A 72,089-nucleotide genomic window follows, 5' to 3' on the forward strand; every position below is an offset into this window, starting at 1 on the left:
CTAAGTACCCCTTTTATAGGTGGCTGGCCAGGCCACGTTCGGGGGCCGAATGTGCCTCCGCATCCATGCAATGTTCGGCGGCCAAACTTGACTTTCGGCGGCCGAACCTGGACTTCCCTAACTCATGCTTTCGGGGGCCTAACGTGCCTCCAAAACGCATGCATGTTCGGCGGCCGAACTTGACTTTCGGCGGCCGAACCTGGGTTTTCCTCCAAAGACTTTTCATGCAAAAACTCATTTAATTGTCATACTTAAAATCATGAAACACCTTAAAACATTTTATGAAAACATGTTTCTACCCTACTAGAGGCTTCCGACATCTGAGATTCCACCGGACGGTAGAAATTCCGATACCGGAGTCTAGCCGGGTATTACAGGGTCCCTCTATCACTGATGATTGCCTTTGGTACTCCATGTTTGGCAAAGATGTTGGTCTTCACAAAGTCTACTACTGCCTTGGCATCATCAGTCTTTGTTGCTCTAGCTTCCACCCACTTGGACACATAATCCACTGCAAGGACAATGTAGGTGTATCCAAAGGATGGGGGAAATGGGCCCATGAAGTCTATGCCCCAAACATCAAATACCTCACAGACCATGATGGGATTCTGTGGCATTTGATTTCTTTTGCTTGGATTTCCAGTCTGTTGACACCTAGCACATGATCTGCAAAACAGAAAAGCATCTCGAAAAATAGTGGGCCAAAACAGGCCACTTTCAAGTATTTTATGAGCAGTCTTTCTTAGACCAAAGTGTCCACCACAGCTATATGAATGACAAAAAGTAAGTACAAAAGCTATTTCTTGGTCTAGAATACATCTCCTTATCATTTGGTCAGCACAATGTTTCCACAAATATGGCTCATCCCACACATAATATTTGGCATCTTTCTTTATCTTATCCTTGGTGTGCTTTGGCATGTCAGAAGGTAAGTTACCTATGGCTAAGTAGTTCACCATATCTGCATACCATGGCTCATCAAATTGGACAAGGAAGATTTGTTCAAGGAGGTCATTCTTACATTCTTCAAATTCTGAAAGGTGTTGCAAAGATGTCTGTGTAGAAATGGTTTCAGAAGTCTCCTTCTGCGTAAGATCTGACTGCAAAGGCGGGCTAGAAGAGCTTGCCTGGGCTGGAGGATGAAGGGTTGCACCGAAGATGGTTCAGTCTGTGATGGGAGCTGAGGTGAAGGGTTCAGCGGCCGAAAGATGGTGGAGTTCGGCGGCCGAAAGGTCATGGCTTCAGTTTGCGCAAGTCCTTCCTGAAGTGGTGCAATAGAGTTTTCTTCATCCTGTGCTTGACTGCAATTTACCTGTTGGATGCTACAGACAGTCTCTTTTAGTTTTGGCTCTTTCTGGCTCTCATTCCTACAAAGATCATCATTCAGAATACAATCTTGATTCTCATTAAATATTTCATGGCTCAAGCAGTTAACAATATCAAGACCATAAATAGGAGACATATCATGTGGATATTTCATAGCATCATAGACATTATATTTAATGACTTCCCCTTCAAACTCCATAGTTAAAGTACCATCATGCACATCAATCTTAGTCCTAGCAGTACTCAAGAAGGGACGTCCAAGAAGGATGTCAGAACTAGTATTGCAACTATCTTCCTTAGTATTGCAACTATCTTCCTTAGTATCAATCACATAAAAATCTGCAGGAAAGACAAGTTCATCTACTTGAACTAACACATCTTCTAGAACACATATGGGATATACCACAGATCTATCAGCTAATTGAATCACAACTCTTGTGTCTTTCAGTGCACATGCATTCAAAGATTTATAGATGAAAAGAGGCATAACATTTATGGATGCACCAAGATTACACATAGCTTTCTTAATTCCAACATTCCCTATTTTGCAAGAAATAGCAAACATACCTTTATCTTTGCATTTAGTAGGGAGCTCTCTTTTAATAACAGCAGTAACAACTTCACCTACATTTACTTTCTCTTTCTCAGCAAGCTTTTTTCTATTAGTACACAATTCTTTCAGAAATTTTGTGTACCTGGAAATCTGCTTGATAGCATCTAGCAGGGGTATGTTGATTTTCACCTTTCTGAAAGTCTCAAGGATCTCCCTTTCTCCCTTGTATTTTTGTGTTCTTTCAAATCTCTTTGGAAAAAGAATGTGAAAATGTACCTTTTGATCAGTCTTTTGCGAAGGAATGGCTTCAGATGGGGCTCGGCTGGTTGGCTCAGGTGAGTGTTGCACAGGAGTTGTTTCAAATTACGCAGGGGTGGTTTCAGATTGTGCAGGAGTGTGTGCAACTTACTTCTCTTCCTCGAATCTGGTATCTTGAAGTTCTTTCCCACTTCTCAATGTGATGGCACTCACATTCTGTCTGGGGTTAGTTTCAGTTTGGGAAGGAAGTTTACCTTGGGATTCAGATTTGCTCATTAGCTGTCCCACCTGTTGTTAGAGAGTTTGCAAGTGTCTCTATCATTCTTTCAAGGTGCTGATTGGAATTAGAAGGTGCTGGTTGGGCCTGATTCTTGTGGTAGTTCTGATAGTTCTGATTATTGTTGGCCCTTCCGTAGTTGAAATTGGGATGGTCTCTCTAGCCTGGATTGTATGTGTTGGAATATGGATCATGTCTAGGCTGGTTGTTATATCCTCCAATGGCATTAGCTTGCTGGTTGTCTTCTTGAAGAGTGGGACATTGATCAGTTGGGTGGCCTATATAAGAACAGATCCCACATGGCCTAGGCGGCTGGGCTGCTTGAATCTGTTGAACCAGTCCTATGGCAAAGTCTTTCATAACAGCTGTTAGTTCAAAAATAGAAGGTGAACTTACCTCATTGACTCCTCTCTGTAGTTGCTTTTCTTCTCCATATTGCCTAGATGAGGCTGCAAGTGTTGAGATCAACTCTCTCATCTCTCTAGGTGTCTTGTCTGCAATGGATCCTCCATAAGCTACATCAATGAACTTCCTTTCTTATGAGAGCAATCCTCCATAGAAGAACTCTATGAGGGACTTATCTGACATATCATGTTGTGGACAACCTGTACACAGTCTTTCAAACCTTTCTCAATAATCATATAAATCCTCAGTTGATTTCTGTCTTATGCTAGTGATTTCTCTTATTATGCCAATGGCTTTAGATGTTGGGAAATATTTGTTCAGAAAAGTTATAACCATATCATCCCAAGAAGTGATAAATCTAAGTGGCAAATAAAATAACCAATCCTTAGCATAGTCATCTAATGAAAAAGGAAAAGCTCTTAACTTAACATGATCTTCAGAAATACCTTGAGGTCTCATAGATGAACAGACAATATTGAACTCTTTCAAGTGCTTGTGTGGATTTTCATTTTACAAACCTCTAAATTTAGGAAGAAGATGGATCAAACCTGTTTTCAGTTCAAAGGGAACTGTCAGAGGTGGATAGGTGATGCAAAGTGGTGCTTGATCGCCCATAGGTGTTGCCAATTCTCTCATGGTTCTTTCTCTTGGCATTGGAGCTCTAATGGCTGGATTTTCTTGAATTATTTGGTCATGGACAGCATGTCAATTTTGGGCAGCATGTTGTGCATTAGGTTCAGCCATTGGTGCGAAGTTCGGCGGCTAGAGAAGGGAAGGTTCGGCGGCAATGTTGATGAAGTTCGGGTTATCTAAATGCAAGTACCCGGATAAGGTAATGTGTCTTCCTGATTTGGGTTGCTTGCATTGATTGGGCCAATTAAGATTTTATTTAAGTCGTGTTAAATTCGGACCAGACCTAATTCACCCCAAAAGCTAGATCAAAGGGCACGTTACCCCTTTTCACAATCGATATGGGATTCAATACCCCACTCATACCTGTAATTTTTTGTGGGATTCAACACACCCCACTCACGCCTATAATTTTACTGGTGCGTGATATATTTATGGGAGGCCCAACATCGGATGGGACTCTGATACCATATTAAATTTGGATCAGGCCTAACTCACCCCAAAAACTAGCTCAAGGGGGAGGAGTGCTTATAGCCCATATAAGGGGCACGTAATCCCTTTCCACAACTGATGTGGGATTCAACACACCCACTCACGCCTATAATTTTACTGATGCATGACATATTTATGGGAAGGCCAACATCGAATGGGGGCTCTGATACCATATTAAATTTGGGTCAGGCCTAACTCACTCCAAAAGCTAACTAAAAGGTAACTCAAAGGGAGGAGTGCCTATGGCCCATATAAGGGGCACATTAACCCTTTCCACAATCGATGTGGGATTCAACAAGTCGGATAGTAAGTGCGGAACCAGATAGTACACATATTTTCATCTTAGGAATCGACAATATTTGAGTGTATGAAATGGATATTGACTCGCGGTTGTCGAAGCCGGTCAAAAGTAACCTTTCCGGTTATCAACAATTTTACAACTGCAGATAGTGGTAAATGATCGAATCCACAGAGAATTGAAAACTTATCTATCTTTCTCAACAAGACCAAGAGATTCAGCTGAATGAGTAACTGAAAGCAAGTAACTGAAAGCGAAACAAAAGTAAAGTACAATAAAAGTAAAAAGGGGGGGTTTTGAGATTGATTTGATTAGGAAACTACTGAAAGCAATTAAATGAGCAAGTAATTAAAATAAAAGAGAAATTCAATATGAGAAAGGTCTAATTGAAGAGATGGATCCACTTTGGTTGTTTGGATTGATCATTGAAACTTATGTTCTCTTGATTGATTCAATAGATTAGTTATGGAGATGGAAAATGCTTCTCACCACCATGTCTCTCCTTATGATTAAATCAATTAGGGAACGTCCTCTAATCAATTACTAATTAACAAATTGCCAAGGAACATCCTTGGGCCTTAGGCATCAAAACAATTGTCAATTGCATGAAGAAATAGAGAGATCCAATCCTAACTACCCAAACGCATGGAGATGTTGCTAGATCATACAATTCCTTAGTTATTACACCAAGTGTTCTTATGTTAGAATAATTCCAGCAATTACGGACTAAAAATTATCCCAACTAACAATCAATTACCTTGCAATCAAGAATCAAGTGGTCAATTTGATCAAAACAACAAAGTAATCATAGATTCAAGCACCAAATTGTATGAATATTGAACAAATCAAAGACAAATAGTTTATGTTCAGATCTCACAATCCATAAAACAACCTTAGTTTCAACCAATCTTCAACTAGAATAAAAGGTTTCAGCCACACATGGCTGAAACAAAACAGAAAATAAAAGGAGAACACAAAAGATGAAGAACCGAAGATGGAGATAGAGAAGGGAGAGCGCCGGCCACTCCTCCTTGCCTTGGCCGAATGGTGTCTTCTTCCAATCTGCCTTGGATGGTCTCTTTGAGATCTTTAAATATGTTTTAAGGTACTGTCTTAGGGTTTCAAGAGGCTGCCCATGTTTTAAGAGGCTACCTAAAATGCCCTTGGTCCAAGATGTGCCATCCATGCACATGTGTGAAGGGAAAAACGTGGGGCATGTGTGGCTTGTACAAGAATGGGTCTTTTGGTCTTTGTTTGCTGCCCAAGTGTCTTCAAGATGCTGCCCAAGGTGCCCAAGACTTGCCTTCACAATCTCCTTGCCGCCCATGCACTAATAAGGAAGGTGTGTGGTGGCAAACATGTGATTTTTGGATTTGGCTTCCTTGACAAGCTGGATTTTGAAATTCAAAATTTGAATATGAATCTTGAAGATTTGAAATTTAAAATACTTTCCTTATTTGGCTCGACTTGAATTCAACTTGGCATACTTGCTCTCCTTTGCTTCAATTAAGACAGTTTTAGGAGGATTTTCTCCAAAATGTCCTTTTACACCATTTTCTGCAAAATAATATCAAAAGCACTAAATTAAACAGAAATCATGTAAATAATCATCAATAATATCAAAATAAAAAGGACTAAAATATGTTCTATCAGATATGTACTCTTGTTGACAATGTTTATATAAAAGATCCAAAATTGTTGAGGAGAAATGAAGAGGAAGAAGCTAAAATTGAAGTGCAGAGTAAGAAAGAAATTAAACCTTTGACGAAAAAGTTACAAGGGAAGGAGCTGCAAGGGCTATTTAAAGAGGAAGTTTGGAAAGAGATGGACTTGTAGATTATTAGACCAATAGTCAAGATGAGAAGCGATAGGTTTTTGGAAAGAGAAGAATGTTTTTTAATTACTTGGTCTTGTGGTCAAATTTTGAGTTTGTACGTTCAAGACCCTTTTTTTTTTTACTTGAACCATTTAATTAATGATGTAAATGACCATTTGATTTGATTAGGATTTCCAATGGATATCGATCTCAAAGCCTAATTACACCTTTTGCATATTTTAACAAGAATTAAAAAGAAAAGGGCTGCAGAGTAATAAAACAAGAATGGAGATTGAAGAAGCAACTCCAATCTTTATTATGCTCCAAATTTAAAATTTGCTTGTCTAGTCTAACATATTGGTTTTCGGCTGTTAGTTACATATGTTCTAAAAAGACACTACGGTCTCTTTCCTTCTTTCAGTCAAAACCATTCGTCCCTTTTAGATGATCAATTTTTTCTTCATTTTAGGATTAAACTTGGCAAAATTCTTGGAGAACTTGGCGAAATTCAATATGCTATTTCTGAAGTCTCACTTCCAATGAGCATAACTAAATCAAATGCCAGACTTGGCTATCCATCTGTCATTGGAATGGGCTTCTCCATATTCAAAGGCCATATACGTACATGCATATAAAAACAAAACACAAAATTTCACGTGGATATACATGTGAAGAAGCTGGGCACTCTGTGTTTTTCCAGCAGGGAGTTCTTTACTTGAAATTTGAAACATTTTTTTTTTTCATCTTGGAAGCTGTGGGCTCGTCATGGTATGTCAGACCCTTCTTTTGCTCCTCTAATCTCATCTTCAAGAAGGCTTTTAGTCAAGGTTTCAAGCTTGTCTTCAGCTGCTACTACTCTTTTCTCTTCGCTTTTACCCCACAGAACAGAATATAGACCCAGCATGATGAGAATTGCACCAATAATCCTGAATTACCAACACTTTTTTATCAATAAATTCCAAGATTTATAATTTTTCTTTCAATTTCTGTCAGGTAAATTTCTACATACCCGCCTGCATATAACTGATCACCAAGAATCAGAGAATCCAAAATAGCAACCAAAAGTGTCTGCATAGGCTGGAAGACAGCAACAAAGACAGGACCACCCTTCTGAATGCACCATGTTTGGAGGGAAAACACAATACCAGAGGCTACAATTCCCTTAAATATATTAAAACAAAAAAGGGATAAATAATTAGCTGTTAGTATAAAACATAATTTTTTTTATGAATTTATTTTTAGAAAGTTAAAAAAAAAAATTGAAATGAACGATATGTAGAGTAACCTGATAAAACCAATGTTTAATGGTAAATAAAATAGGAGGGGGGAGAGGCAAGTAAAAGAAGTGACAGAGAGTTATTTACAGCATATAGTATAGTGAAAAGCTCTTCTCCTGATTGGATTTTCCAGTTATTGAAATCAGTCTCTACAAAAGCTGATATGATCAAGAACTGGATTAATCCAAAAAAGCATGTAAAAGAAGTCACTGTGAGTTTGGCAGGATACTTCTTCAAAACTGGAGCCTGCAACATTTAAATCTTCACATTTTAGCTCAATTAATGATTTTGCTATTATTAATGTGGAATAATTAAATGCTAAATATATACTTATACCTCTATGCCAGTTATCATTGAATATTTAAATTAAAATTTTAATATATTTGTACGAAAATTATTTTAATCATAATAATAAAAAGTTAATCCATTCCATAATTTTCATATATATTAAGAAAAAAAATTATTAACTTTCTAATTATATTTGATTTAAATACATCAAATTTTATTAATTATTAAGAGATGTTTTGAATATTCATTTATAAAAATAATAATTAATAAAAGATTATATTAGAAATAAAATTAAATTAAATCGGATTATAATAGTTAATTTATATGTTATTGTAATATGAAAAATAAAGATAAACAATAATTTAAAGACAACCAAAAACAAAAGATGATAAAAATTATAGAACGAAAAGAATAAAATTAATAACATATATTGCTAACTGTACACTAAATTTTATCGATTATATTTTAAATTTTTATAAATTCATAAAATTAGACGAAAATAATTTATCATTTTGTACAAATATTTAAAACATAAACATTAAAATCTAGAGTGTTGTCAACAATAAGAGGTTTTGTTTTACAAGTTATCAATAATATGGATAATTTATGTTTATTTGTTATAATTTTTGTATATTTTATGCATTCAATGGTAACAATTTTAGTTAAGATGTTTCCTGGATTAATCACAAATAGTACATGGGCGCGAATATGTATTTGGCTAATAAAGGCATCAACTTTGGCTTTCTAGGATTATGTAGTTGTCATATACCTGAAGGACCATCCAAGCAGCCCATGAAAAGCAGTGCCCAAGCAGGTAGACACATCCCCATGTCCAGTTCTGCAATTTCTTGGAAGACAATTCCTCTTCAAATGCATTGGCTGCTGGTGTTTGCTCATGTGTCTGTTGCAGAAGAGGAGGGCCTTTGTAGAGAGTAATTACTGTGGCACCCGCTATACTTGCAATTGTTCCTACAACTTTTGCCAACCCATCTCTCCTTGCTATGTTAACTTGCTCAAGCCTGAAATAGAGAGATGAAATCATCAAAGTGCATCATGTGTTTTCTTTTTTACTTTAAACAATTGGCTTCGACTATGATCAAACGCAAAAAGCTTAGTAGTGATTTTTTTTTTTTGAAACACAAAAATGTATTAACTTGGAAGATTGTTAACTCATCTTAAAAAGTGAAATTAGTGTATAAATTACCCTAGAGCAGCAGCCATGACAAAAGTAATTGCAGGAACTGAGTTTTGCATTGCTGAAGCAAAAGTTGGAGATCCATAATTCAATCCCAGGAGATAAAATCCTTGGTTTGCAGTGATTCTGAGACAATGAAAAAGGGAAAGTAAAAAAAAAATAAAATTACAAAGCAGTAGTGAAACACAGATTATATGAATCATACCTTTTGATGATTCATGTAAATCTTTACTTACCCCAGCAATGCGAGGAGGAAGAACTGGACCAACAAATGAAAAGTAAGAGGTGGTCTTTCCTTCCTGAAAATACATAAGCATAGGACACAAGAATAATGCAATAAGCTACACAAACAATAAGCATGATGAACCATTCTGTCCAAATTAATACATTATATTTTCATTATCAGGAGGAATTCAATCACGTTATGCTACACATGCAATGATAAAATGAACTAGATTCATGATACCAGACTGAAAAAAGAAAAAAAGAAACTTACTTCTCTAAGAAATAAGCAAAAGGACCCAACAAGAGCAAAGCAATGATGTTCCTATAAACTGGGTAAACAACCTTGCTAATACCAATGTTTAATGCAACCCTTGAAACAATGTGAAACCCTGAAAAACAAAACTGCAAGGCAAATAATGCCAAAAGAAGTTTCATTCTCTCAGACGAAACACTCTCATTAGCCATGTTAACCACTGCTATAAGCTTTGGGTAGTGAAGTACAATTACACTCTAAAAGGCTACTTATATAGTCACTTGTGGGTTGAGATGAATACATGATTTCCCTTTATTTAAATAAATAAATAAAAGAGATTCTTCTGATTGGAGGATTTAAAATATGGTATGCGAAATATTTACAAGTTGGGAAGTCTCCCTCTCTGTATCTGTGGCTTGCATTCTTTGAAATCGGCAATTTGGCATGAACCTGTTAAATATTGAGTGGTTGAGGTACATGTACCTCTTTTTTTTTATTAAGCTAAATTATTGAATTGTTTTTGGGTAAGAAAAAAGGATTTGAAATTTTAATGGGGAGACAATGTTGACGTGGAGCATCCTGGCCAGGTCCGTTAGAGAGTGGACAACCTGATTTTCAATCATTAACTGGGTCATGAATCCCCCCACATATAAATTTTCTCTAGATGTTTTGTTTTCGTTTATCCTCTTTTATTAAATATATAACTAAAATAATAGACCATTATCGATATCAGCTCACAATTTTTAAAAGTAGTGTTAATTAAATTATTATTTTAATAATACTGAAATAACAGTTTAATATTAATTTAAAATTATTATAAAAATTTTAAATAATTTTATAATATATTAATATATTTTAATAAATAATTTATTATATATTTTATAGAGAGATTTATTATTTAGTTTTTGGATATTGTTATTGTGAAAATATAATTTAATAAATTTTTAAAAATATAATAAACTTATTAATAATGTTAATATTCAGAAATTAAATTATAAATTTTTTTATTTTATATTAATATAAATAATTTATTATATATTTAAAAATTATAACTTTAACGGTAGTTTTAATTTATTGGTATGTAATAGTTTTTTAAATCTTTAGCATTAATTTAAAGTTGTAGTTTAAAATTTCAATGATATCAAAATGCAAAGTTTATGTTTTTAAATAAATTCTCATATATGATCTAATGAAAAATAAATTTGAAAATGTTAATTTTCTCATTGACTTAATTAAATAAAAAAATAATAATAAACCCATATTTTTTGGCAATATAGTTTTGATAACCTGATGGTTTACATTTAATATTTCCTTTAAAATAAAAGAAATAATTTTTTTACACATAAATCTAAATATCACGTATGTGGTTCCAATCTTTCTAAATGTAAATACTGCTAATCAATTCTATAAATATGCATATTAATATATATTAATCATATTTACATTCGTACTGTATGCATGAATTTGTAATTTTATTAACAACTTAAAAAAAAATTTATTGAAAGTTGATCAACTATTGATTATATATTATAATGCACAGGTTGGCACTGAATATTTTTCAACATATTTTTATGGTAAAAGAAAATTGGAGTGTTTCTAAATGGGAAGTTTGTCTCTTTCATATAATTGTTAGGTAGATATATGGACATAATAATTGAGAGATTGGTTGAAAATTATGGTTGAGTTTGTTATTGACAATATGATTGGCAATTGAAAGGAATCAAAAGTGGCATGTGATACTCATGATTTGGGTATATGCAATACAAGTGGGTAGTCATCAGCACATGCCTTCCAATAAAAATTTATCCTAAAGTATCTAAACAGTTAATGGAACACAATAATAATAAAAGAAATCTTCTCTATTTTCCTAATTTTTCTACTCAATGAAAAGTTACGGTTCAATTTCAACCGTTCTTAATATTTTTTTAAAAGTATAATTGACGCTCCACAAGATTCGTACAAAGTAGTAGACGGTAAATTGTCACCCTAAAACTGGATCACGTGGCAAGAATTTGGAAAATCAATACGTAGTTCTACCCGTGAAAAAAAAAACTCGGATGACCATAGTACCTGGAATCAAGAGAAGAAGAGATTATGACGCTTTAGGACAGGTCGGTCTTAGGTCGAATAAGACTTGCTCGCTTAGTTTCAGGGTGAGGCTCCATAAGGGAGTTACTATTAACAGTTACAATCCAGCAGATTTTGTTTACTCCTTCGATCACCGGATTTCCGAACAGTTGGCCGGTAAATATCATTTACCAGCAAGCCGTCCACATCATTGTCGGATTATCAGAAAATACTATATTACCCATATTTTTACAATATAAAAGGGAAACGATCACAGAGACAAAGGTACGCTATTCTTAAACACTATTCAAGTTCTAGGCAATTCGTTGTATTCTCTTTATTCTTCAGTACACTGATTTGAGCATCGAAGTGACTGCTGTGGGAATCCACCACCACTCCACGTTCTCTTCCTTGCAGGTTTATCTAATCGCAGCACAGCTTCGTTTCGACCATGTCATCATTTCATTTTTAGCAACATCATTTGGTTTCGCTGCTGGGAGATCCGTTGAATTCTCTCTGTTCATTTTGATTAAAATCAAACTCTTATCCCTTTTCTCTAAAAAATAAATCTCTCTTTTATCTCTCGAGATGGCTGACATCTCACGAGCTGCTCTTAAGGTTGCTACCAATGAGGATGCTATCATTTCTTCCACTCTTGACAGAGGGCAAAACACGGCCTCTATGGTCAACAAAGCAGATGTTAACAATTTGAGCATTGAGTAAATACTCTAGTACGTTAAAAGATTACAGGTTATTTTCAAGCAATACAAAACTCGGGAAAAGGCGCACTCGTGGCTCCCAGGAGAAGGGAAGAAGTCTCCGAACATACCCCAGGGACTCGGACAGAGACAATCCAAACATGATCCAAAGGAAAGGATAAGTTTGAGGAAGGAGAGCCTTCAGGTGATATTTCCAAGGACGCTGGCTGGAAGCTGGGACGGGCTGCCCAAAGGTGCCAATAAGGATAGCAAGAGAATAAAAGAACGAGTCAAAAGTGAGGCCAAAAGCTGGAGAAGCAAGGGTATGAGATTTAGACCACAGAAGTTATTCGGTCTCCCAAGGAAGGAACAACCGAGGCAAGTATAAAAAAATATCCCCCTTGAATGACTCACGAATGCATATCCTTATGTGGATTAGAAAAAATAATAAGAGGATCAGGTGGCTTCTCAAACTCAAACCTAAGAAAGTTAAAAAAACGAGATAGAACTAGGTACTGCCATTTTCATGAAGTCCACGGACATGTGACAGAGGAGTGCCAGCAATTGAAAGACGAGATCGAAAGGTTAGTAGGGAACGATACACTTAGAAAGTTCATCAGAAATAGTAGAAAAGATAAGAGGTCCGAGCTCGAGGTAATAATTTCCAAAATTGCTACTAGTAGTGAACCTATGGGAAATCATCCATATGATTATAGGAGGACTGAGTGTTAATAGGGGGTGAAAATTAGGAGAATATCACATATATCCAGCTTCTAAGCCAAACTCTGAGTTTTGAAATTGGTCAAGTTAGACGACCGAGTATTTTATTTTATCTTTAGAAAAATATTTGTGGTTTATAAAAATATTATAAAACTAATATGCATCCTTCAAGATTCCTTTATGGAAAAATCAAAATCGTTGGATGAATGAAAAAGTGGAGACAAGAATAAAAGCCACAAGGCAATCGCCAGGCCATCCAAGCACGGGCCCCGAAGATAATCCGGGCATGGGTTCCGTATTATAATCTGGGTACTCATATGTGGAAACAAATTCATAAAAGTCCACAAGACTATCCAGGAATGGGTCTCGTATTATAATCTGAATGTCAATCCATGGAAATTAATTCATAAAAGGCTATAAGGCCATTCGAGTATGGATCCCGAAGATAAACTGGGAATGGGTCCCGCATTATAACCCTGGTGTTGGTCCGCAAAAACTGAATCGTAAAAGGCCATAAGGCCATCTAGGCATGGGTCCTAAAGGTAATCTTGGCATGGGTCCTAAAGGTAATCCAAGCATGGGTCCCACATTATAACCCGGGTGCTGGTCTACAGAAAAAAATTCATAAAAGGCCATAAGGCCATCTGGGTATGGGTCTCTAAGATGAAGGCGGTGTACAAGCCAGACTGACCTATCGGGTGTTAGTCCTACATCACGAGAGCTAAGGCATTGAATGCCAGGCCTGAAGGCAGGTATAAATCAGACTGACCTACCGAGTGTTAGTCCCACGTCAAGAAGAAGATCATCAGGCATTTAATGCTAGGTCTAAAGGCGGGTACACACCAGGCCGACCTACCGGGTGTTAGTCCCGCATCACGAAAAGTTTCTAAGGCATTGAATGATAAGCCTGAAGGTAGATATAAGTCAGTCCGACCTACCGGGTGTTAGTCCCACGTCATGAAGAAGATCCTAAGGCATTTAATGCCAGGCTTGAAAGAGAGTACACATCAGGCTGACCTACCGGGTGTTAGTCCAGCATCACAAGAAGTTTTCAAGGTATTGAATGCCAGGCCTGAAGGCGAGTATAAGCCAGGCTGACCTACTAGGTGTTAGTCTCGCATCACGAAGAAGATTCTAAGGCATTTAATGCTAGGTTTGAAGGCAGGTACACGCCAGGCCGACCTACCAAGTGTTAGTCCTGCTTCAAGAGAAGTTTCTAAAATATTTAATGCCAGGTTTGAGGCAGGTACACGCCAGATCGACCTTCCAGGTATTAGTCTAGCTTTATGAAGAAGATTCTATGGTATTTGATGTTAGGCCTGAAGGCGGATACACACTAAGCCGACCTATCAGGTATTAGTCCCGCTTCACGAGAAGATTCTAAGGCATTAAATGCCAGACTTGAACGCGAGTACACGCTAGGCTGACCTACTACGTATTAGTCCCGCTTAACGAGAAGATTCTAAGGCATTGAATACCAAGCCTAAAGGCGGGTACATGCCAAACTGACCTACTGGGTACTAGTCTCGCTTCATGAAGTAGATTCTAAGACATTTGATGCCAAAAAGCTCACCAAGAAAAATCCAAGAAGCTCATAGGGGCTAAAAAATGCTCGAATGCTCGCAAAGGTATTTGATGCCAAGAAGCTCGTTAAGGACTAGAAAAAGCCAAGGAACTTGTAAGGGCTAGAATAATGCATGGAAGCTTGCAAAAGCATTTGGTGCCAGAAAGCTTGTCAGGGTTAGAAAAAGAAACACGCCAGGGTTGAAAAATGCTCAAAAACTCGTCAAAACATTATTACATCAATCGGCTCAATTTTTTCCAAGACAATATCTTAAACCTTACTGGTTGACAAAGCAAGTAAGAAGAAAGCATAGACATCATTTGCTTAGCCCAAAAAAAAAAAAGCCCCATGACCCAGATCATGAAGACAATTATCACCTTTGCATCTAAAGAATCGAAAACTAGTGGGGGGACCTTTAATGCTACATGAGATTCGCCCAAAATAAGCAGTGAGCTATCACCCTAAGACTGGACCACGTATCAAAGGTCTTATAAATCAATATACAATCTCACCCATGGGAAGGAAGGCTCGAATGACCATGGTGCCCGGAACTAAGAGAAAAAGAGACCCGGACGTTTTAGAACAGGTTGACCTCAGGTCGAACCCCTCTTAGCTTCAGGCCGAGGCTCCGTAAGAGAGTTACCATTAATAATTACAATTCAGCAGATCCCCTTTACTCCTTCGATCATGGGATTCTCGACCAGTTAGCTGGTAATAATCCTTTACTAGCAAGCTGGCCACATCTTTGTCGAATTATCAAGAAATACTATATTTATCCAATTTTTTACAATATAAAAGGGGAATAATCACATAAATAAATGTATGTTATTCTTAAACACTATTCAAATTTTAAGCAGTTCATTGCATTCTCTCCATTCTTTAGTATACTGATTTAAGTTTCAGAGTGCCTGCTATCAGCACCTACCACTACTTCACGTTCTCTTCTTTGCAGATTTAGCTAATTGCAGCATAATTTCATTCTGCCCAAGTCATATTTTATTTTCAGCGACATCAACAACAAGCTTGTGACATTATTACTCTCCACTACTATATTTTGAATTTTAGATAGCAGTGTATACGAAGTATGAAATTATTATTTTAATTATATTAAATTAATAGTATAATAATAATTTAAAATTATTACAAATTCAATTTTTTAACTGTGTATATAATAATGTATTATAAGAATGTCTTATTTTATGTTTTAAAAAACTTTATATTTTTTGTATTATAAGAATGTCTTATTTTATGTTTTAAAAAATTTTATAATTTTAGTAGTAATTTTTAACTTTTTAGTGAACAAGAATAACTTATATTAAAAAATATCGTCACATACTAATGACATAAAATATATTGAAAGGTTGGATCTTCTTTATTATAATACCCCTAATTAACTTGTAACTAAGAATATAAATAATGAAGGATAAAGCAAAGCACTCACATACTTAGCCTGGAAGTAAGTGTATTTGAGTAAATCTGAGATGTTTCAAGTTCTAATCCTTCAATTTCCAATTCCCATCTCAAAAAAATAAGGATAAAGCAAAAATCCAATTGTTACGAACTAATCTCGATAAGAACACAAGTACTTGCTGAAAACAAAAGAATAATTTATCTCAATTATATTAAGAATTATCAATAAATGTCAAGAATAAATACTAGAGCCGGCCAGCCTTTAACATTGTGTATTTATAGCTAAAATCTAGTTATATTTAAATTAGAAATAAAACTCCAACCTTGACTAGAAATACTTTATCTAGCTATTCCTAATAAAACAAGGAAAATCACTACAATTAAATGTGGGTTGGACCTAATTATTAAATCATAACATTAATTAAGTCCAACATAAATAAAAAAAGAAAAAAGAAATCAGAGAACTGCCCTTCAAGTCACAGGTCATGAAAGGGATTGCACGACCTAATGCACAAGTGGTTGTGTGATTGGAGCCGTGTGTTCCATTTGAACCTTCATTCTGGATTTTCAAGTTGAACAAATAGCTCCTTTCTGGCTGCCGTCTTGACTTTTAAACTTGGCATCTTCTTTATAAACATTAATTCCTTCGAGAATAGATTGTTTTTTTTTTTAGCTAAACTTTTGAAGTGCAACTTTACGTCTCTTAGCTCTTGCACTCATGACTGAATTAAGTGGTAATGCAATGTCCTCGTCTATTCTAGAAAAATGTATGATAACATGTCTTATGCTCCCATCAAAGTAAATAAAATGTTGCTCTTCGCTATAACAGCAAAGTTAGATATAACAATTTTCAAACTACTATCCTTAAATTATCGTTGCAAGTTAAGTATATATGTTAGTAATTTCTATCCATTTACTTGAATCAATTTTGTAATAGTGTTAGGTTTAAAGCACTTAAATTTTTTAGATGCTTGTAAATGCAATATCTTTCCTTTTCTTTTATTTATTTATGTATTTTTTCAATGTGCAAGGAAAATATGCCTTGCCTATTAGTTAGTTCTCATGAAAGGTAGACAGTCAAAGAGCGTTTTTTGGATGGTCCACTGTTATGATAGGAAGCTATCTTTTAATACAACCATGAACCATGGGTTTTGACTCAAGGAATATGGATATAGGAACTACGGTAGTTTAGTTTTGAATTTCGAGTCTACCTTTGTATTATTACTACCAGCACGTTCTTAGACTTATTGGAGATGTCATCTGCTCAATGGTCAAACTAGACTATAATACTAGTGATTAATTAGTTGTGGAAAATTTGCCAAAATCACTATAAATCTGAAGGATCCTTTGGTATCCAAGTTTCTACTAAACGAAAAATTTCATAGTATGGATTATAAGTATGTGCCTGAAATTTTTTCTGTTTTGATCTGTGGCCTGATAGGGCATAGAGATTCTTATTGTCCTAGCCAACAAATGGAAGATACGGTGAACGGTGAGGACACTGCTAACTACCACGAGAATACATAGGAAATTAGTGGAGATAAATGTTAGTAATATGTTATAAAGCCAATGCGTTGGTTATACTTTAATTTTATTTTTTATATATATTTTAAGTATTTAAATAAAAACTTATTCATTTTTAGTATTGATTTAATTGAATTTCAAGTAAAAATAAAGTTTACGGAACTATATTACTATATAAAAGAAATTATAATATAATTATAATTGTAAGTTTGTTATTGCATTTAAGTAATATCTTTAAATATTTCTAATTGATATTTTTATCATGATTTATAAAACGACTATAGTTGTTAAAATGGGTATATATTATGTTTTTTTTTTCTAGATGAAGCCGTTAATCTCTTAAGTTGAAAAATGTGATCTATAACTAATATATAGGTGCTCATTTTATAAATAAGTGCACTAAACTGATCCAGAAAGAAATCGATATGGAAAATAATATGTATCTATGAATTACTCAACTGATAGGGGTATAAGTGATCCTTTGACTTAAGATCAATAAATAATCTTATATAGGGATTTATATATTTTAATTCATTTTACATGTTACTTGGTTCATGAGTAACGAATGAGAATAAATGGGATATATTAAGAACTATATAAATGTATTTATATGATTGAGATAGGATTTATCACATTAAAGAATATCTCATTTGTTTTCTGCTAGCATTGATCATGAAATACTTGCGCAAGGTGGAATGAAATTAGCAAATGAGATTTAGAATTTTATTTAATCGGTCAACGACTAATAGATGAGATCTAATATAATTTAACGTTGCAGACACATTTCATGTATTAAATGTTATACGAAAATTTGTGATGAAAGGATATTAACTATACTAAAAACCATACACTGAAAAGTGAAGTCAAATCATTTTTTGACATTTCTAATAATTGGATAGTTTTTGACAAATTGATAGACAATGTTCTTCACCTTTAATTAATTAATTAATTATATTTATTGCCAATTCATTAAAATCGGTAGAAATATAATATTTTATTATATTTCACAATAGATATTACAACCTATTTATACATGAGAGACAGTATCTAAATAGGAAGAAAAATCAAACCTATAATTATACAATCCCTACAATCCCTAAGATTAAGTAACTAATCCATCTATTAATATTTATTTTCTATATTAACATATTTACTTCCTTTATAACCTGTAACACTCCCCATCAAGTTGGATCATAGATATTTATCATGCCCAACTTGTTAGAAAAATATTCTATTCGAGGCCCATTAAAGTTTTGGTGAATAGATCACTCGATTGCTCTCCTGTCTTCACATAACTAGTGGAGATTAAATTTTCTTAACTCTTCTCACAGATGAAATGACAGTCAACTTCAATATGCTTAGTCCGTTCATGGTATACTGGATTGGAAGCAATGTGAAGAGCAGCCTGATTATCACACCAAAGTTTCGCGGGTGATTCAACATCCATACCAACTTCCTTCAGTAGATGATTTATCCACAAAATCTCACAGGTCGATTGAGCCATGACCCTATATTCTGACTCGGCACTGGATCTGGATACCACATTTTACTTCTTACTTTTCCAAGACACTAAGTTTTCTCCAACAAATACACAGTAGTCTGTAGTCGACCTTCTATCACTTTTAGATTCCGCCCAGTCAGCATCAGAAAAATACTCAAGTGCAGTATGCCCATGATCTCTGTAGAGTATACCAAGTCCAAGAGTCCCTTTTAGATAACATAGAATTTGTTCTAGAGCGGCTCAATGTTTCACCGTAGGTACAAACATGAACTGGCTTACAACACTTACTGCAAAAGCAATATCTGGCCGAGTCATTACCATAAGGTAGTTCAGCTTTCCAAACTATGCACGGGGACTCTGCTTCAAACCATACAAAGATTTCTTCAAATGGCAGACTTTCCCATACTCCCTCTGAGCAAGAAACCCTGGTGGTTGCTCCATATACACCTCCTATTGGAGATCACCATGTAAAAATGCATTTTTGATATCTAATTGGTGTAAAGGCTAATACTGAGAAGCAGCTAAGGAGATAAACAAACGGACTAAGGTCATTTTTGCCACAGGAGAAAAAGTGTCAAAATAGTCAACACCATAGGTTTGGGCTTAAGCCTCGCTATGGAGCCATCTGGATTGACTTTGACGGCAAAAACCCATTTACAGCCCATAGCCTTAACTAGTTTCCAAGTATGATTTTCATCTAGAGCCTTGCTCTCCTCAAACATTGCATCACGCTATCTAGAATGAGCCAGGGCCTCTTTAACTGTCTTAGGCAAAGAAATGGAATCTAAAGAGACAATTAAGGAGGTAGAAGAAGGAGACAGGTGATCATAAGACAGAAAATTAGCAACATAATAGATAGATTTACACTATCGTTTACCTTTACGAAGACTAATGGGGAGGTCAAGGTCAATCGGTGGTGGATCTGATGGCAAAGAAGATTCTGGTTCAGGACAAGTATCATTGATACTGGTCTCTGAGAGTAAACTTGAACAATTGATGGGTTAATAGGAGGCTAAGTATTAAGAGAAGTATTACCATTAGATTATGCAGCAGAAGGCATACTCGAAGAGGTCCCACCATCAGATATGATTCTATAGATGAGCCACTCATCATCATCATCCTCTTGATCAGGAGAGATTTGTGCAACAGGATAAAAAGGAACTTTCTTAGAAAAGACTACATCTGTTGAGACCAGATACTTGTTGAGGTCTGGAGAGTAACAACGATACCCCTTTTGAAGGCGAGAATATCCTAAGAAAACACACTTCAAAACTTTAGTATCAAATTTAGTCACATGAGGTCTAACATCCCAAACATAGCAAGTACTGCCAAACAGTCGTGGTTCGAGAGAAAATAATAGCTTCTTAGGAAAGAGGACATCATAAGGAGTATTACCGTCTGCGGAGGGAATGCGATTAATGAGAAAGCATGCAGTAGAGACAGCATCAGTCCAAAATTGTTTAGGAACTTGCATTTGAAACAATAGAGCTCTAGTAGTCTCAAGAAGATGTTGATTCTTCCTTTCAGCTACCCCATTTTGAGTAGGTGTATCAACACATGACAATTAGTGAAGAATATCATGTTGAGTCATATAAGCCTGAAATGATTCTGACATATATTCTTTAGCATTGTCGCTCCGCAAAATTTTCACAAAAACGTTAAATTGAGTCTTGATTTCAGCACAAAAGGCAGAAAAATGAGAAAACACTTCTGAACGATACTTCATAAAATAAATACAAGTCATTCTAGAGTAATCATCCACAAAAGTGATAAAATATCTGAATTCAGTCTTAGATTCAACCGGACATGGGCCCCAAACATCTGAATGAACTAATTCAAAAGTAGACTCAGCTCGTTTATTGACTCTAGGACTTAAAGAGATTCAATGATGCTTTGCAAAATGACATGACTCACATTCTAGTAAAGATACTTCATGAAATTGAGAGCATAACTTCTTCAAAATCGGTAACGAAGGGTGTCCCAACCGACAATGTGCTTCAAACGGAGACAAGACACTGGAGCAGGCAACAAGCTGAGGCACCCATGCATCCAAAATGTAGAGACCCCCAGATACATGTCATTTACCAATAATCTGCTTCGTCACAAGATCTTGAATGAGACTATGATCAGGAAAAAAGGAAACACAACAATTTAGGTCTTTGGTAAGTTCACTCACAGAGATTAAATTAAAGGCAAGATTAGGTAAACTTAGCACATATGATAGGGTAATAGAAGGAGTAGGTTTGACAGTCCCAGAACCCTCAACATTATAGGTTGATCCATCAGCTATAATAACAGGAGAATATGTTTTATGAGATCGAAAGCTAGTAAAAATATGAGGATTACCTGTCATGTGATCTGTGGCACCAGAACCAATGACCCATTTATGTGAAGAGGAAATAAGACACGTTTTACCTGTTTTAGTCGCTACTGAAGATGTTAGGATAATTTTAATAATATGGGTCTTACTGTCAAAAACCATTTCAACCAAAACTCTATACTCCTTTACCTTCAAACGAATTAAAGAAAAATAACCCAACACCCAAACAGCAAACGAACCACAGATCTGACAAGCGGGTTGCAAGGCAACTAAACGCCTCCACCCAACACCCAAACGACAAACGAACCACAGATCTAACAAGCGGGTTGCAAGGCAACTTCGGCGTATTCTCTAGGTGGACGATGAGAGACAAATATTACCCTAGATGGGTAACACAAAAGAATAGGAGCCCTAAGTCTCCAAAAATTTTAAAACTTGACAAGAGAGAAAAAAAATAGATCTCTACGAGAATGACTCTAATACCATGTACAAATATAATATTTTGTTATATTTCATAATAGATATTACAACATATTTATACATGAGAGACAATATCTAAATAGGAAGAAAAATCAAGCCTATAATTATATAATCCCTGAGATTAAGTAACTAACTCATCTATCAATATTTATTCCTTATATTAACATATTTAGTTCCTATATAACCTGTAACAAAATCTAATCTTCACCTTTAAATTAATTAATTAATTATATTTATTGCCATCATATTAGAATCTAATAGATCACATGTATAAAAAATTGCATCAAAAAATAAAATAAAAAGTTAAATCAAGACTTAATTGCATATAAATTGATATTGGTATATAATTATAATTTAAAAGAATTACAATTTTGATTTAATTAATTAAGTAGAGACTTAATTAAAATTGTTTAAAATTTATATAGCCTGTTTATTAAAATTCTGGATCATAATTATAATTTATTTATTTAATTAGTTAAATAAATAAATAAATATTATTATATTTAAATCTTAGAGTTTTAGTATAAAAAATCTCTTATAAAATCCGAGGAAACACTTTTTAGAATTTCTAGAATTTCTTATAAGATGGTAGAGAGTTAGCACTCAAATCTCTTCCCTTTTAAATTCTTTAAAACAGTTCTAAAGTTTTTCGATCGCACTACTCTATGTAGATATTGTTAAATGCTGAACACTTAGACGATTTGTAGTTTGTAAAAATTTAATTAAAACAAATAATTTTATATTTTTATTATAAAAAAAGAAAATATATTTATTTTTCTTTAATATTATTTTTTTATTACACGTGATTTATATTTATATAAAATTTTATTTTTCTATTTTCTCATTGTATTTTATACGATTGAAACCAACGGTGATATTAGAGTTTTATCTAAATGATTAAAGTGTAATAGTTAATTATATTTATTATTGAATTAATTTAATTAAATTTTATGTACTGAAATTTAGTGTTCATAAATATTTGTCTAAATTTACTATTTTTTTATCTGAAATCGAAATAGTTTTGTTTTCTTTGTTAAATATAATTTTATTTTAGTTAAAATTAAATAACAAAAAAAGTTAAAATTGAAATTTGGACATCGCGTGAACTGAAAAGTTTGGCCCACGATCAACATGCCCAATATTGAAGCCCCGGTCGGCGTGCATCAGCGAGGCGTGCTGTCCTTGCGCTCTCGTCATGCGATGGCCGACTGTGAGGTCTCCATGGCGTGGCTGAAGCAACGCACAGGCAGGCATTGGTCTGCAGGTGGAGAAGGCCGAAGCAATTCCTCGCGATGGCGTCGATCTTCGGCTCGTCGGCACTGGTTCGCTATGTCGGAAAACACGCAACTGTTGCGCGTTGAGCTAGTGGCGGAGCAGGTAGTCGGGTGGTCAGCTGTGTAGAAAAGTGAGGGGCGCTGGCTAGGGCATCTTCCTAGGGAGAAGATGAAGTCAAATTACATTTTGGTCCCTGTAACTTTTTAAAATTTTTGAAAGTTGTCTTTTTAGCTGAAAATTTTAATAATTTTTTGGGTCTATAAATTAAATGGCTATTTAATTTAAAATAGTCATTATTAATTTCAACCATTTAAATATTTTGAGAGTAATTAAAATTAATTTTTATGTATTAACATGAATATATTTTTTATTTATTAAATTAATTTTGAAAATTAATGACATTATATTTAATTCAATAATTTACTATTAAAATTTATTTTATAATTAGAAATCGGAATAAAATTATTTTATTTATAAATTATTTTTCGTTGATATCAAAATTAAAATATTAAATTGTTTAATTTTAATTTTAATATATAAAATCAATAATAAATATAACATAAATAAATGGTTTAATTTATTTAACATGATTTTTTTATATTATAGATGGTTATGGACAAATTTTGAATAACTCAATATGTATGGATGGATGATTGGATTGTTTTGATAATTTTTAAATAGGGCAAGGGTGTTTTGTTTTTTTTTTTCTTATTTTAGATTGTAAAATTTTCTTTTCATTTAACTTTTTTTTAATATAATTCAAAGGTTTTTTTTCCAAGTTACGTAATTGTTTATATAATTAAAATATGTAGATAGGATTAATTTTGTAAACTCAATAAGAAAAGAAAATGTTGAAAAATTACATAAAACATTAGACGTGATGTATTAAAGAAGTCCTTTTCGACTTTTGAAGATAAAAGAAGCTGCCACCTATATTTTTAAACCATTAAATTCCCTTTATAATTTAAGAATATTATTTTTAAAATATACATAATTATCTAATTAGAATAGCATGTTAGAGACGTACAAACTGCAACTCCAAGTTAAAATATGTTTTAAAATATTGATGTGCTAGCTTTACGATGAAATTATGCACATACTTGCTAATGTACTTGTTTAATAAACTAAAATTATACATATTAACTTAGTTGATTCATGTTATTTTCATGATTGAATATGCACTATCAATGAATATATTTGCTTTCGAGACTAATTTTACACGTATGCTTGCTTGTAAATAGATTATCGACATGTTTATTTATTTGAACACATTAAACGTGCATATCAACACTTTCAACATAAATAGACATTAAATATATGTATAAATATTCTTGACCTTAATAAACTCTATTAGAAATTAAATAAATTGAGCATAGCATACTATATACAGTTTGATGTTATTGCGCTCTTTTGAGCTATATGATATATTGATTTTTAACACACTATGTATCATATAATATTTCAGCTTTCGAGCCATACCGTTATAGCTTCCTATCCTAATACTATACATTTTAGCATTTTGTATTTAATTAAATGATTTATTTTTACTACGTAACCATGTTCACTGCCTACTTACAGATATAAATCATGTTTGCTTTTGTTATATGTTACTGATAAGTTTGACACGTATAATTTTGTTATACTTTTTACTTGGATGTTATTATACACTCATTAGATGTAAATTCAACACATTTGATTTTTTTTTTTTTGTATGCGCAGATCGTAGACAAGAGTAGTAGACGAGAAGTTAAGGTTCTATATCAACACAAAATCATTATCATTAATCAATTAACCTCGTAAATATATCATCATCATTAATCAATTAACCTCGAGTCTATGTATTTACATCATCTCTATTTAGTATAGTATATACACAAAGTGGTTCACCAAGGGTCTATAACATGAATTTGTTTATTAGTATGTTCAATATCCTTATTGAAATGTGCTAAATAAGGGTTTAAATATTATAAAATGAGTAATTATTAAAATATAATGATTATTTTTCATAAGTTTACACACTGATAAAACAGAAGAAATTTCAGATATTTTTCTATTTAAAATTTTATACAGTAAAATAAAGTAATTTATATTAAATTAAGTACAACTAATAATGGAAAGACTAACCTAAACCCAGATATGTAAATGTACATAATATGATGTGGCATTCCTTAGATGAATAAGGAGTACTACAATATTAATATAGACATGCTTATTTTAAATTATAATAGTAATTGTGATAATATGTATTAGTGCTAAATATAAATGAAATTATTAAAGAAAATATTAATTTTATTAATTAATTGAATAAATAACGATATGCGTTTATCTTAATTGCAGACCTAAAAGAATTTATTAAAGATGTGAAAATTCTTTAAATTTTATTATGCATTTTATTTTAAATGAGGGTAATTATTATATGAATAACCATCACTATTATGATAAAAATAATTAGCTTTTGTTAATTAATTGTATAAATTACAAATGTATTAATTTTAATAATTAACTTAAACGATAGACTATAATAAAATATTAAATAATAACATTAATTATAATATAGGTGATGATTAGTAGACTACAACATCTATTAATCTAAAAAGTTAAAACAACATAACAAATATATATATATATATAATTTTTAAGACTAGCCTAATCAGGAATTAATTGAAAAAGATTTATTGCAGCCCTAACTTTTAATCAACATAGCGCTTTATCTTTTTATTTTAGATTCGTTTCCCCATTAACTTGTAATTTTACACCAAGTTCTACACGGAAATACACCAAGCAGTGATGCTCAATTAACTAGGCATGCATAATAACATTCAATCAAAAACAGTCATATGCCATAACCATGTGGGGAGTTTCTACAGCCAAACAAAAGATTTGAGAACCTCTTGTCAAGTGATGGGGCGAAACAGGTGACTTCGGAGTTACTCGCGCCTGAAAACAATCACTATAGCAGTGCAATTGTCTTTGCAACGTCTTTCAATTACAGCTTCCCTTATGAGACGGCGACTCACAGAAGTAACAGCTAAGCCCTCCTGCGAAACATATGTACCCCTTGTAATTAATCATTCAAGATAAAGGGTGCAAGTAAAATGTGAGTGGAAAACAAATGGTAACAGCAGCATAAGTTCAGCGAAACATTTTTCATCCTCAATTTTTCCTTTAAGATGGAGAGTCGATATGAAACAATTTGCCTCCGTAGCTTGGAAAAGGCGTAACTATTTTTTTGACAAATTATGCTACAAAGGAGACCCAAACATAAAATTCACTCATCTTAATGCTAAGAGAAATGATCAAGAGACAAACTGTGGTGTGATGTTCTAACTTTGAAACCTGGCATGCCATTATTGAGAACAATTTCAATGAGAAAGAAATAAATTCAAGTGAAGACGATGTTTGCATGGGCTAATTCAAGTCCCATAGAAGTAAAATAGTGTTTAAATTCTAAATGAAATGCAATTTTACCTTCAATAATCTCTGAACAAATTCAACAGCATCACTTGGCCCAAATACCTGAAAGAATAGCGAACAAAAACTGTTATCATGTTTTCAAAATAAGTCAAAGAAGATCAAATGACAGACAAACTTTATATCATATTATATTATATTATATTATATTATATTATTATTTGTAATACTTACCCCCCACAAGCCGTCACAACCAAGAATGATGAAGTGTTCTCTGCCTGTAAGGTCAAAAGAATGGATATCTGGAGTTGCAACAACGCCAACCTGCAATTCATTTTCTTATTTTAGAATTTAGATAGCAACATATAATAAATTATCAGTTGCTTAATATCATTTTCTGACCAACAAAAATTCAGGTTCACAAGCTGAAAAGCACGCTAAAATGAAATGTATGTAGTGAGTGGGATGGACATGAAATAAAACATATAGACCAGACACAAGAAATACATTATGTTAAAGAAGTTACTTTATCAAATTCATGGCGCAACCTGCACCGTCATATTAGATTTGACGTCCAACAAGATTCATTTATCTCTCTCCTGTTCTAATCTTCAGTTTGACTAAATCAACCACCGATTTACTTGTCAATAGTTTACCTAATGCATTATTGAGCTGTAATGCGAGAACATTAATCCAAACTTCAACATATATTCAAGTTTCAGAATATGCATCTCTGCAGAAATTTCCTCAAGACAGTTTCAGTTCCTCTGTTTTTTTTTTTTTTCCACATTTCAGGGGAAAACAACAAAGTTATAAAATTAAATCCTTATCAGCACACACACCCCCCCCCCCCCACCCCAAAAAAAAAAACCCACAATTTTAGAGTACCCTTTCCTCCTGCATAACAATAACATGCAAAATGGTACACAAATGACGAACACATTGAAAACTTCTGGCACAGTCTCAGATGCAAAATGTACACAAAGGATGCAACACAATAGAACTTCGGCACCCTCTCAGAACAGAAACCTCAACTTTTTTGCAAATAAAAAACTGCAGTGTCAATTATGAGAAAGTACTTTGAACCTTCTTGAATTGGCGATCTCCAAAGGCCCTGGAAACTTCAAGGCGACCCTGTAATCGTCCATTTGAAGTTATGCTTCCACCAGCCTGGAATGGGAAAGGAATGTCATCAAAAGATCAAGGAGGATATGGTAAGCAGATTCACACACACAACACATCAGTATATATATTAATAGGCAAAAACCCATCTCCAAGCCTCCTAAACCTGTTGGTTTTGTTTAGTAATAACCCATAAATTTTCCAATTTAAAAAGAATGTGTTATTTAATAGTGCAAATAAATAAAAAATGAGAAATCCATCAATGGCAATTTAAAAGATATTAAAAGTTTGGGTAATTTACAAGAAAGTCTATAAGATTTGACAAACCCCACATAGTAGTCCATTAAACTTTTGGTAACAAGTTAATCCACCTAGAGTTTAATTTCCATCTAACAGAATAGTCCTTCTGTTAACAAAAGAGATAGATTGATGTTTCTTGACTATTGACTAGAGGTTCAATATTTTTTAATTATCAAAATTCCACTTTATAATTAATTATTATTATTATAATCATCATTCAAAATGAATTTTTGCAACTGTGGAAAAGGGTATTTTTCTCTAAACTCCTTGTTTATATACGCTAAGCAAATTTAATCCTAAATTAATTCTTTACTACATATTATAGATGATGAACCCATGGAAACTAAATCTTCTATAGTGTCACGGTTTCAGATTTTGACACTGGTCTGGAACTGTACGGCACTTGGTTTGAACTCTTTTCAAGCCAAGTCAGCCAAGCTCTCTAACAAAGGAACGTAATGGTTAGGACTTCCTGCCCGATTCCCATAAAAATGGGAAAAGCCACAGTTATCATGTGAAAACATGATAACTGTAGCAATACATGCACATCAACAAGCAACCAAGCATAGAGATTTAGTGAATGGGCTGCTTATTTTATTCCAGGGGCAAAATAGTCATTACACAATCATGGCAACGATCCTCCTCTCCCACCGTGCAGACAGGGGGAACGCCTGTAAGGAGAGAGGGCACACTCCAGGGACTCAACAAGACTACGGTGGCCGGTCGGGCCCAGCCCTCGCTGGTGGCCAACTAGTCACTCCCCCCCCCCTAAAGAGCCTTAAGAACAAGTAGAACTATGGTGGGAGGAGACATCAATATGTCTGAGGTGATACCCCCTTAATAAATAAATAAAAAGGAATTACAAGAAACTGACACGGCCCTTTTCTTATTATTAATTTCTACTAATTTATCCCAATATTGGTTCCTGGGAATTTCAATATTGAAAAATTACAGTTTTGGTCCCTGAAACTCTATGACCCTGACACATAGCATGCCTGGTAGTTTCCAAGGATACAGTTGTGTCTATATCCAGCAACCCATCCTCGTCCAATGCTTTGCTAGTTGTACCAACTCCAATATGCTTTCTGGCAATGGGAAGGTGAACAAGGTAGGGATCCAAATAATCAAGCTGAAGCTTTTTTAAGACTAGCTTTGCAGGCCTCAATAACATGTCCATGGTCTGAACTCCACAGCTCGATGGTAATCAAAAGGCCCTCCCTTTTGACAAACCCAATATGAAAAGCTTCAACAAGTGTTCCCCTACTTCTGCTTCATTATGGGAATCAGCAACACAGTCAAATTGGCGATAACCAATCTTGATGGCATTAATAATTGGTGTCTAATCTCTTCCTTTCAATATGCCATGCACCCAAACCGATATGGGCATTTCGAATTCATTTTGCTCAACTTGTCTGCTCAATAAAAGGTTTCAGTAGATGAACCTCACCTCTACTCAACTAGTGCTCTGCAAATGGTCTGCTCAACCTCATGTCTGCTCTAGGTGAGGTGGGTCAACCTCACGTATGCTCTAGTGCATCTGCCAACCTCGCATGAAGTGAATCCATCTCCACAGCATGCGTTCGCCCCGAAAGAGGAGAAACTTCACTATTTCCAATCTTTGGTTTATGTCAAATTCTAGAGTCTTTTTTAATTAAAGGGCAAACTTGTCATTTTCCAATAAAGTGATGACAATTTCACTCTATATTTAACATAAACATCATTTAATTATGTTAATCTAAATTTTGGACTTGGTTGTTACATAAAGTTTAACGAGAGACTATTCTGTGAGTTTTCTCAAAGTTCAGGGACTTCCCCATAAATTACCCTAAAAACTTATAATGCTTTTGCAGTATGAAAATTATCAAAGATAGATAAAAAGTTGTTATAGTAAGTAAATATGAATAGATTTGCTAGTTGCTTAATCTTAAGGATTGCATGATCACAGGTTTGATAAAAGGATTCTCTTTTCTTTCTAGATAGGTTTTTTACATATAAATATGTTGTAATCTCTATTGTAATAAACACAAAAAATATTACTTTTCTTATCATAGCCTTGTAAACAAAAGATTTGAATTTTTTCCTCTATTCTATTTAGAGACTTAGGGCTCCATTTGTCCTGTTCTTTTAGGTCACCCCTATAGGGTGACGTTTGTCTCTCACTGCCCACCGGGAAGGATGCCGGAGAGCCGGCGATGCTACCCTGAAGAGATGAAAACTGTCCAACCGGCAAGTGACCCTCACGCGCTGTAAATTGTTTTTGACGCCGTCCCACTCGCTGGCGCGTGGAGGCGCATCGCTTGTCCACCTGTGCTCTGGTCACCATCGCTGATGTCACCCCGAGGTCTTCTCTTCAGTTCTTTGGTCAGTTTGCCATTTGGGTGTTTTGTGGAGGTATTTTTGGATTGAATTGCATTTTGGGTACTGTTCACTCCTAGTACTGTTCACATCTTTTTTTATTTTTTCCCGTGCCTTCTATTGCTATTAATTTGGATGGGCTGTTTCCATGGCTGACATTAAAAACAATGTAGCTGAAGTAATTTCTATGATGACTAAAATCACAAAACACAAATTAAATGGATTTAATTTTCTGAATTAGAGTAAAACTATCCGTATTTATTTACGAAGATTCTTCAACTAATGACACTAGGAAAAATTGGATGAGAGATGATGCTCGATTATATTTGCATATCCGAAATTCCATTCATAGTGAGGTAATCAGTCTCATTAATCACTGAATTTGTTAAAAAATTAATGAATTATTTGGAGTTTTTATACTCATGCAAAGGGAATATTTATCACATTTATGAGGTGTGTAAGGCGTTTTATCGGGCTGAGAAACAAGATAGAACTATGATCTCATATTTTATAGATTTTAGAAGAGTTTATGAGAAACTTAATGTTTTGATGCCTTTTAGCATAAATGTGAATACTCAACAAGCTCAACGAGAGCAAATGGTTGTTATGAGCTTCCTTGCAGGTCTCCCTCCAAAGCTTGAGACAGCTAAATCTCATTCTTTCTGACTCTGAAATATCATCATTATATGATGCTTTTACTAGGGTGTAGGGTACAAAATCTTCCTCTCCAGTTCCTTCACACACCACTAGTGCCTTTATCAGTCGTAATGACAGTGCAGACAGAATAACAGAGGTGGGTACAAAATCTTCCTCTCCAGTTCCTTCACACACCACTAGTGCCTTTATCAGTCGTAATGACAGTGCAGACAGAATAACAGAGGTGGGAACAGGGGAGGCTTTAATGATATTATAATCATCAATGTGATGGGAACTCCTTGAAATTACTGTTGGAAAAGACTATTATCATCATCAATGTGTTCACCCCAAGTAGGTTTGCATAAAGAAGCTAAAACCATGTTTTGGAAAGATATGGATGCTTTGGTTCAAGTGATTCCAATGACTGGATTTTTGTTAGGGGAGATTTCTACAGACATGTGAGTAGTAGCTCGTGTTATGGAAAGATATGAATGCAGTGGTTCAAGTGATTCCAATGATTAAAAGATTTTTGTTGGGTAGATTTGGATAGACATGTGAGTAGCAGCAACAATGGTTTTTCATGGGTACATAGAAGGTTTAATATAAAAGAGGTATGAGGAAGGGAAGCCCATTTGATTTGGTTTTGGCAACTAATCAAGGGAAGCACACTTGATTACCTTCAAGAATCGAGTAATCATAGCCAAATAATCTTCTTCCGCATTAGAAGAAGGGACAGGGCTCTATATAGAATTGCATAATTATCCCTTGTGACACTATAACTACTCAGCATGTACTAGTTGTTTTAGATGAAGATGAAGAGCGAAGTGTAGAGGGAAAATTGATTTATGCAACCTAGAATGTTGGAACCTAAAAAGCACAAACCAAATAGCATTTTAGGAGAAGCTAAGCTACTGATAGAAGATGTATGAGATGATAATGTTGATATCACATGAAGAGCAATGGCAAGCTGCATTGAGAAAGTAGTAATGGGTATAAGCATATCTAAAGATGGAGGATCATGCCTACAAGAGTCTTGGTGGACGGTTGAGGCATGGTTTTAAATAATGCTACATAACGGCCATTATTTACCAGTTTCAAAAGGGGTTGTGGCTGTTAAGGCCGATAAATAATGGTGAAGAAGAAATGGTTACGGCGGTTATGCAACGGTCACTACCATTGCAAGCCGTGACTTAATGGCTATTACTTTGACTTTTGTTCATGAACCGTCAAACTTCAGAATTTTGTCTCCAGAGCAACCTTGTTCTCGTGAAAGTTGAATCATTGGAGTGCTTCTCACAGCAGATTGCATTTTTACAAAGGCAAAAACTCGAAAAAAATTCAGATTTCTCTCAAGTTTCACCGACTCTTCAAACTTGTTTTTATCTTTTTTTCTCAAATTTCTCCCAAAACTTCACTACTCTTCAAGTGCTATAATCAAATAAGTGCAGATTTTTGTGTTAAAGAGCTTTAAATCATGAAGTGGTTCCAAAAGATATCATGTAAAAGGTTAGTTTTTATTACTTTTCAACCAAATTTGAGATATTTGTTGAATATTTTTCAGTAAATACATAAATAACAATAATTAAAAGTTAGAATATTAGATAACTAAATTAGAAATTTAAAATAAGAGAAAGTTATCACTCAACTTATTTACAATCATAATTTGATTGTAAATTACATAAAGAAATTCACTAATGGTGAGGATATAATTCGCCCTAAGATTACCAGTTTGCAATTAATTTTATTGCATTGGAAAGTCTTCTCCGATGTAGGATAAAGTTAAGAAATATGTTTGAATCGAAGCAATGAGTAGCAAGTAAATATGGCCAAGCTATCAGTGGACATGCTAATAAATCTAAGAAAATTGTTTTATCTTGGGTAGAAAGAGAAGAAATTTTTTGGAGAAAGCCAAGCAAATCATGAAGATTTAAGAGTCATTGCTTAAAGTGTTGATAACAGTGGACAGTGATAAAAAACCAACAAATGAGATTTATTTACGAAGCAATGAAACGAGCAAAATTGCTCATTCAGCAAAATTCCATAAGCTACATAGACTATTAAAAAATTATTGATGTTTTTTGCAATTTTCAAATTACACCATGATTTGCATGTAGTTGGAAAGCACATAAAGTTAAGGCCTAATACTTTACTAATTTCTATAACTTATAAATTTTAATCATAACTTTATAATTTATAGGCTATTTTTTAAATCTTTAATGTCGGTATGGTCCACGTGATATTGGGAATGACAATAAAATCATGGCGGACCTTAAAAATGCTATTTAGAGACTAGAAAGTGATTTTGTCAATTAACACCATGTATTAAACCAAGTATGTGTATATCCCTAATTCGAGTAATTTTAATAAACAGGTTTAAACCAAGTATGTGTACATCCACTACCTACCACCCGCAAAAAAACGGGCAAGCTGAAGTTTTAAACAGGGAGATCAAGGCCATTCTGGATAAAACAGTCGGCCCTCACAGGAAAGACTAGAGTTTGCGCCTAGATGACGTTCTATAGGCCTATCGGACTACATACAAAATGCCTATAGGAATGTCTCCATGCCGTCTGATTTATGGAAAAGCATATCACCTCCCTGTTGAGCTAGAACACAAGGCTTACTGGGCTGTTAAAAGCTACAATCTCAGCATTGACGAAACAGGTTTACATAGAGGATTACAACTTCAAGAATTGGAAGAATTAAGGCATGATGCATATGAGAATTCCAATATTTACAAAGCCAAAACAAAGGCTTTACATGACAGCCTTATCTCCCGGAAATAGTTTAATGTTGGCAATAAAGTTTTACTTTTTGATTCACGTTTAAAACTATTTCCAAGAAAACTGAGATCCCGTTGGATAGGATCTTTTGCTGTTGAAACATTGTTCCCCATGTGAAAATTCAAAATTCGGACACAAGGAAAGTTTTTAAATTCAACGGTATCGCTTGAAACCATTTTATGAAAAGTTTGCGATTCAAGTTATTGAGGACATCCGCCTGGATGGTTCCCTCTTTTCGGTTTGATCAAATCAAGACTGTCCAGCCCATGACTTTAAACTAGGGCGCTTTCTGGAAACAACCCAGTGGAGGAGATTTGCCCATCGATTTACCCAAATCACAGCTCACATCTCACTATCTGATAGTTGTGTGGTTACTCTTCAGGATCCCGGGCAAACCTCTCGCCTCACTCTTTTATTATTCAATTTTATTATGTTTTCTTTTTATCTGATTCACTTTTACCTTTTTACCCTTTGCACTAGTTCTCTCTCAAGATATACCTCTGACCGCTAGATGGTTCGATGGAAGATGGCGATCCTTTAGCTCCGCCTTGGCCCCTTGAAACCGATGCGAGAATACACTAAGAGCAACGATGAGCCCATCGTCAACCCTCCTCCAATCGAAGACATTGCCGCTGACACCCAATCACCGGTCGTTCCACTGTTGCACACCACACCGCCGCAACTCCCCATCACCAACACTTATCAGCGCCATCCACATGCACCGCCTAAGGCACCACCTTCTGACCTTCAAACCAATGGCACAGAAACGCACCAGGAGACACCATTACCTTCACCTCCACTTTCATCCCCTCGCGGACGGAAGCGTCTTGCTCCAACATCTTCACCACAATGCCTTAACACTAGGCGTTGTGCAAACCCCTCCACCAGCAGTCCAACTACATCTTTTGGTAACCGCCATGTCCCCAATTCTGATAGAGGTTTGCCCAAATCACCACCTCCTTGCAATTCTTCGCGTACCCTGGATATTAACAAGCAAACTGAGCACACCAGGTACAACGCTATCTCCTCACTCCCATACGGGTAAGCATTTTTACCTTGACACATTGCATGCACTGGGTATTCGAGAAGAGATTGCTGCTCTAATCGGTGGCATTGGTTGAATTACATTTTTTCACATGCTCATGCCTATTTTCATTGAGCTTGTTCTCGAATTCTATTGCACTTTCTTCTTTGTTTCCCCCAGAGTTTGATACTACATTTGTTTATGCTGACCTCTGATAATCCCCTTGATACATATTGTGCCAACAAGTCCAAGAATTTGTTTCTGCGCAACCCCTGCCTTAAATTCCTACACACTTTCTTGGCATATGCCTTCTCTGGTCGAAAGGATGCCTCGAATATTTTGACCAGAACAGAACTCTTTTTCTTGTGGTGCATGGTGTCTGGGCACAAGCTCAACTTTGGGTTATGGCTTGTTACCCAGGTCTCTAGTGTCCTATCCTATAGCCGCACCCTTATTATTAGCTCAGTTATTACCTCGTTATCTGTTAATTTGCACCTTTTTTATCCGGAGCATATTGACCTCCACCATACCAGTGAACCAACCCTCATGGATTTATGTGTCTTAGATGACATGGGATTGCTTCGCAAGGGTTGTGGTGTTTACTCTTTGACCCCTGCAAGACCAATTGTACCACGCAATGAGCGTGTGTTTCGTCAAGGTCAACCAGCATCTCCAGCACCAACAGAGGTACCTCCAGCAGCAACACCCTCATCAACAGCAACCAAAGAAGCACAATCTGCAGCTCCTTCCAATTCCTCTATTGATGCTCGCTTAGACAGAATTGACACTCACATCCAACAAATGGAGAGCATACTGCAACTCTTAGTTGCCCACTTCCTGCCTAACTATGGCTAGCAACTCTGAGGCTCCACCCATCGATTTGCCCAAATCCACACGCCCTGGGAAGTTACTCTCTCCCCTTATATCTTTTTCCATTGAGGATAATGTCTGACATAGGTGTAGGGGTATTGGTACTAGTTCTGGCACACTGTACAGTCTTTCTCACATATCATCACATATCATTTTTTTTTCTTTTTCTTTTCACATATTCTACACTGATTCTTTTTTACACATACACCAAGCATGATAATAAAGTCATCAAAGTCTCTCTCTTGACCCCATTTGTTTGCTCACCCTTGAAACCTTTATTGAATCACTTACGGTGATTATGCATTCATTATTGGGAGTCGCTTCCTATTTGATTTTTTGCGCACCGTGATTTAAATGGTGGTTGTTAATCATTAGTGAGATGAGCAAATCTGATAATTGTGTGTGTTAGGAATGGCATATGTAGTGATTGCTGCACAGACTTGGCTGTACCATGACAGTCAAACGAAAAAAAAAAAAAAAAAAAGAAGAATTAGAGAAGAAAGCGAAAAAAGAAAAGAGAAGTGTGGAGCATAAATTAAAACTTGCACCGCTGGTCAAAGACAATGAGCAGAGCTAATAACCACTTGAACCATGTGACCAACTGAGTAACCAGGAGTGGATATCACAAATATTCACGTTCGCGTAAAAAGGTTGATGACATTTTAAGCAAAAACAAGTTCTTCAAATTGAAAGTATTGGTAAAGGCAGGTTGTGTCAAATGTTGCATAGTCAAACCCAAAGATATTTATGCTTGAATGAAAACATTAACTCTCTCTCTCTTGAGGAAAGCACCTTTGAGCCACAGTTGGTAAAAAGAAACAAAAGAGGGAAGGGATCACCTCGGTGCATGCTAGTTACACTGTAATACTTCAATTTAGGAGTCTAGAGTGGTGAACTAAGTAGAAAACAGGATCAAATAGAAAAAGATTTGATTGTCTCTTTTATCATATGCTGACAAACAAAAGGCTAGGTGTGGAGGTATTTGATAGAACACAATTTCAGCACATATATCATACTGTTCTCAACATTGAATCGAGTACTTTTCTGCTTAATTTTATGTTTCTTAGTGATCTTTCACACAAGCAAAAGAGAGATGAATTTGATGAAAAGGGTGAAAAAGTGTTGAAATTGACTTGACCAACAATTTGGGCAAACCTGCCCACTAATCTTGCTTCATAGAACCAAGACTTGCCCATAATCTCTAGCTGAGTTGATTACATTCCAATTGAAAGATTGGAGCAATGGTTTACCCAAACCACTGGGCAAATCAACAGTCTACGCTGAGACCTGATAGTGAGTGGGAAACCAATTCAAATTTGAAATAAAAAGATCAAGTTTCCTCATTCAAAGCCGCAGGACATCACGCGATTCTCACTCCTTCAGCGCGGCATAATATCCTCCTTGAATCAAGGAATCTTCTCCCGAATGGAAATAAATTAAAAGAGGATCCTCCAATCGAAGCAATCAAGATCTCTTATTTTCGGAGGGATTAGGAAGGATTTTGCTAAGGTTCAGCACCTATTTAATCTGGTTTTTGTGGACAGTCGCATATCATCTTCTCTCTCTTCCAATCTTCTCTCTCTTCCAGCTGAGAGTCGACTCAACTTTTTCTTCAGCCATTCTCTTTTCTTTTCTTTTGTATTTTCTTTAAGCCATGAGTGGCCAAACTCTTTATTTCTAGTTGACGTTAAGTTGAAGTTTTAGTTTCTTCATGAATTGTGAGATCTAAACATCATTGTTTATCTTTTATTCTTCCAATATTTAAACAATTTCAGTTCTTAATATTATTATTGTTTTGCTATTTGATCAATAGGGCTCATTGCTCATATTTTCAAAGTAATATATTGTTAGTTTGAATACTTGAAGTCCGTAATTGCTTGAGCTTCGTAACTGTTTGAGGTATTCAACAAGAATTAAGGAATTGCATGATCTAGTTTGAACTCACTACGCGGTTTGCTTTGTTGGTTAGAATTAGGTATCTCTAAATTTTAAGGCGGTTGATAAATTAAATCGAATAGATATTCTTTGGGTTGTTTGTTGACTAGAATTAATTAGCGAACGTTTTCTAATTAATTTTCTCCTAGCGTCTTCCATAACTAGAACTAATTTATTGGAATGCATAAAGGTATTTTTATTTCTATGATCAATTTTCACAACCGAAATGGATCCTAAATTTGGACTAGAATTTATTTGCATTGATTTGATTTCCCTTTGATTATTGCTTCCTTTAATCGTCTTGATTTCTATTTTATCTTCTCCCTTCATCAAACCCCCTTTTTTTACTTTTATTATTTATTTTTCTAGTTTATGACCGGAAGTTTTTAGTGTCAATTCCCTGTAAATTCGATTTTATTCGCCCTATACGCAATTTATATTTATTTTGGATAGGTTTTTTTTATGGCTTCAACCATAAAAAATTGGCAGGTTTATGACTGATACATCCTTTTTCCATTACCCGCAACCGCGATTTGAAACCATAGTGCTTAGTATCTACATGCAAATCATAATATGATTGAAAATTCCAACGGGAATCAATAATTTTCCAGTAATCTATATAATTTCTGAAATTTTGCTTCATAGCCAATTTCAGTCTTAGATAAAGCCCATAGGTTTCTTGTCACCATCCACTAATCTCAAAATTTTAAGCAATGACTCTTGAATTTTTATAATTTATTCGATTTCCTGACAAAAGTTTCTTCCTCCTTTATCCAAGCCAAAAATAATTTTCTTAGCTTTAGAAGCAGATTCATTAGTAAGTTGGTCATATTTAGTTGTTATCCATTGCTCCAACTCAAACATGTTTCTCAATCCCATATTGGATAAAACTCTACAATGCAATAAAATTTGTTGAAACCTATTAATTTCGAAACGAATTATATCTCTTCTATCAATGAATTTGTTCATATAATTTATCACTCAATTATTATTGTAGATAAATTGGATGATAATTTTTCCTTGTTTAATGATGGCTTTTATACCTCTCTTCTTTCCAAAATTTTCTAAAATTAAATTAATGTGAAATGCATTATAGGCCATTCAATACAAATTTAGAAATTTTTTCATCAACTTCTCGCCACCACATTTGATAACAACTTCGTTACCAGTCACTACTTGGACAACCTCCCTCGTGCCAATTTCATCGACTACCTTTTTTATGATTTTGAAGTAATAATATTTTCTTTCAATATTACTTGGATCTATGGATTTGAGAAACAATATATCCTGAGGTGAGTATACCAAAAAATTAATTAGTCTCATTCTAGTTGGTCCACTCCATCCATCATGGTAACTCTCCTCTAGTTTCACATGTCCTCAAATGAATCAATATTTTTTTTATTTCTTTGCATTCATTTTTCAAACACACTTTAGAAATCTAATGTGCCAAAGGTGATGATACATTAAACCTAACTTCACCAGCTTTTCAGAGCAATGGTCTAGTCCATGGTGACTCAACCATACTGAAAAGCTATATGTTGTGAATGACAAAATACCAAAGGGTTTTGAGCAACTTTCCTTTTGCAACTTAAGCCATTTGGTTTTAGTTTTTTATTGTTTCATAATTCTATTCTTTTCTAATTCAATTTCAGCCATTGTTAATCTAAAAACACGTGTTGGCGCTTGCTCAACAAATCTTGATGTAGAATTCAAACTCAACCAAAACACTAGAAACATGAAAAAATAAATAAATAAATGTAGAATTCAGCAAAACACTAGAAACAAAAAAAAAAAGCAACGATTTAGAAGCATATACATCAGGAAAACTCAACCAAAATAAAGCCACAGATTTCAATGCAAAAAAGCCCAGCGGATTCATGCATAGATTTGGCTAAAGAAATAGAACTAAATTCAAACTCAAGAATCATCAACAACCATTCATCTTTGCTAAAATAGGACAATGTGGCAGATCACAAGAAGCTCAACGAATTGAATAATTGCTCCTTTTCTATGAACTTTTGCTCCAACTAATGAAGATTGTAACTTAACATCTTATATCATTACTCCATTAATTTTTCAACTTAATAAATCAATAATTTTACCTAATGTTTAAAAAAGCATTTCAAGAAGAGATGGAGAGAAGGTGGTGGAACATAATTTTGAACTGAAATTTTTTCAGTCAGTACCTTCTGTATGCGTGCACGTTCCTGTGGATATATAGCTTTATGTTCCCTAGTCAAAACAATGGCTTTCAACAGTCTTTCACCATCTGAATGATTTAGTGATCCACCAGCTTCAGATGACCGAGCTAAAACTGCTTTAGCATCCCCAATGTTAGCGATAAAAACCTGCAATATCAATTTAATCAATGATCCAAGACAAAAAGACCCTAACATCCCTAATGCAAATTGAGCATATAAATTCCACTAAAGAGAAATACTCTGCCAGCTTTTTTTAATTATAAGATCCTTTCCTTTTAATAAGTTTCAAAACTTTAAAAATTGATATCCTCTTTTAAAATGTTTTCCAAAATCATTTTCCATGAAGATTACTTGGGGTGTATTCACTTATGGAAAACAATTTTCTGTTTTTCCATTTTCCAATTTCTAAGAAAACTCTAGTTTTCATTTCTATTGAAAACAAGAAAAAACATCAAAATGCATCATTCCCTGTCAATAATAAAAAAAAAAAAAAAAAAAAAAAAATCATTTTCTAATTCAAAATAATAAAAAAAATCATAACTTTTTAATTAAAAAATAAATCATTAAAAATATATTTAGAAACTTAATTATTTTACTTTTAGAAGCTTTTACCTTGTATTATTCATTTGTTTCATAATATTATAAATAATTTTTCAAATTATACATAAATATTTTTTAAATAATTATTTAATTTTAATTATGAGAAATTGTAATATAATTTTTTGTTATAAAGAATCATTGTTTTCCATTTAAAATAGTTAGAAAACATAATTTTTATTATAAAGGAAAACAGTGAAAAATAACCTGAACTTATTTTTCATATCTTAGCTAAATTTTAAAAAGCTGAAAAGTTAGTTTCCAACTCTCCATTTGAAAAACTAGCAGACATGAATCTGAAACTTTTTTTTTTATTTTCTTAGAGAACTTTTACAAAAAAACTACTCTAGTTTTCTACAAGTGAACCGGCCCTTAGCTTTGACCAATTTTTGCAAGTGTCCAAAACGCTAAAAGATCCAGAAATGTTTTCCAAGAAAGTTTTAATTTTCCAACAACCGACTTACATTTTTCTTTCTAGTGTTCATACCCCCGAAACTGGTAGGTTGCATCCTTTGATGCTTTTAAATTTTTGTTAGAAAAGGATAGTCATTCACGCCCTCAGGTTTTACCTTAATTTTACAGGCTCCTCCAATAGCCGTAAACAACACTTCCATTTGTAATGAGTAGACATGATACAAAAACATTAAATTAAAATTTTGAGATTGCTTTTGTTTTCTAATTGCAGCCATAGCTAATTCCTTCTCCACTGCTTATTTGCACCCATGACCTCATTGCTTTACCAAACCATCTCTTCCTTCCACAAAATATTCTTAATCTTAATTATAAACTAACTGTAGATAATACTATGGAGCTTGCAGTCCTTAAAAATGAAATTTTAACGCATTCAATAAACAGTCCTCAAACTCAACAAAGAAAAGTTAACCAACTTCAAGAGCATCAAAATTATCATCAACTTTTTACAAAAGCATCAAAATATAACTTTATTTTATTTGCAGAGACAGAGAATTATCAAGTCAATTAACATAATAGCAAAGATATTTCTATTTGCTGTTTTGACAAATACTTGGTCATTGCATAGAAACTTCTATCATTATATTTCATAATGTTCTCTTGTTATTCTTTAAATAAAATAAATAAAAATCTTCAAAGAGTATCATCACACTTACTGTTTGCCCCAATACCCAGACACATACAGCTGTAGCACCATCCTGCCATCCCCCTAATAAGAACATGGAGTGAGTTCTTAGGTGAAACTTGAAATTTCCTAACAAATTTCTGCTGCCTCCTCAAATTTTTAATTGGAAGAGAAGGAAAAGGAAAGGAGGAGAGTTCTACAAAGAAAAATCAGACAAGACTAGATGTTGCAAGAGCATAAAACCAAAAACAAAGAGTTGATTAATTAAAAATAGAATCTAGTCAAAAGCTGTTGAAATATGCCAAATTTGATTAATTTAAGACTAGTACAACAGACTAGATTTACAAGCAAAGGTTCCCGATGCAGACTCTAATACGTTTAGTACAAATTTGAATGGTCCTATGTATTATGTTCAACCTTCTAATACATTGTGTTGGTACCTAATCCAAAGTTTCCAAGTTGTTAAACATTGAACTGTAGACAACAAATGCAAACAGAGTAGCATAAAGCATCCAGATATTGGAGACTTGATTCTAACATTTACCTGAAGCACTTTCATGTAGGAGAGATTCATCTGTTTTTCGAAAACCTAAAACACTGAGTGTTAAATATATGCCTAGAAAATATGATAATGCAAAAAATAACCAGCAAGAGAGATGTGCAATAAATTAATACCATCTAGTATGGCCTTTTTCGCAGCTTTCACATCCAACTGCAACACAAAAAATTAAATAAGGTATTATGATACAAAAGAAGAAAAGTTGATTTTACTGCATTCAGTAAGGGAACTACAACATAAGGTGCTCACTGAAAAATAAGTAAATATAAAATGTTAAAGAGTACCAATACCATATAATTGGTGGAAAAACAAAAGAAATACAGAAATAAAAGATCAATGTATTAATTGAAAAACAAAACAATTAGAAACACATAGGTACTAGAAACAATTTTTCTTGAAGAATCATTGTGCATTTAACTAATAAGCTAGGAGATGTTAATAGACTAGAGCATAATTACATGGTGCAAATCTCAGAGAAGCACTAGAACCAAAATTGATAAAAACATTGAGAGCAAAAGCAAATAAAATTTGTAGAGAGGCCACTGTTTATAAACTCTAAATATAGGAGGAATTTATTACTGATGACATGGCAATAGACACAAGGAAAAAAACTTGCCTAAACTTGGTTTATATGGACCCAAGACATAAAATTACTTCAGGGTCCACATAAAAATCATCATACCCCATGTATTTACACTTTGGATCCATGTTAAAATGTAGAACTGGTCTAGACAAGAATCGCCCCTGATACAAACACAAAATTAATAGAGTTTTCAAGGCCAAAATCCACTGCTCTTCTGAAAGTAATTCCATACAGAATAAGTTTGATGCTCTTAGAGATTAGTCATAGAAATGTGATTTCATCTTGAAACTTTAAAATGCTATAAGTTTTTAAAAGAACAAAAAGAAAAGGGGCATTCCCAGTGCACATCAAAAGGCTAGATGATGTACATCATGGTGAAGGTGAAGAAACATCCCCAAGTTGTCCAAAGCATGACATATCATCAAGTCAAGGGGTAAAATGGTCATTTTGCTGAGTTGTGAAGAAACTTCCAAGTGTGCAAGGAATTCTTTGTGTGAGCATGAAAATAGGTAGAATTTTGTTTCAAGAGGCATGTGGATAAGAGGAAGTGAGTTAGGGTTACTTTGCAAAGTCCTAAAACCCTATGTTGCGTATGCATCCTTATGGCAGCCAAAAGAGTTTTATTTTATCTATTATTTACTTAGTTATGTACAACTAGGATTTAAGTGTGTTTGCCAATGACAACTATTAAGTACAAGTAGGACTCTATGTAAACCCATAAAATAGCTCTTTGTTTCACAATTTTCGGCTGCCCATCAATAATATTTCATATTGCAATTTATCCTATTCTTATCATTTCTATCAAGTGTGGCAAATATTGCCTTATCATCCTACTATAAGGGTGCAGCCCCCTGGGGATGCTTAATATCAAAAGAGAGTTAATTACCTATCTATCTTTCTTTTCCTTTCTATTTCTCACCTTCATTTTTAAATGGTATGATAGAGTTAAGAACAGAGTTAGCTTGAAAAATGAGAAAAGCAATAAAGTGAAAATTAAATTGTGATGAAAACTTGTATTAATTGGCAAACTCACACACAACTAGAAATCAGAACAATAAAAGAACCAAGCAAATAAAATGACTCCTAAGACCCCAGGAAAAGCTTCCCATAAAGAGAAGAACCCTGCCCTTCAAAACAGAGAAATAACAGATACCTTTTCAGATCCCCTTTTCATTCTCCTCTTCTTCTCTTTATACTACTTTTTTGTCCTCTTTGCCAATAATCTTGTCACATGTTTCCACCCCCAATTCTCTCCAATAAACCTTATCCTTTCTGTCACGACATACTCTAGAATACTACATATTCCTATCATTACTATCACCAAAAAAAATTAGCCTTGTCCTCAAGGCTGAATGAATGAAATTCATTTATCTAATGAGCTCTCCCATCCACATTGCTATAATAGCAGATTGAACCATCGACATAATGAAAAATGAGGGAATACTGGATGTGATGTAGCATGATGAAAGGGAAATAATTGTGACTGGATAAGTGGTGACACTAACATATGCAATCCTCACTTGCAGACTACCACCATAACAATAACAAATTGTATAATGTCGGTGGAGAAGAATTTTCACACAACCTAAAGCCCACTGAAGCACTTGGTTCAAATGCTCAAAAAAATTGATAGGAGTAACAATAATGAGCCTTGAAACTATCCCCACTATATCATTACCAATGAATTTTGACAAATCACATTGGTTGAATCCCTCTGTATTATTTATACAACTCCTTTGCAAAATTCCGATCATTTACCATAGAATGGAGAAACAACTTTTCTCATTCAAGAGTAGTAAAGAAAACTGCATTTTCATTTGTTGACATCACCAATTCAACCAGTTTGAAGGGAAAAATAGCCACAGACCCATCAAATAATTTTTCCTCATAGAACTTACTAGCAATCCTCTGTGTTGATCTCGATGGAAAGTCAATTAAATGTAAACCGTCGCTAGACAAAAATGCAACGAATGATGAAGCCCACCAAATCTGGCTGCTAACTTGAGATGGAGATTCTTCATTGTTGCACCTCTTTGGTTGCAGCGTTTTTATAAACTTCAGGTCTCCTTTCCCTTCACCAATGATGAAAATATGAAAAAAATTCACTGAAACACTTATGAGATGTGGAAGTGAACGCTGATGGTTGATTGAAGTGAATATTTATGATTCCAGTATTTTCAGATGGGAAAAAAAAACCCAATTTTCTAAGGCAGTATAAGGACCCAAATTAAGAATAACATTACACAAGCCAAATCTTAGACCCATTGAGAAGTGAGAATACAATAAAGGAGTCCACCACAATCCAAAACGCAAATAATGGAAAAATAACTCAATGTGCTCACTTCGAATAGTTGAAATAAATTGTCCCCAAATCGTTGAATCTTTTATGCATGTCAAACCAAAAAAATCCTGACCTTCTTAATTCACCATGCACCTGTTTGCAAGACAAACTTGTGACAATGGAGACAAAATAACTTCACGCATAGATGACAGCCCAATCCTCCTATCATGAAGAACAAAACAACAATCCTAGGAAGCTTCTACAGAGTCTGGAATCTGCCCTGCTACTGATGGAAGAAAATGCATATAGTGGACCGGATCTGAGGGCTTAGGAGAAGGCCTATTAAAATTTTGTGGACCGGATAAAAATGGGCTGGCTAAGAAGTTATTTTCATAGGAAATAACAGGCCTTATTGCAAGCAAATCAATTCCCAGCCCAAGTCCACCACCATCCTCCATCTTTCTCAGCAAATTCCCAAACAAAGAGAAACAATGGGATCTCAACTGCGTTGTATCCAAAAAATGTCGGTCAGTCATTACAGTGAAATTTTTTGCACAACACATCTCAGGGTCCTCCCGCAATCCATTAGCCAAACAACTCCAGCAGTCATCTTCAAAGAGATTTAACTCCTTTGTTGCATTGGAGTCAGAACCTTCCTCAATCTCTATTCTCGAACCTATTAATTCATCAACGACAAAATCTTTAGTGGATCTGCTATTGTTAGCTTCACCAAAATTTTGTAACAACTCATTTTTTAATCGTTCCCAAGAAGGATGTGGATCCTATTGTCGAAGCCCACAAAACCAGTCAAGAGAAGGCCCCTCCATGCTAGAAGGAACCTTGTAGATCTTCTTGTTGTCATGAGTGCAAAATTTTTCAAAGTATTGCTCTACATGAACAATCCACTCTTTTGGATCTTCTCCATGGAATTTAGGAAATTTGATGCTGCCTGCAATGGACTATTCGTCCCTTCAAAACAGAACTCCATCACACGCGTGAGCAGTCACAAAGTCACTACTGGGCTACTGTGGATGAAGATATAGATGAAGAGCTTCTTCATTTCCAGCTGTTGCTTCCTTCAATAACAGTTCAGTAAGTAAGGGATCCTTGATTCTATTAAATTTTTGTTCTAGCTCATAATGGTAGGTGTTTAGATTTTCTTGGAAGTTTGTCATGTTCCTTTCTATCTTCTCTAATCTCTTCTCTATCTTCTCTATTCTATTTTCCATTGTGGATTTGGAGTAGCTAGTAGTGGCAGATCGGACCAATTGATAGAGTTAGGAACAAAGTTAGCTTGAAAAATGAGAAGAGCAATGTTAGCTTGAAAAATGAGAAGAGCAATAAAGTTAACATGAAACTGTGATGAAAACTTGTATTGATCGGCAATGGAAGAAACTACAAGTTTGTTACTGCAACACTCTCACACAACTAGAAATCAGAACAATAAAAGAATCCAGCAAAAAAAGTGACTCCTAAGAGCCCTTCTCTTGCAGAGAAGAACCTTGCCCCTCTAAATAGAGAAATAAAAGATACCTTTTCAAATCCCCTTTTCATTCTCCTCTTCTTCTCCTTATACTACTTTTTTGTCGTCTTTGCCAGTTGTCTTATCACAGGCTTCCACCTCCAATCCTCTCCAATAAACCTTATCCTTTCTGTTACGATATACTCTAGAATAATCCATATTCCTATCATCGAATGACCACCATTATTCAATTTAGTGTGGCCAAACCTGTTGGAATTATGTGGGACGTGTACTTCAGCTTAAATCAAGTTGATTTATTTGTTTTCTTGCTGTTTAAGACTTGCCATTTTGTTGGCCAGATTTCTTCTTACTTACCTTTAACAAAGTGTTGCTTGCTTATTTGCTTGCATTTTCAAGGTACATCACTAAACAAAAATAAAATAAAAAGAACATGCAAAATTAATAAATAAACGAATAAACAAGAAAGCTTCAAGGTATTGAAGTAGAAACTTATGAAGAAAAAGTAAGGGAGACAAAGCCTTCTTAATGCTTAATTATTCACACCATTTTATAATTACAAGAGGAACTTCGGCTTAAAGGCTAGAAAAGTTATGCTAAATAAGGCACAAACAATACAAAACCAAATCAGTTAGGTTCTATCCTGATATTGTAATACTTCAATTTATAACACAAAAACCCATCACGCATCAATCAAACCCAAAACAATCCAAATTTCAAAACTATCATCATTGATTCACACGCTCCATCTTCCTGACCAAACTTACCATGAACCAATCAATCCACTCATTGTCCAATTTTACTGTCATTGAACCTTTATTCACAATCAATTCATCCACCTTATACAACTCGACCCAACAAATAATTCACTCAGTACAATGAGGGAACAATTTGTTGAATCTCAGCATTCATAGATCCTATATTGAGACATGACTCACTGATTCAATATTGAAAATTGTTTAATCATTAGTAGTAAGATTCACCTCTAAACTAATGATGCCCAGAATATTGACTCGAGAAAAACATACAAATTGTAATAATGGAAACTCAAATTTAGGTGTAATAGAACAACCAAGCTTTAAATAACAGCTTTTGCACATCAGTTTTTTCAGCCAACCATTAAATTACAGGCCAATTCATGATAGATATTTAAGAATCACAGGTGAAAGTCTTGCATAACTGTAAATGGCCGTTACATTTCACCAGTACATTCATTTCAAGAAATTACTGAAAAAGAAGAAAAGAGGTGGCTGGCTGGGGAGGAAAAGTACAGTGGCATCCTGACCCACCATTTGACTTTGGCCACAGCAGCCTGAAATGGACTCACGGGAACTGCTCTCTAAATCCGTGAGAAGAACTAGTGTAAGCTGAGTCATAATAAGCTACTCAAAGGGACAAAAGGAGAAAAAAAGAATACGAACCTAACTTTCCAATTATAAAAAAGAATCCAGTGCACCTAAATGAGTTTTGCAAGACTGATAAACTGAAATAAAGCATTTGATAATTGATGAATATGAGATTCAGGGGTAGCCGGATTTTGACACCTGGAATGATAGTTTGATTTAGTGAAGAAGTCAAGGAACTGAGATTGGCTCAAAGAGAAATAAATAAGGGTGCTAAATGTGAGTGATAGAGCCTGAGTTGAGTTTGGTGAGGTTAAGGTTTTTCAGGAATGCAAAATGGTGGTTTTTGTGTGGTTCCAGAGTGAAAATTGTCCCCCTTTCGAGTATGTCAGGCTATAATATACCCCTCGTCGTTCTGACCACCTCTGTAACACGTCCCATCGGACTAGACAGGAATGCCTTTTACAAGCTTGTCAAGCGGCTCATTAATGGTGAGCAGTTGATTAATAAATGCAAAGCTGGCTAGTCCATATCTTGTCTATTTCGCGCACCACATTTGTCTTGTTCATCGCACATGCATTTATGGCCTCGGAGACGTGCCGAGGAGAAGGCCAGGTCTTTAGGAGGTCAGCACTCAACCCCATTTCATTTGGGTCATGCCTAGCTTGCCCTGTCCATATCATTATGGGACCGCTCGGTTAAAAGCCGGTTGGATTGTGGACACGTGTCTTGATCAGAAGGATGTCTATGCTTTATACGTTATTAATAGTATAAGGAACATTTGGCCTAGCAAGTAAATGAATCTTCCAAGTTCCATGAAGTAGCATTATGTAGATGGTCCATAATAATTAATAAGTCATCGGTAGAATCTAGAAGCTTTTGAGTTTGCTCCATTTGCAGTACCACAAATAATACAAGTATGAATAAGACCATAGGGAAAACAGTAGAAAGTAAATTCTCCACGTTGAATTCCTTATGTACAGGAGCTTCCTGAATCCCTAAGAAATATTTAAAAGCACCCAAATATTTCATGTGAATCATTTCAATGGAAATTGCTCTGCATGATCAATAAGTTGTAACATTCAACAGGGATGCATCAAACCAATTTCTCCCAGCATATTTCAAGCCATAAAATGATTTAGTTAGTTCACAGACATAAAATGATTTGGTTAGTTCATAGCCATAAAATGACTTGGTTAGTTCATAACCAATTTCTACGTCTAAGGAACCATTTAGAAAGGCATCTTTCATGTTATACGATGGAGAAATCATTGTCTGACTGCATCAGCAGGTAAATAAACACAGAGTCACTATCACCAATAGCTAATACCTTTTCCACAAAGGCAAAAGTATCAAAGTAATAAAATCATTCAGCTTCTGCATGTCAATTAGCAACCAACCATACCTTACAGGTTAGAGCACTAATACAACAGGATGCCATATGTACAAGGAGTCCATTTGAAAACACGTGTGAAGATTATGCCCAGACTGACAATAACTTATGTATGTAATTATGTATCCGTAACATTTAGCTCAGATGTCCTGTTAAGCTACAAACAAATTGCATTGTCATGCGATATCCATGAGTTAACACCTCTTGCAACAAAAGCAGACAGATAAAAGCACACAAGAAATTAGACCAAGCAAACACACCAACTCACGTGGTAAGCCAGCTGAAAGGACATTTCTATGTAAATGCTTCTTAGCATATTCAGCAGCCAACCGCCCTCCATGCCCATCATAAATTGCAAAATGAGCACACCTATTTCAAAATTAGCAGAACAGCAACCACAAATTAGGTTTTTCGTTCGCTTCCTTAATTGGGGAAGAAAATAAGAAAATAACCTCAAAGTGCCAGGAGAATCAAAACTCGCGTCCGGGAGCAATACCCAAGCATCCTCCATGGAATGCCTAGAACCTTTATCTTCGGCAGCGTCAGCTTCGATATGGAATCCCTTCTTCCCCTCCATACTCTGTTTCGCTTCTTTCAAACAAACATTTTTGTTAGTTTCTTCTTCACTCACCTTATCCACATCCGAATCCCTCCTTGTCGCTTGCTCCTCCATTGCATTTTCTGCAGTTCTCTGCTTCTTTGCTAACCCCAAATTTGATTCCTCGAAATCGTCCTCGCGCTTGTGTTTGTCGTATGAGCACTCAGTGTCAGACATTGAATTGCTGCTCTGCGTCGTTGTTGCCATTGATTTATTTTGAAGACTTGAGAATGATTATTGCTTGGATATTTGAGAAGAGAAAGGAGTGGAGAATCCCTTTGGCTCCTCAGAAAAAGGGTACGAAATTGAAAGAACATGCACGGAAAATTTCAATATTTTCCAACGGTGGAAAATATTTTTTATCAATAATTTATTAAACAATATTTTATTAAATTTCAATATTTTATTTTTTAAATTAAAATTTAAATTACTTTATTAAAAATAAAAAAATATTTTCTAAATACAACTACTAAATAAATTATTTTTAAAAAATATTTAAATTATTTTCTAAAATTTTTTTTACATAAAAAAATACACTATAAATCTTTTAAATACAGCAAAGAAATATTATTACAAAAATTGCTATAATTTAAATAGTCGATAACCCAGAAAAAGTACTACAGATAACGCAAATATGAATAAGATCACAGGTTAATAGGTCATGACTTCTAAAATTTTTTAGAAAAAGTTTAGCACTATATTAATTAAGCAATTGGTTAGAAGAGTAATATGCTTAAATACGACAATACGTACTCTGGAAACTAAAAAATAATATAGTTGTTACTGTCATATTAATTGTAAATTAAAGAGAATATCTACATACTCAGTACATTATATAATAATAAAGAGTTTTTTGTATACTTAAGTGAATGTCTATATCAAAAACCTATTTAATACCTATAAAGATAGATCGAGTTTTATTGTAGACGTAGACCAACAAATCTTACAAATAATGCCATGACCTACTAACTTTTCACTGTCAACAGTAATGACAGCAATAGCGGCTAAGAAAAATTAATCCCGTCAATATCACACATAAACCTAATAACCCAAACAAAGGTGGACTCCAACTAAAGTTATGTAAGCCACTAGATGAAGCTAGTATAAAAGTAGAGGAATCGGCAAAAACACTCATAAGTCGGCAGATATTTGTCATGTAACTGTAGGATCAGGGTCAATTGTCAAATTATGCATATGTAACTAAGATTACAAGTAATGAATTATCTAAATCTAAGTGTGAACCATCAAAACTTCCCATTATATCAAAAAACTAGGAAAACCCTCCATACATGATATATACTCAAAGGACGAATAAACCAAACCAACCACTTTAACACAAGGACACCAAAGAGAATATGTATCCTAAAGTTTTTGGTTGAGACAAACAAATAGTCAATAGTAAGCTACAATTCTTTGAGTTGCAAAATTGTTCAAAATAAGCAAAGCAATATAGAGATAGCGTTAAAGAAAAATTTTAAATTTGGACATAACATGAAGGAACCATATATTATTTCACACCCCTGGAACAAGAGAAACTGAAGAAGAGGCCTGGTATACTATATCTTGCATCATCATTTTGTTCATTAGAAACTTATAATCCGAATGAACTGTATATTGACCATTTCTTGTAAAATACCAATTGCAAGAAATTGAAATGTCAAATGCGAGAATCAAACGGTTGATAAATCAACTAATGATTCTAATCAAAAGTATTATTGTAACGACCCGAAAATCGGACCGTTACGGGCACTATGATCCAGATCGGCTTAAGGCCGCCGGGACCCGTAGCAAGCCTGACATGCAACCTGTAAACCTGTTTAATCCCATACATGATCAACAATCATACATAAAAATTTAAAACTTTTCTTTCATACATTCTATCATACACCAAACTCAACCTGTGCATGCACTGAACTTATACATAATCATAAACTTGACCCCTCTGTGGGATCTCATCAATGCCCCCAATGGGGTGACATAACAAGTGTTGAGTTGGCTAAACATGGACATCAATAAACATTAAGATCATGTATCAAAAGGGATTACAATACACTATGGTTAAGCACACTTCTAACCTCAATATCGTTACATTACATATCTATGCATCATTACACAATTTGTCATGTCCACATTCTAACTATTACATACATAAGACTTCCTTACTCCTCTTGACTTCTCTGTCTAACCCGTACCTGCAAACCTGGGGAAAATTTGGGAGAGGGGTGAGCTACTAGAGCCCAGTGAGCAGAATAGTAAAGCATTTAAAACATATGATAACATGAAATGCATCACATCACAACTAATCATATCAAGGATGAACTTGTCACCATTTAGCCCTCTATATAATCCAATCATGCCAGGGGCGTAGTGCAGGCCACACCTGGTCTTTCTCTTATACATAACATAACATAACATACATAATCCATAGTGCCGGGGGCGTAGTGTAAGCCACGTCCGGTCTTTCTCTTACATAGTGTCAGGGGCGTAGTGCAGGCCACACCTGGACTTCCATACCATATCATCATATCATAACATATGAGGGCTAATGGATCATTCAACATTCATCCACATCAACAACATATTATGCAATGCAACATATTCGTGATTTCTAATGCAAGCATCCTAAAATATCACATGGCATCCGTGGTGCATGAACATGCTCAACATTGATTTATTTATTTATTTAAAAGCATAAGAGTCATTCCACTCACCTCTGGCTAGCTCTGACACTGACTGAAGCAGCTGACTCACTGCTGAGGTCCTCGGTTCCTCGGGTCCGAACCTACACAGGTGGACTCAAATGAGGGACCAAACAACTAGAACATAACTCTAAAAACATCCCTCAAAAACCCCCTAAAACACCTCAAAACAATCATGTAAAAACATGCAAAGGAAGGCAGAACAGGGCAGGTTCGGCGGCACCTTTGGCGGCCGAAAGTCCCAGACAGAGACGAAAGTCTCTTTTCGGGGGCAACTTCGGCAGCCAAAAGGCCTGCCTCCCCAGCCATGTTCGGCGGCCGAAAGTTCCTTCGGCTGCCGAACCTGGTTTCTGCCAAAGGGCAGAAACTTGGCTCCTTCAAGCACATTTGCCTCCAAAACTTCCAATCATGCATTTAGCTCAACCAAAACACGCAAATATACATACATTGGCTCCTAGGGGCTTCAAACTAACTTAAACCCCAACTACAACACACAACAACAATACAAATCCAACATACATTGCTCAAAACATAACATTAACTCAAAAACCTAACTATGAGCTAAACATGCATTCTACCCCATAGATCTTGCATAAAACTTACTTTAAACATGAAATGAGCTTAAGATCGGCTCTTACCTCTTGAAGATCGAGAGAGAGACGTCCTAAACTCGGAGGTGGGAGATTTTGAGTTTTTGAACCTCAAAGCTCCAAAACTTGCTTTAAACTCGAAAATCTTCAAAACAACGTAAAAACTTGTGAAAATCTTGAAAGATTTGAAGGAAAGAACTCAAGAATGGTGAGGAACGGCGGAAGGGCTCACCTTGGCCGAAAATGGGGAGAAAGCTCGCCCATTTCGGCTAAGGGACTCTTTTATAGTGGCTGGCCAGGCCACATTCGGGAGCCGAACGTGCCCCCGCATGCATGCCATGTTCGGCGGCCGAACTTGAGGTTCGGCGGCCGAACCTGGGCTTCCCTCACTTATGCCTTCGGAGGCCTAAGGCTCACCCGAAAAGCATGCATGTTCGGCGGCCGAACTTTGAGTTTCGGCGGCCGAACCTGAGTTTCCTCCAAGGGTGTTTTTATTCTAAAAACTCATTTCCTCTTTACTTAAAATCATCAAAAACATTAAAACATTTCATGAAAACATGGTTTTACCCTTCTAGAGGTCTCCGACATCCGAAATTCCACCGGACGGTAGGAATTCCGATACCGGAGTCTAGCCGGGTATTACATTCTCCCCCCTTAAGAACATTCGTCCCCGAATGTTCCTCAACTAGCACATGTAAGGTACACAACATATCATACACATAAAACTCATAAGGAACTGACCTCAGAAAAGATAAGGGTACTGCTGGAGCATGGACTCCCGTATCTCCTAAGTGCACTCTTCCATATTGTGGTGGTTCCAAAGGACTTTCACCATCGGGATTTCCTTGTTTCTTAGCTTTCTGATCTGGGTGTCTATGATCCACACTGGCTGCTCAACATAGGTGAGATCCTCTTGGATCTCCACATCAGGCTCACTAAGAACCTTGCCCGGATCTGACACAAATTTCCTTAACATTGAAACATGGAAAACCAGATGGATTCTTGCCATTGAAGCAGGCAAATCTAGCTTGTACGACACATTCCCAATCTTCTGCAAGATTTCAAAGGGTCCGATGTATCGTGGAGCTAGTTTACCTTTCTTCCCAAAGCGAACCACTCCTCTCATTGGAGACACCTTGAGCAATACCAGATCCCCCTCCTGAAACTCTACCTGTCTTCTGCGGATGTCTGCATAACTCTTCTGTCTGCTTGCAGCAATCTTGATTCTCTCTCTGATTATGGGTACCACCCTGCTGGTGATCTCTACTAGCTCAGGCCCTGCCAAGGCCTTTTCTCCAACTTCCTCCCAGCAAACAAGTGACCTGCACTTCCTCCCATATAAAGCTTCATATGGAGCCATCCCGATGCTAACATGATGGCTGTTATTGTAGGCAAACTCCACCAAAGGTAGGTGTTGCCTCCAAGAACCGCCAAAGTCCAGCACACACATTCTAAGCATATCCTCGATAGTCTGGATGGTCCTTTCGGACTGTCCATCCGTCTGGGGGTGGAAGGCAGTACTGAAATCCAATCTAGTACCCATGGCATTCTGCAGACTCCGCCAAAACCTGGAGGTGAACTAGGGCCCTCTATCCGACACTATCGAAACCGGAACCCCATGCAGCCTGACGATCTCATCCACATATACCTGCGCCAACTTGTCCACAGAGTAGCCACTCCTGACAGGGATGAAGTGAGCAGATTTGGTGAGTCTGTCCACAATTACCCATATGGAGTCCACTCTGTTGGACGCTGCCGGTAACCCCACTACGAAGTCCATAGCTATATTCTCCCATTTCCACTCTGGAATAGGTAGTGGGTTAAGCATTCCAGCCGGCTTCTGATGTTCCAGCTTCACCCTCTGACACACTTCGCAGGCTGACACAAACTGTGCCACTTCTTTCTTCATCGCTGGCCACCAATAAACTTTCTTCAAATCTTGATACATCTTGGTGGCCCCGGGGTGAACGCTGTATCTTGCATTATGAGCCTCCCTCATAATGTCTCCTTTTAGCCCTATGTCATCTGGTACACACAATCGACTCCCATAGCGGAGGATCCCCTTATTGTCAAATCTGAACTCACTGTCTTTGCCTGACTGGACAGTCCGGGCAATCTTCACTAACTCTGGGTCCTCATGCTGTTTCTGAGCCACTTGCTCCAGAAACACAGGTGTCACTTTCATCTGGGCCACTAAAGCACCGGTACCAGACAACTCCAACTGTAGACCTTCATCCATGAGCTTGTAAAACTCCTTCACCACTGGTCTCCTCTCTGCCGTGATGTGGGATAGACTGCCTAGTGACTTCCGACTTAGGGCGTCTGCCACGACATTCGCCTTACCCGGATGATACTGAATGTTGCAATCATAGTCACTCAGCAGCTCCACCCATCTCCTTTGTCTCAAGTTCAAATCTCTTTGACTCAGGATGTACTGCAGGCTTTTATGATCCGTGAAGATCTCACATTTTACCCCATAGAGGTAGTGCCTCCACATCTTGAGTGCAAAGATTACCGCTGCCATCTCAAGGTCATGTGTGGGGTAATTCAGCTCATGCTTCTTTAGCTGCCTAGAAGCATAAGCAATCACCCTCTCATTCTGCATCAGTACACAACCCAGTCCCACACGGGACGCATCACAAAAGACTGTAAAGTCCTCATCACTAGATGGCAGAGCTAAAACTGGTGCTGAAGTCAACCTCTTCTTAAGTTCTTCAAAACTCTCTTCGCACTGGTCGGTCCACAGAAACTTCTGCTTCTTCCTGGTTAACCTGGTCAGAGGAGCTGCTATCTTTGAGAAGTCCTGAACGAACCTCCTGTAGTAACCTGCCAAACCCAAGAAACTTCTAATCTCTGTCACTGAAGTGGGTCTAGGCCAGTTAGCCACAGTTTCTGTCTTCTTGGGGTCCACCTCAATACCATTTTCTGACACTACATGCCCCAAGAACGAAATGCTCCTCAGCCAGAATTCACATTTAGAGAACTTGGCATACAAGCCATGTTCCCTCAAAGTCTGCAAGACCAACCGCAGATGATGGGCATGCTCTTCTGCATTCCTGGAATACACTAAGATATCATCTATGAAGACAATAACGAAGTGATCCAGGTATTGGTTAAATACTCTGTTCATGAGATCCATGAATGCTGCAGGGGCGTTTGTTAACCCGAACGGCATCACTAGGAACTCAAAATGCCCATATCTGGTCCTGAATGCTGTCTTTGGCACATCTTCATCTCTGATCCTCAACTGATGATACCCAGATCTCAGATCTATTTTGGAGAAACAACCTGCTCCTGCTAGCTGGTCGAATAGATCATCGATCCTAGGCAACGGGTACTTGTTCTTGGTAGTAACCTTGTTCAACTGTCTATAGTCGATACAAAGTCTGAGGGATCCATCCTTCTTTTTCACGAACAACACTGGAGCACCCCAAGGTGAGGCACTCGGTCGGATGAAACCCTTGTCTACCAGCTCTTGCAACTGTTCTTTAAGCTCTTTCAGCTCTGCTGGCGCCATCCTGTAGGGAGGGATAGAGATCGGTCTGGTTCCTAGCATCAATTCTATTTCGAACTCTATCTCCCTAGGAGGCGGTAAACCTGGCAGCTCGTCTGGGAAAACATCTAAGAACTCTCTAACCACAGGCACCGAGGCGGGCTCTCTGACATCTCTGTCTAGCTCTCTCACATGAGCTAGATAACCCTGACAACCCCTCCTGAGCAGCCTACGAGCCTGTAGGGCTGATATCAAACCTCTAGGTGTACTCCCCCTGTCTCCTCTAAAGACAACCTCTGACCCATCCTGACATCTGAACTTAACTACCTTGTCTCTGCAATCCAAGGTAGCACCATGGGTAGATAGCCAATCCATCCCTAGAATGACGTCAAAATCTGTCAAGTCTAGAACCACTAGGTCGGCGGATAGGCATCTTCCCTCTATGAAAACTGGACTGTACTGGCAGACTGACTCTGCCACTGACGGGTCACATTTGGGTCCGCTAACCCATAGGGGACACTCTAACCCAGAGACCATCAAACCCAACCTCTCGACCGCTCTCGGAGAAACAAAAGAATGGGATGCACCCGGGTCCATTAAGGCATAAACATCTGAACAACCAATGATGATATTACCTGACACCACGGTGTTGGATGCGTTTGCCTCCTGCTGCGTCATTGTGAAAATCCGTGCTGAAGCTGACGGACCTTCCCCTCTGTAAACTGATGAAGAAGAGGCTGACCCTCTCCCTCGGCCTCTGCCACTAGCCTGTGTTGCGGCTGAAGCTGCTGGCTGTGTTACGCTACCCGAAGTTGTCTGCTGGGGCTGTGCCGTAGGAACTGCTTTCGGACATTCCCAAGACATGTGTCCCTTTTGCCCACACCTGTAGCAGGCTGTCGTCCCAAACCGGCATACCCCCCTGTGTAGTTTACCACACCTTGCACACACTGCATTATCAGCACCAGAGCTTGAGCCACCTCCTAATCCCAGACCTGATTTGATCTTGCTCCAGAACTTATTCTTCTTTGGTTTCTTAGCGGTACTGCCCCACTTCTTACTAGCTGAACTCAAGGATGAAGGGTCTATCCTTCCCCCACCTGGGGTCTTAGAACCAGAAGGTTGTGCCACTGACTGCTTGACTTTTCCCTCTATTACGGCACTAGCCTCCATTCTCCTGGCCATGTCTATAATGGCATGGAAACTTTCTCTATCAGCTGACTGAATCAAAGAGGAATACCTGGAATTGAGCCTCATGATATACCTCCTCGACTTCTTCGGATCTGTGTCCAGATGTTGCCCAGCAAACGGCAACAACTCTAAGAATCTATCGGTGTACTCATCGACACCCATCTCATCTGTCTGCTTCAGCTGTTCAAACTCAATCACTTTCAGCTCCCTGGAACTGTCAGGGAAAGCCCATCCTGTGAACTCATTCGCAAACTCCTCCCATGACAGACTGTCCACCCTTGGTTTCACATAGTTCTTGAACCACTCTCATGCCTTCTTGCATTTCAGAGTGAAACCAGCCATCTGAATGGCTCTACTGTCATCAGCCCCTATCTCATCTGTAATTGTTTTGACCTTCTCCAGGTACACAAACGGATCATCACCGGTATCAAACTGGGGAGCACCCAACTTCATATAGTCGGTCATCTTGGCCTTGCTCCCTCCAGATGAGGTAGGTTGAGGTCTTTGGGTTTCTGTAACTGCGGTTTCTGCTGGTGGTGGAGGTGCGACATCCCCTGGGATAGGGTTTGCTGTGCCTGGATGGAAGGATGGAGGTGGGTACATAGGGTACTGTGGATACTGTGGGTAGAAAGGTGGGTATGGCATGTGAGAAGGGTAAGGATTAAAACTGGGGTAATCCGATGTACCTCCCATCGAATACCCGGGGTATGGTGAAAAAGGTGGGTACTGGGGTGGTGGAATAAACCCCGAGGCCTGAGTGCCTCCCTGAGACTCACCCATGCCCTCTTCTGGCATGCTCACACCAAGACTACCATCCCTCCTCTGGTCCACATCCATCTCTTCTCCCACATCCACTGACCTGCCTCCTTGAACCGTTCCTCTTACTGATCTGTTTCTACCCAGATCCAGAGATCTTCTAGGGTCTCCCACTGCTCTGTCCCTGTTGGACCTACTTGACATTGCCCTTGGCAATGCTGGAGGACGGGCGCTCGTGCCCTCCTCCTCCGGTGGTACTCGAGTCAATCTAGCTGATCGACGAGTTCCTCGCATTCTGTTTACTGAAAAACAGCACAGATAACAAAACATTAGCATCCAATGGTTCATGTGGAAACACATGAACCCACATCATATACATAGCATATCTCATGGCATATCATACTTTCATTCTAGACAGGACTCTACATCCTATCCTAGTGGACATGATTTCCTATTGTGCTTGACTTTCTATCACATCTATGAGCCCGACACTCTAGGTCCGACCATATGAACCTAGGGCTCTGATACCACTCTGTAACGACCCGGAAACCGGACCGCTACCGGCGCTAGGATTCAGGTCGGCTTAAGGCCGCCAGAACCCGTAGCAAGCCAAACATACATCCTGTGAACCTGTTTAATCCCATACATGGTCAACAACATACAAAAAAAAAACTTTTTCTTTCGTTCCAACATTTCTTTGCCAAGCCTAGCCTGTGCATGCACAAACATAACATAAACCCCTCATTGGAGTCCTCAACAAAAAAAAACTCCAATGGGGTAACATAACATAACATAGGCTTGGATTACATAGGCATCATAAAAACATTATATCTCATACAAGACCATGTGTACAGGGAATACAACAGACTCTAGTCAAGCACATTATCAAACTTACATTACATTACATCTCATAATTTACATTACCAACAAACCATGTCCACAGCTAAGCTATTACATACTTCTCTTACTCTCCTGACTTCTCTATCTACTCTGCACCTGCAAGACTGGGGTTAGGGGAGAGGGGGTGAGCTATAAAGCCCAATGAGCAGAAACTAAAAACATTTGCTTTAATTCCTCCATTTTTAGGTATATTATTATTCATTTTATTATTATTATTTAACCTTTTCTTTCTTTTTCTTATTCATGCTTTCATGAAATGCAACACATCACAGCTAATCACATAAAGGATGGTATTGTCACCATTAGTCCTCAACATCTCCAAATGCCAGGGGCGTAGAATGGGCCTCACTGGTCTTTCTCTTTCATATCATAACATTCCAAAATGCCAGGGGCGTAGAATGGGCCTCGCTGGTCTTTCTCTTACATAGTGCCAGGGGCGTAGAATGGGCCTCACTGGTCTTCCATAACATATCATCATAACATAGCATTAGAGGACTATGGATCACCCAACAACCATCCACATCAACATCAATTTATGCAATGCAGCATATTCGTGAATTCTAATGCAAACATCCTGAAATATTGCATGGCATAATGATGCATGGGCAATGCTTTATGATTCATTCATTTATTCATTTACTTTGCTTTAAAACTTAAGGGGTTGTTCCACTCACCTGGTGACTGAAGCTTTAACAACGAACTCTGAACGACTATCTCACAACCGGGGGTCTCGGTTCCTCGGGTCCGAACCTACACAGGTGGACTCAAATGAGACACCAAACAACAAGAACATAACTCTAAACATACCCCCAAAAACCTCCTAAAAACACCTTAAAACACTCCTAGGAAGCATGCAAGAAAAGGCTGGACAGGGCACTTTCGGCGGCACCTTCGGCGGCCGGAAGTCCCTCCAGAGCCGAAAGTCAGGCAGGTTCGGCGGCACCTTCGGCGGCCGAAAGTCTCGGACAGAGCCGAAACTCCAACTTTCGGGGGCAAGCTTCGGCAGCCTAAAGCTGCCTCTCAAGCCATGTTCGGCGGCCGAAACTCCCTTCCGCTGCCGAACCTGGTTTCTGCCAAAGGGCAGAAACTTGGCTCCCTAAAACATTTTGCTTTCAAACTCCCCAATCATGCATAAAGTTGTTCTAAAACATGCATAAACACCATACATCACACCTAGGGGTCTCAAACTATCAAATACCCCAACTACAACACTCACAAGCAACATACATTGTTCATCAAAACATCAAAACCCATAAACTCATCAACAAGCCTAAACATGCATCTCTACCCATAAAACAACTTAAAACTTACTTAAAACATATAAGGAGCTTAAGATCGGCTCTTACCTCTTGAAGATCGAGAGGGAGATGACCTAAACTTGGAGATCCACGAAAATGAGCTCCTGAGTTCCCAAAGCCCCAAAACTTGGTTTAAATGCTCAAAACTTGCAATGTGAGTTTAAAACTCAAGGAAAATGGAAGAGATTTGGAAGAAAAACACAAGATTTGAAAAAGGGAAGGTCGGAAGCTTGCTGTGGCCGAAAATGGGAGAAAGCTCGCCCATTTCGGCTAAGTGCCCCTTTTATAGGTGGCTGGCCAGGCCACGTTCGGGGGCCGAATGTGCCTCCACATCCATGAAATGTTCGGCGGCCGAACTTGGCTTTCGGCGGCCGAACCTGGACTTCCCTAACTCATGCTTTCGGGGGCCTAACGTGCCTCCAAAACGCATGCATGTTCGGCGGCCGAACTTGACTTTCGGCGGCCGAACCTGGGTTTTCCTCCAAAGACTTCTCATGCAAAAACTCATTTAATTTTCATACTTAAAACCATGAAATGCTTTAAAACATTTTATGAAAACATGTTTCTACCCTACTAGAGGCTTCCGACATCCGAGATTCCACCAGACGGTAGGAATTCCGATACCAGAGTCTAGCCGGGTATTACACACATGAACCCGCATCACACATCATAGCATATCATTCATATCATAGCATTTCACATCATCATGTAAGACAGGACTCCACATCCTATCCTAGTGGACATGACCTTTCCTACTGTGCTTGACCTTCTATAACATCTATGAGCCCGACACTCTAGGTCCGACCATATGAACCTAGGGCTCTGATACCATTCTGTAACGACCCGAAAATCGGACCGCTACCGGCGCTAGGATCCAGATCGGCTTAAGGCCGCCGGGACCCGTAGCAAGCCTGACATGCAACCTGTAAACCTGTTTAATCCCATACATGATCAACAATCATACATAAAAATTTAAAACTTTTCTTTCATACATTCTATCATACACCAAACTCAACCTGTGCATGCACTGAACTTATACATAATCATAAACTTGACCCCTCTGTGGGATCTCATCAATGCCCCCAATGGGGTGACATAACAAGTGTTGAGTTGGCTAAACATGGACATCAATAAACATTAAGATCATGTATCAAAAGGGATTACAATACACTATGGTCAAGCACACTTCTAACCTCAATATCGTTACATTACATATCTATGCATCATTACACAATTTGTCATGTCCACATTCTAACTATTATATACATAAGACTTCCTTACTCCTCTTGACTTCTCTGTCTAACCCGTACCTGCAAACCTGGGGAAAATTTGGGAGAGGGGTGAGCTACTAGAGCCCAGTGAGCAGAATAGTAAAGCATTTAAAACATATGATAACATGAAATGCATCACATCACAACTAATCATATCAAGGATGAACTTGTCACCATTTAGCCCTCTACATAATCCAATCATGCCAGGGGCGTAGTGCAGGCCACACCTGGTCTTTCTCTTGTACATAACATAACATAACATACATAATCCATAGTGCCGGGGGCGTAGTGTAGGCCACGTCCGGTCTTTCTCTTACATAATGCCAGGGGCGTAGTGCAGGCCACACCTGGACTTCCATACCATATCATCATATCATAACATATGAGGGCTAATGGATCATTCAACATTCATCCACATCAACAACATATTATGCAATGCAACATATTCGTGATTTCTAATGCAAGCATCCTAAAATATCACATGGCATCCGTGGTGCATGAACATGCTCAAAACTGATTTATTTATTTATTTAAAAGCATAAGAGTCATTCCACTCACCTCTGGCTAGCTCTGACACTGACTGAAGCAGCTGACTCACTGCTGAGGTCCTCGGTTCCTCGGGTCCGAACCTACACAGGTGGACTCAAATGAGGGACCAAACAACTAGAACATAACTCTAAAAACATCCCTCAAAAACCCCCTAAAACACCTCAAAACAATCATGTAAAAACATGCAAAGGAAGGCAGAACAGGGCAGGTTCGGCGGCACCTTCGGTGGCCGAAAGTCCCAGACAGAGACGAAAGTCTCTTTTCGGGGGCAACTTCGGCAGCCGAAAGGCCTGCCTCCCCAGCCATGTTCGGCGGCCGAAAGTTCCTTCGGCTGCCGAACCTGGTTTCTGCCAAAGGGCAGAAACTTGGCTCCTTCAAGCACATTTGCCTCCAAAACTTCCAATCATGCATTTAGCTCAACCAAAACACGCAAATATACATACATTGGCTCCTAGGGGCTTCAAACTAACTTAAACCCCAACTACAACACACAACAACAATACAAATCCAACATACATTGCTCAAAACATAACATTAACTCAAAAACCTAACTATGAGCTAAACATGCATTCTACCCCATAGATCTTGCATAAAACTTACTTTAAACATGAAATGAGCTTAAGATCGGCTCTTACCTCTTGAAGATCGAGAGACAGACGTCCTAAACTCGGAGGTGGGAGATTTTGAGTTTTTGAACCTCAAAGCTCCAAAACTTGCTTTAAACTCAAAAATCTTCAAAACAACGTAAAAACTTGTGAAAATCTTGAAAGATTTGAAGGAAAGAACTCAAGAATGGTGAGGAACGGCGGAAGGGCTCACCTTGGCCGAAAATGGGGAGAAAGCTCGCCCATTTCGGCTAAGGGACTCTTTTATAGTGGCTGGCCAGGCCACATTCGGGAGCCGAACGTGCCCCCGCATGCATGCCATGTTCGGCGGCCGAACTTGAGGTTCGGCGGCCGAACCTGGGCTTCCCTCACTTATGCCTTCGGGGGCCTAAGGCTCACCCGAAAAGCATGCATGTTCGGCGGCCGAACTTTGAGTTTCGGCGGCCAAACCTGAGTTTCCTCCAAGGGTGTTTTTATTCTAAAAACTCATTTCCTCTTTACTTAAAATCATCAAAAACATTAAAACATTTCATGAAAACATGGTTTTACCCTTCTAGAGGTCTCCGACATCCGAAATTCCACCGAACGGTAGGAATTCTGATACCGGAGTCTAGCCGGGTATTACAATTATAATCTATTAGATCCACTACTATTAGAGGTCTTGCAAGGCAATTGTTAGGTGTGGGGACTAGGGGAAAGTAATTTTTTATTTTAACCGAAAATCGAACTAAACCAAACCAAACCACTCGATTTATTTTTTGATTCATTCGATTATCAATTTTAGATATTTTCGATTTTCAGTTCGGTTCAATTAAATAACCAAAATCAAAAGGAAAAACCGAACCAAACCGACAATATAAATATGAACTTAAAACAAACCCTAAGCCCTACGTCTAATTCAGTAGCCCCTTGCTCACTCATCACTCTCTCTCTCAGACATGAGTTTCTCTCAATCATGTCTCTCTCAATTGCGATCTCTCCCTTTCCAAGTTTGTCTATCAATAATCGCGATCAACAAGGAAGGTAAGGAAGACGAGGAAGACGGTAGATGTAGGTGATAAATGTAGATCAACGTCCCTCATCCTCATCCACTAATGTCATAAGTCAAATAGCAATTGGTGCTTCAGCCCTGCCAGCATGGGATTTGTCACCTCTTGCATCTCAGATCACAGCTCCATTGCGTTTAGTGCAGTTAGTTGCATCGATTCCCATTAGAGTTATCGTTGCCCTTCTTTATTCTTTTTTCTCACCTTAATTTCTTCGTCTCCATCGCTAGCTATCCACAAATCTAAGGCCATTTGCTTTTTTTCTTTGTAAAAAAAAATTCTAAATTATTGATTTATATATGTGACTCGCGGTTGTCGAAACCGGTCAAAAACAACCTTTCCGGTTATCAACAATATTACTACTGCAGATAGTGGTAAAGGATCGAATCCACAGAGAATTGAAAACTTATCTATTTTTCTTAACAAGACCAAGAGAATTAACTGAATGAGAAACTGAAAGCAATTAACTGAAAGCAAAATGAAAATAAAGTGCAATAAAATTAAAATGGGGGGTTTTGAGATTGATTTGATTAAGCAACTACTGAAAGCAATTAAATAAGCGAATAATAAAATAAAAGGGAAATCAATAATGAGAAAAGTCTAGTTGAAGAGTTGGATCCACTTTAGTTGTTTGGATTGATCATTGAAACTTATGTTCTTTAGATTGATTCAATAGATTAGTTATGGAGATGGAAAACGTTTCTCACCATCATGTCTCTCCTTATGATTAAACCAATTAGGGAACGTCCTCTAATTAATTACTAATTAACAAATTGCCAAGGAATATCCTTGGGCCTTAGGCATCAAAACAATTGTTAATTGCATGAAGAAAAAGAGAGATCCAATCCTAGCTACTCAAACGCATGAGATGTTGCTAGATCATACAATTTCTTAGTTGTTACACCAAATGTTCTTATGTTTGAACAATTCAAGCAATTACGGACTTAAAATTATCAAAACTAACAATTAATTACTTTGTAATCAAGAATCAAGTGGCCAATTTGATCAAAACAACAAAGCAATAATAGATTCAAGCACCAAATTGTATGAATATTGAACAAACCAAAGACAAACAGTTTATGTTCAGATCTCACAATCCATAAAACAACTTTAGTTTCAACCAATCTTCAACTAGAATAAAAGGTTTCAGCCACTCATGGCTGAAACAAAAACCAAAAAATAAAGAAAGGAAGAAGAAGAGATGGTGTCACTTGCAATCCCGTAGATGTGTCTAAGGTAGAGTTGAAAAGCTGTGGGGAGGCTTCTTATGTGTGTTTTTATAGTTGAAAGTATTGCCCTAGGTCTCCTTGCTGCCCAAGTTGCTACCCAAGAGGTGCTTGCTGCCCAAGTTGTGTCTGAAAAGGAAAGAATCGCGTTGCAAGCTCTTCAGAAGGAAGGAGGCGCGCGGATGCTCTGCAGAGGGAAGTTGGTGCGCGCGGATGGATGTGCAGAAGGGAAAGTGAATCTGTCCAGTCTTTCCTTTTTAGGTGGAGCCTTCGTTTGAATTTTGAATGCTGAATGCAGAAGAGGCAAGTGCGTCTTCATGAAATCTTGCTGCCTAAATAAGAAGATATGACTGCTGCAATGTGTGCACATCATTGAATAAGGAAAGAAAGATCTGCAATTTGAATTTCAAATAATCTTCTGACTGAGCTTTCCTTTTTTGCTTTTGCTTCTGCACTTTCCTTATTTGAAAACTTTCATTTTCTGAAAACTTTCCTTATTTGAAAACTTTCCTTTTTTGAAACTTTCCATATTTGACACTTTTTGGCAGTTTTAAGAGCATTTTCTCCATATTATCTCTTTACACCTAATATCTGCAAAACATGATTAAAACCACAAAATTAAGCAGAAAAGATGTAAATAAACATCAAGATCATAATAATAAAATGGGCTAAAATATGCTCTATCAATATAATTCAATGCATGTTAGATTTGCTATTGTGTTGGGTTTTGATTTACTTATTTCTGTTGCTCTTTTCTTATTGAGTTTTCGTATGTGATGGTTTGTTAATGCAATTAGATTGAAGTTTTGAATGACTTCTAAATGGTTTTGCATTGTTGATGCAATGTCGTTTCTAGATTATTTTTGGAAATTTGGAAGTTGGGGATTATTCGTGAAATAAGACTGTTTAGACTCTGTTAGGATTTTTAAACAATAATGTTTGATTAAGATGAAATTTAGAAAACAAAAGGCTAGAAGCTAAAATTTGTTATTGAATTCTCAAAAATTGAAAACAGCTAAAAAAATGGTTATTTATAATAATAAAAAGGGTAATTTACGATTTAGTCCCTAGGTATTGCCATTATTAACAAGTCAGTCCCTGTATTTTCAGAAACCTATTAAAACATCCTTATGTTTTCTCTCCGTCAACGAAATAGTCCTTCTGTCTATTTTTGCCGTTAAAAATATAGTAAAAGACTAAATTACCCCCCAATTATTTTTCTCCTCCTCCTCCTTCCTTTTCTTCTTCATCAATTCTTCTTCCTTTTGCTTCTTCTTCTTCTGCTTCTTCTTCTTCTGCTTCTTCTCCTTTTTCTTCTTCAGTTTCTGTTTTTTCTCCTTCTTCTTCTGCTTCTTCTCCTTTTTTTTCTTTTGCTTCTTTTTCTTCTTTTTCTTCTTTATTTTCTTCTTCTTCTTCTCATTCTTCTCCTTCTTCTTCTTCTTTTTCTTCTTTCTCTCCTTCTTCTTCTTCTTCTCCTTCTTCTTCTTTTTCTTCTTTCTCTTCTTCTTCTTCTTCTTCTTCTTTTTCGGAGGAGGAGGAGGAGGAGGAGGAGGAGGAGGAAGAGGAAAGAAAAGATAGTGACTATTTTGTTGATAAAAAGAAACAATAAGGATGTTTTAATAGATCTGAGAAAAGATAGGGACTATTTCGTTGATAAAAAGAAATAATAAGGACGTTTTAATATATTTCTAAAAATATAGGGAGAGACGATTTCGTTGACAGAAAGAAACGATGAGGAGGGACTATTTCGTTGACTTAAATAAACGATAAGGATGTTTTAATATATGTGAGAAAAGATAGGGACTATTTCACTGATGGAAAAAAATAATAAGGACGTTTTAATAGATATGAAAAAAGATAAAAATATTTTAATAGATTTTTGAAAATGTAAGGACTAACTTGTTAATAATTACAATATACAAGGACTAAATAAATGGTTTTATTTGAGGATAAAATTGGATTTTAAAAATGTTCTCTCTCCTCCTTTATCTAATTTTAACGGAAAATAGGACGGAAGGACTATTTCGTTGACGGAAATAAAACATAAGGACGTTTTAATAGATTTCTGAAAATACAGGGACTGACTTGTTAATAATGGCAATACCCAGGGACTAAATCATAAATTACCCTAATAAAAATCCTAATGTGAAAAATTATAAAAAAAAAATTAAAAAATAATTAAAATGCAAAATTGATCTTCTAAACGATTGAATTTGGGTCTCGAACTTTGTGACAGGCCTATGGCCTTTGTTACATTTTTGAAAATCGTCGGCTTCGAAATTTTATTTTCAGAAAGCTACTGTGGGCCTCCAACGGACGTCGGCAACAGAAGTTAAGTCCAATCTAAATCTTCCACAAAATCCAAGACTAATTGCGCTGCATCATTTCCTTCCACTTGTAAAGAATTCAACCTCGAATTGTCATCAGTAGGGTAGTACTTAAACTGATCCACTATGTTAAACATCTTGGAAATTTTCATATAATTTGGGAGGTTAAGTACATAGTGTTAGTGTATATGCCTTAGGCCATTATCTTGGTCCTTTTTGTATGTCGTTTTGGTTATTAATAAAAGAGGTTTTTATCATTATTATTTATTTGCATGTTACATAATAATGATTATCATCCCTAGTTACTTATTATAACGACCCGGAAACCGGACCGCTACCGGCGCTAGGATTCAGATCGACTTAAGGTCACCAGAACCCGTAGCAAGCCAAACATACATCTTGTTATACTTAGATGAAATCCCATACATGATCATACATTTTCATAAAAACTTAAACTTTTCATATACCAAGCTTGACCTGTGCATGCATCATAACTGTGAACATAAAAACCCCATACTAGAGCCCTCATCAAATGCTCTAGTAGGGTTAACATCTCATACATCAAGCTTGGTTCAACATATCTCATCATTAAAAACATTTACATAAAGATCATGTACAAAAGGGATAACAATCTATCAATAGGGCCAAGTACAATGCTATCCATAATACATTACATGTCCACTACTAATCTATTACATAGACATAACCATTACCCTTGCTGACCTCCTGAGCTATCTCTGACCCTGCAAACCTGGGGGTTAGGGAAAAGGGGTGAGCTACTAAAGCCTAGTGAGCAGAACAGTAAAAACATTTTAAATAAACAAATGCTCTCATGGAATGCATCACAACACAAACAATTTACATCAAGGATGGACTTATCACCAATAACTCTCTACATAATTCAATGTGCCAGGCCCACCACGGGAGCTCCTCAGGACTTTCGCTTAAACATAACATAACATGTCCAACTGTGCCAGGGGCGTAGTGCAGGCCACACCTGGTCTTTCCCTTACTCTGTGCCAGGGGCGTAGTGCAGGCCACACCTGGACTTCCATATCATATCATATCATATCATATCGTATCGAGGGCTAATGGATCATCCAATATCCATCCACATCAACAATAATTTATGCAATGCATCATATTCGTGAATTCTAATACAAGCATCCTATAATCATGGCAATCGTGATGCATGAACATGCTTAAAATTTGATTATTTTAAAAATAAAAGGAGTTCTGTTCTACTCACCTCTGACTGGTACTCAACTAACTCTGAAGCAACTATCTCATTGCTGGTCTCCTCGGTTCCTCAGGTCCGATCCTACACAGGTGGACTCAAATGAGGGACCAAACATACTCTATTAAGACTCTAAATAACTCCCCAAAACCACCTAAAACATCACAAAATATGCATAGAAAACAGGCAAAGGAAGGCTAGGCAGGGGACTTTCGGCGGTAGGTTCGGCGGCCGAAGGTCCCTACAGATCCGAAAGTCAGGCACTTTCGGGGGCAAGGTTTGGCGGCCGAAAGCCTTCACAGACCCGAAGGTCACCCACCTTCGGTGTAACGACCCGAAAATCGGACCGCTACTGTAATACCCGGCTAGACTCCGGTATCGGAATTCCTACCGTCTGGTGGAATCTCGGATGTCGGAAGCCTCTAGTAGGGTAAAACCATGTTTTTATGAAATGTTTTAATGTATTTTATGTTTTAAGCATGAAAGAAAATGAGTTTTTGCATGAAAATAGCATTGGAGGAAAACTCAGGTTCGGCCGCCGAACCCTAAGTTCGGCCGCCGAACATGTATGCACTTCGGGAGTGCTTTAGGCCCCCGAAGGGCATAAGTGAGGGAAGTCCAGGTTCGGCCGCCGAACCCCAAGTTCGGCCGCCGAACATGGCATGCATGGGGAGGCACATTCGGCCCCCGAACGTGGTCTATCCAGCCACTATAAAAGGGTCCCTTAGCCGAAAACGGGCGAGCTTTTTCCCATTTTCGGCCAAGGTGAGTCTCCGCCGCCCCTCACCCATCTTTGACGTCTTTCCTCTAGATCTTTCAAGATTTTCATTTGTTTTAACCTTGTTTTGAAGATTTGAGCTTTTGAGCAAAGTTTTGGAGCTTGGAGGTTCAAGAACCCAATTTCTCCCAACTTCGAGTTTAGGTCGTCTCTTTCTCGATCTTCAAGAGGTAAGAGCCGATCTTAAGCTCATTGCATGTTTTAAGTAAAGTTTTAAGTAGATCTATGGGATAGAATGCATGTTTAGGTTATGGTTATGCTTTTGGAGTTTACGGGTATAAATGTATGTTCATGAACAATGTGAGCTTCTTGATGTGTTGTAGATGGGGTTTATGTTGGTTTGAGACCCCTAGGAACATGTATGCTTGTGTTTGTGTGTTGTAGAATAGGTTTGATGCATGTTGGAAAGGTTTGGAGGCGAAATGTGCATAGGGAGCCAAGTTTCTGCCCTTTGGCAGAAACCAGGTTCGGCAGCCGAAGGACTTTCGGCAGCTGAACATGGCTGGGGAGGCAGCCTTTCGGCTGCCGAAGCTTGCCCCCGAAAGGAGACTTTCGTCTCTGTCTGGCAGTTTCGGCCGCCGAAAGTGCCGCCGAACATGCATGAGTTTCGTCTCTGTCTGGGAGTTTCGGCCGCCGAAGGTGCCGTCGAACCTGCCTGACTTTCGGCTCTGGAGGGACTTTCGGCCGCCGAACCTGCCGCCGAAAGTGCCCTGTCCAGGCCTTCCTTGCATGTTTTTGTATGGTTGTTTCAGGATGTTTTAAGGGGTTTTTGGGGAGTAGTTTAGAGATATGTTCTAGTATGTTTGGTCCCTCATTTGAGTCCACCTGTGTAGGTTTGGACCCGAGGAACCGAGGACCCCAGCAGTGAGTTCAGCTGCTTCGGTGTTGTCAGAGTCAGCCAGAGGTGAGTGGAACTAAACTTAATCTTTTAAATTAAATGTTTTATCATGTTTCATGCATCATGATTATGCAATAGGATGATTGCATTAGTTTCCACGAATATGCCGCATTGCATCAATTGTTGTTGATGTGGGTGAATATTGGATGACCCAATTAGTCCATGACAGGAAGACCAGGACCCCATTCTACGGCCTGACACTATGTAAGGAAAGACCAGGACCCCATTCTACGGCCTGGCACAGTTATGGGACTCGAAGACCAGGAGCCCAGAGGAGGCCCTGGGGCAAATGGTAAGTAATGTATGTTATGACAGGAAGACCAGGACCCCATGCTATGGCCTAGCACAATGTTAGCTTGGACTAATTGGTGACAAGTTCACCCAACCCTTATGTGAATTGTCTATGTTATGATGCATTTCATTGGAGCATAGTATTAATATGTTTTATAGTTCTACTCACTGGGCTTTTAGCTCACCCCTCTCCCTTTTACCCCCAGGCTTGCAGGTACAGGATAGAAGAGGAGGTCGGTTAGAGTAAAGCTTGTTTGTGTAATAGATAGAATGTGGACATGACAAATCGTAGTATGATGTAATGTAATAGTACAGTATAGTTATGTAATGATGTTTATGGATTATTAGAGGTGTGCTTGACCATAGATTGTTGTTATCCCTTTTTAATACATGATCTTAGAGATTTTTATGATGTTTATGTAAACCAACTCAACATATGTTATGTCACCCATTTGGGGGCACTGATGAAATCCCACAGAGGGATCAATGTTTATGAGTTATGTTGTATATAGTGCATGCACAGGTTGAGTATGGTTGATGTATATGGAAAGAAAAGTTTTAATTTTTATGTATGTTGTTGATCATGTAGGGGATTAAGCAGGTTCACAGGATGCATGTTAGGCTTGCTACGGGTCCCGGCGGCCTTAAGTCGACCCAGATCCTAGCGCCGGTAGCGGTCCAATTTTCGGGTCGTTACAGAATGGTATCAGAGCCCTAAGTTCATATGGTCGGACCTAGAGTGTCGGGCTCATAGATGTTATAGAAGGTCAAGCACAATAGGAAAAATCATGTCCACTAGGATAGGATGTGGAGTCCTGTCTTGATTAATGATGTGAAATGCCATGATGATATGCTATGATATGTGATGTTTGATGCGGGTTCATGTGTGCCCACATGAACCATATGGTGCTAATGTTTGTGCTATGTGTGCTGTTTTTCAGAAAACAGGATGAGGGGAACTCGTCGATCAGCGAGATTGACTGGAGTACCACCTGAGGATGAGGGCATGAGCGCCCGTCCTCCAGCATTGCCTAGGGCAATGTCTAGTAGGTCTAGCAGAGAAAGGGCAGCAAGAGACCCTAGGAGGTCTTTGGATCTGGGTAGGAGCAGATCAGTTAGAGGAACAGTTCAGGGCGGAATATCAGAGGAAGTGGGGGACCAGATGGATGTAGGGCAGAGGAGGGATGGCAGTTTGGGAGTTAGCATGTCGGAAGAAGGTATGGGAGAGTCCCAAGGAGGCACTCAGGTCTCGGGATTTGTTCAGCCACCCCACTACCCACACTTCTCACAACATCCCGGGTATTCGATGGGAGGTACATCAGATTACCCTAGCTTCACTCCTTATCCCACACAGATGCCATACCCACCATACTACCCACCATATTCGCAATACCCAATGTATCCGCCCTCACCTTACTATCCAAATCCAGCAAACCCTACCTCAGAAAATGTTGCACCACCTCCACCACCTACAGAACCAGCAGCCCCAGTTGCTCAACCTTCTAGACCTAGCTCAGC

The 72,089-nt window shown here is 37.1% G+C and overlaps 2 protein-coding genes across 3 annotated transcripts; both read right to left on the minus strand.

Moving 5' to 3' along the window:
* Window positions 1-6,553: 6,553 nt before the first annotated feature.
* Window positions 6,554-9,518, minus strand: LOC110614130 (WAT1-related protein At3g18200). Its single transcript, XM_021755615.2, has 7 exons — window positions 9,312-9,518; window positions 9,052-9,114; window positions 8,825-8,941; window positions 8,390-8,639; window positions 7,420-7,578; window positions 7,065-7,216; window positions 6,554-6,981 (listed from the first exon to the last, which is right to left on the minus strand). The coding sequence occupies exons 1-7, from the start codon at window positions 9,503-9,505 to the stop codon at window positions 6,819-6,821; spliced, it is 1,098 nt and encodes a 365-aa protein (XP_021611307.1). The 5' UTR covers window positions 9,506-9,518; the 3' UTR covers window positions 6,554-6,818.
* Window positions 9,519-25,665: 16,147 nt separating this feature from the next.
* On the minus strand, window positions 25,666-49,764 carry LOC110613976 (probable protein phosphatase 2C 8). 2 transcript variants are annotated; one of them, XR_002487692.2, is made up of 10 exons: window positions 49,274-49,764; window positions 49,082-49,190; window positions 41,858-41,894; window positions 41,727-41,771; window positions 41,214-41,266; window positions 39,475-39,636; window positions 27,343-27,433; window positions 26,498-26,587; window positions 26,321-26,368; window positions 25,666-25,890 (listed from the first exon to the last, which is right to left on the minus strand). XR_002487692.2 is itself a non-coding variant. In XM_021755419.2 (10 exons), exons 1-10 carry the CDS (start codon window positions 49,624-49,626, stop codon window positions 25,780-25,782), a joined length of 1,092 nt encoding a protein of 363 aa, XP_021611111.1. In that variant the 5' UTR covers window positions 49,627-49,763; the 3' UTR covers window positions 25,666-25,779. The 2 variants fall into 2 exon arrangements, 1 of the variants encoding a protein (XP_021611111.1); XM_021755419.2 differs by having other exon boundaries at window positions 27,350-27,433; window positions 49,274-49,763.
* Window positions 49,765-72,089: the final 22,325 nt, after the last annotated feature.

This window comes from Manihot esculenta, chromosome 4 (genome assembly GCF_001659605.2).
Source record: "Manihot esculenta cultivar AM560-2 chromosome 4, M.esculenta_v8, whole genome shotgun sequence".
Taxonomy (NCBI): domain Eukaryota; kingdom Viridiplantae; phylum Streptophyta; class Magnoliopsida; order Malpighiales; family Euphorbiaceae; genus Manihot; species Manihot esculenta.

Bases quoted from the DNA above. Each gene is read 5' to 3' on its own strand.
- LOC110614130 (XM_021755615.2), bottom strand. From the start codon at position 9,505: ATGGCTAATGAGAGTGTTTCGTCTGAGAGAATGAAACTTCTTTTGGCA. The intron at 7,217-7,419 runs GTAAATAACTCT...AATATATTTAAG, and splicing joins TTTTCACTATACTATATGCT to GGAATTGTAGCCTCTGGTAT. The intron at 6,982-7,064 runs GTATGTAGAAAT...TTGGTAATTCAG, and splicing joins GATCAGTTATATGCAGGCGG to GATTATTGGTGCAATTCTCA.
- LOC110613976 (XM_021755419.2), bottom strand. From the start codon at position 49,626: ATGGCAACAACGACGCAGAGCAGCAATTCAATGTCTGACACTGAGTGC. The intron at 41,267-41,726 runs GTAAATGTTAGA...TGTTCTTATTAG, and splicing joins CCTACATGAAAGTGCTTCAG to GGGGATGGCAGGATGGTGCT. The intron at 39,637-41,213 runs GTAAGTGTGATG...TTGATATTGCAG, and splicing joins TCTGGGTATTGGGGCAAACA to GTTTTTATCGCTAACATTGG.